Here is a 72,089-nt window from a genome sequence, read left to right as displayed (position 1 = left end):
CCTATTTTATTTAAAATAACAAATTAATTAAATAAAATATTAAAATTGTCACACCCCCTTTTCTAACATATTTACAAATAAAAAAATGCCCTTGATGCTCCTGCATCACACACTCATATAAATTAAATCGCTAGTAAGTGTCAATATGCATCAAAACACTAACATTCACATTTCCAAGAAAAAAATAATCATAAATTATTATTATAAAAAATAATATATTAGTTAAACATATATACAGTTAAAAAATAAACATGTAAAAACATTATTAACCATGGATATTCACCCCATTTTATCATGGAGATTTGTTGACCTATAATGATTGATAATTAAATTAAAATTCTAGAATACTATTTCAAAATAGACATGCCTATGGATGTAAAAGATTATTGTTATGTGAATACAATAACAACATCATCATTATTTTGGATAATTAATTAAAATTTTGGAAGTATATTCCAAAATAGCATGCCTATTGGTGTAAAAATTAATTGTCATGTGAATACATCATCATCATCATTATAGTATCAATGTGTTATTTCACATTTTGAGCAACGTATATAAAAATACGTAGAGTGATAGGAAGGACTTACCACCCACGAAATCAAACCATGCCTTAAAGGTTTTTTTTTTTTTTTCCCGTAAATTGATCAGTAAATTTCTATTAATATGGGAGAAAAAAAGTTTACATTGCAACCACTTTCTATTAATATGGGATAAGAAAAATTTACATTGTAACCACTTCCTGAGTGTTGTGAGTCTTGTTATTAGAAACTTAAACAAGTCTGTTACTGTAAGCTAAAAAACGTGGAAAAGTAAATTATCTACCACATACATAAATATGTCAAAAGAAAAAAAATATGACTACATCCCCAAAGTAACCAACCTCATTTTTCCCTTTAATAGACCAGCATACATATTTCTTGGTGGACTTTTTATTCTAGGATTATGACTATCAATGTGGCTGTAGAGTTATCCTGAGGAGAGGCTTCAACTGGAGAATTGATGACAATAGGCCCTTCCAAATGCTCGTTCAACTCAGTTTCTAAGTCAGAGATGACATAACGTTCTATGTGAGACAACCGAACAACTATATCATCCAATTTGTATCTAAATCTCTCAAAATACACTTTATATCCTTTTGACCTGCAAAGAGCTTGTAGTTGTCTACTTGCTTGCCTCTGATGACCATGCTAAGAAGAATTTCCATTTGACAATGTAGAGTGATGGAATGAAGGAATTGGATCCTTCGCCTCCGAAACTTCCCCGGATCTCGTACCCACTTGAGGATATTGTCTCCTATATCTGAGTCTGAGAAGTAAACATGATCTCTGAATTTGTTAGGCTCGAGTTGAAGAGTTTCTTTTCAGACCTCTAAGGGCACTGCTTTGAAGAAATTGGCTATTGATTCCCAACCAAACAATCTCTGATGACGCATCAAAGGAGACCCCGAAGTGCCTCCTCTGCGGCTGGGAGTGTGTCACCTTGAAGCCATGAGAACAATAAACCTTCAATAAAAAGAGCTATGATTGGTGATTGAATGACCTACTTGAATGGAGTTACAGACGTGAAGGTACAACAAGGGAAGAGGGTTGAGGAGACTTGATGGTACAATAATGACTTTAAGGTTTACACTGCAGTGACTCCCAATGGCCCAATTAAAACCATATGGAGAAGGTACTGGGGTACCAAACTCCACACACCAAAACAGGACAAGGAAAAGAAATCCCGACAGGATCAAAGTTGTCGGGGGTCGTTAAGGGAAGGACTGCAATAAGTTCAAACCAAGGTCTAAATTCATAATTATGAAGAAAAAGAACAAAGAACATTGACCCTTGTAAGAAGTAAACAACGAAGCTTGACAAGAGAGAAAACATGAGTGGTTACTAGAAAACATTATATAACCCACCATCAACAGAAATGGAAGAAGACTAGACGTAAAATCTATTACTGGAGACCCAAGAGTAAGTTTAAGGAGACGGGTCGACCTCGACAAGACAATAACCAAGCATTGCATTGACACTTTGAAAAAGGAAGGTTGAGAGATTACCCTAATACCCAATGAGCACACAACAACGATGAAGCTAGCGCATGACCAAACTTCAATTATATAGGTAAAGAGAACATAACAAATACCTCTATTGGAACATTACTTGACAACATCAGTGAGGGCCTAGAAGAAAATACCTTTGTGTCTGCGTGTAACATGAGAATTTTTCCAACATACAAAGAGCTTTTTCATGACCCAAAACCTCCACCACCCTGAGACCAAAGCCATGCAGATATAAGCATCCAAGACGTGAGTGTATGAGTGTGTGGAATAAGGAGAGGCACTGATACTCGTTACATTTATAGCCAGGTGTATAGTATGAAACCATAGGATTTCCTTCCAAGAAGAAGAACCATAATTTTCCCATAAATGAGCATACCTTAGCTGTTAGAAGAGAGTGTAGACACATCCAATCTGCCATGAGAGAAGCAACCCATCTCCAAACTGGAAAAAGGGATTGTATAGTCGGGCATTTCATCACACACAGGGATTAACAATCCCATATGCGTGCATTTAAGTTGGTTCAACTTACAAATTTGCAAAAATTGATGATATATGAAACCCAACCATGCCTGTGTCTTCCTCCTCCGGGTGTAAGGTGCATCACTACCACCAAGGGCCACCACCTTAGTGACCACCCAAATTTTGTGCATGCCCATTATGACGAGGTTGCCAAGAAAATACGTTCAAGGGGTCTTCATACCGAAGAACAACATTTTGCGTTTTAATTCCAAATGTCTCATGGTGATTTGAAATCACCTGTGAATGATATCAGTTAATTAATGAAGGTATTACAAACTTATGTGCTAGGGTGTGCCTATGTTATTTTATGCAACGGATCAATAAGATTGCAAAATACACAGACACTGAATTAGTAAGAGAAACAGAATAAGAAAACACATAAACACAACAAGTTTAATAAGGAGTTCACCCAATCCTCCTAGGCTACGTCTCTTGGTCCAGCCTTCAATGGTGGCCTTTCTATTGTGTCTTGAAAAGCAGAGTTTTTACAACAGTGAGCTCAAATTGAGTCTTACTCAACAGATGACAATCAGTAGGACTGTACTTGGATTCCCCAAGTCTCTAGAGTACATAGACTCTCCTTACTGAATCTCGACCTCAGCTAGTCACAGTGGTCTGAGTCCAATCTGAGACTCAAATCCTGATAGGTTTACTCAAAGGAGTTCGCTTGAACCTCTCAAACCTTCTCTGGAGTTCACAGGTTCTCGCACTCTCTACGTCTTTGTCTGGCTCGATGTTGCCTTTGCTCTGTAGGTCAACTCGGCTTTTATTTATTCTCTACAATTCACTTCTCTCTCTTGGCATCTCGGCTTTCTACTTCCTCTCCCCTTTCTGCTCTATGTTTGTTCGTGGCTTAAAGCCAATCTGCTCCCTGATTGTTCGCTTCCGCTTCCCGGCACTCTGGATCTCCTGCCTCTGTCCGCTGGAATTCCCCTTCTTTGCGTCATCATCACTGTAACGCTTCACAGAGAGGTGGCCACATTTTTCCTCACAAACTGAGTGTAAGTTCTCTTTGAACGGTCGTTATTTCCGTTGCTTCAATATGGCCCGCGAAATTGATTCCTCTGCCAACTCATCGATCATGCCGGATCTCAAATCTTATCCGCCTCAGCATATTTCCCCATCGAATCTGGTCATCCATCGGATTGTTTCTCCACTGTTGATCTGGGGCCTCCAGATCCTATGGTCTCCATCCATATCGGCAGGTAAGTAGCATGACTTTTACCCATCCGATGTGAGCAATTTTCTCTCTCATCCACCGGACGCGTGTCACCCATTGTATGGCATTGGGCGGGACTCGGTTGAACCTGCTTATCGCTTGAAGTCCTTCCAATATCCTGTCAGTTTTAGCATGGGACCCGCCTTCTGACGGAATCAGCGATTTCCATACGGTTTTATGCTTACCTCGTGATCGAGTGCTTGGGGGCTTTCCTTCACTGAGGGGAACGCCCTGCGATACGCGATTAGCGCTAGCGCTCATCGCGTATCAGAAACTATCTCTGTTTTTTTTATTTTACCTCCCGTTTGTCAATTTGCACCAGCGCACAGTTACCATGGGCCAATGGTCTACGCGCTTTGACCGAGGGTCCTCATTGCTTCGTGCTGATCACAAATTTCCATTGTTCAGAGGTTATTTGTGATAAGCTCGACATCCTTAAGACTTTGAAACTTCGGTATGAGTTTTATAGAGTTTAGGAAACTTTAAGAGTGTTCTAAGGATCCAATTCGGATCACGAACTTCCCATTGAAAAAGATTTTGGACCACCAAAAGTTGGTTTTCAAGCATCGACTAAGTGAGGGTATAGTTGTCTCACTTGTCTGATCTCTATCCATTTTGCACTACTTGGCTTTGAACCCTTGAGTCCAATCATGAGGTACTCAACATCTCCCCTGTGCGTCGTCCTCACCTTCCTGTCTAGAACTATGTCTTCCTGCAATTCATTAAGATATTCAGGTAACATATCATCAATAGAAGGCAATTGACTCTGCTCTTCAAGATCTTCAATTAATGAAGGTTCAAATAGTCTCAAGTTGTCTGCATTAATGACTGAGTAGATGTGCATGTAAGTTGGTAAATCAAGGCGAAAATCATTCTCACCAATTTTCTCAAGTATCTTGAAAGGTCCATACCTTATTGGCTTTAGCATTTTACCTTCACCTTGCATTATTTCCTTGCTGATATACAAGTAGACTTGATCACCAACTTGGAAACTATGCTCCATCTGATGCTTGTGATGCCTCACCTTGTACTTGGCTTGGCTCTCTTCCAGCTGTTCCTGTACTGCCTGGTGAATCTCTTGGATTTGTTCAATGAACTTGGTTGCCTTGTCCACATCACCGTGTCCATCAACTGCTATGTCTTTACCAAAGACAAAATCCAAGGGAGACCTTGGTGTGAAACCAAAACAGGTCTCAAAAGGAGATCTCTGTGTAGAATAATGTTTAGCTCAGTTGTAAGAATGCTGCACATAACATAAATGTTCATCCCAAAGTTTGGGATGCTTGCTGTAATAGCCTCTAAGTAACTGGATCACTGTCCTATTGACCACTTCTGTTTGGCCATCTGTTTGAGGATGAAAAGTTGTACTCTTCTTCAGTGTGGTGTCCATAAATTCCAACAAACTCAACCAAATTACCCAAAAAATTGGGTATCTCGATCAGATATAATGGAAGTGGGTAATCCAAAATGAACCCATACATGCTGAAAGAACAACTTTACAGTTTGTTCAGTCGTAATCTGTTTGTTACAAGGTATCAAAATACACATTTTTCTAAACCTATCCACAACAACATATAAATACTCATGACCTTTCCTAGATTTAGGCAGTCCTCCAACAAAGTCCATGGAAACACTTTCCCAAGGATGAGAAGGAACTAGCAGTGGAGTGTACAAGCCTAGTTTTCTATTTCTGGGCTTGCTTTTAGCACACATGGTACACCCTCTCACATATCTAGAAACTGTCTCACTCATTTTTGGCCAATAACAAAATCTTTGCAGTTGTGCAACTGTTTTACTTACACTAAAGTGACCTGAATTATATTTAGTCTTTCAATTTGTGGAATGCATAACTTTCCCAAATGATACAACAGTCGGTCCTTAACATGATAATCCAATTCTTCTATTCATTTGCCTTGACTTAAAGTTGCATATACATATTTAAAATCTATATATTGAGCATATTGTTCAATGTAGCTCTCATGCAGTACTGAATTATGCTTAAGTATAGTGGATGCATTTATAATTAGTCTAAATAACATATCTGCAACTTTATTGTGTATGCCCTTTTTATATCTGATGACTAAATGAAATTGTTGTAGGAAACCCATCCATCTATAGTGTCTTGATTGCTGCAACTTAGTTTGGGAGTGTAGATATTGAAGTGGTTGATGATCAATATGTATAACTGTCTCTTTGCCCATTAAGTATTGTTTCCACTTTTTCACACTTTGTACTAATGCATACAATTCTTTATCATATGTGGGATAGTTAACTACTGCAGAATTAAATGTCTTAGAATGATAACATATGGGTTTACCGTGCTATATCAACACTACTCCCATGGCATAGTCATTGGCATCTCTTTGCATCTCAAATGGTCTTTGAAGATCAGGCAGTGCTAGTACTAGTGTTGTACTAATCTTTTCTTTCAAGGTGTTGAAGGCTTTCTGTTGTTTGCCTCCCCACTGAAACGCCTTGTTCAATCCTGTTAAAGCATGTAAGGGAGCTGCAATTAAGGAAAAGTTAGAGATAAACATTCTCAAATATTGTGCTACTCCTAAGAAGCTTCTAACTTCTGTAGCAGATTTGGGTTTAGGCCAGTTTACAATGACTGCAACCTTAGAGGGATCTATCTTCAATTCACCACCCCCTATTATATGTCCCAAATAATTCAAGGATGTTTTGCCAAATTCACATTTTGAGAGTTTAACATAAAGATTTTCTCTTTTCAAAACATCTAGAGTCTGCTTAACATGCTTTAAATGTTCTTCCCACGTTTTGTTGAATATAAGAATGTCATCCAAATATACAATAACAAAATCATCAAGAAAAGGTCTGAGTACATCATTCATTATTCTCATGAAAGTAGTAGGAGCATTAGGCTAAAAGGCATAACCAGCCACTCATACAATCCCTGCCTTGTTTTGAAAGCAGTCTTCCATGCATCTTGCTCTACAACTCTGACCTGATGATATCCACTATGCAAGTCTAACTTGGAAAAATAAACAACTTCTTTCAATTGATCTAATAGATCATCTATGCGAGGAAGGGGATAACGATTTTTTATCGTTATCTTATTCAGTGCTCGGTAATAAATGCACATTCTCCACGAGCCATCTTTCTTTCTCACCAAGACAATTGGAGACCCACATGGTGATGTGCTAGGTCTGATGAACCCCTTCTCAAGAAACTCATGCACCTGCTTCTTGATTTATGCATTCTCTAAAGCGGACAACCTATACATTCCGATGTTAGGAAATGGAGCATCTTGCTGCAAATTAATATCATGCACTATTTCCTTTTTGGGTGGCAAATTTTTAGGCTCTTGAAACAAGATATCATATTCTGAAAAAAAAAAAATTCTAAATCAACTTGCTATTTAGCATCACAGCCCTCAAATACATTGGTTTTATCAGGTTTCTTTTCCTTTACAACCATGAGTAAAACTTGTTTGCATGAATTTACAATTCGTTTCATCTACCCTGAGTTTATGAGAGTATAATTATTCTTGAGCATATGAGCTCTTACAATATATTTGATTCCATCTTTAATGAGTAGATACTTGTTCTCAACTCTATAGAAAATAGCTTTTCTATCCCAAAACAATTCCACATATATCTAGAGGAACTATATCTAACTCAACCTCATCTACAAATGCTGACCCAAAAGAAAACTTAAGTTTGCATTGTCTAGTCACTTGTAGTTGTGCTTTATCACATAACCAACCTAATGGATATGGCTTCTGGTGAGGTGTAGTCAGTAATCCTAACTTCTTTACAATTGCTTCAGAAATTAAATTTACCTGTGAGCCACTATCAAAGAAAGTATCAATCTTTTGATGCTTGGAAATAACACGAATATGGAAAAGATCATGTATTTTTCTCTCATTTTCTTCACTATTAGTAGATTGTGTAGAATTACTAGTAGATGCTTCAGAATTTTTACCTTTTATACTGGTGGCTGCAATGGTTGTTTCATCTCATGAGTCCGACCCCAAATCCTTTTGAATAGTTGTAGCAATCTTCTTCTTCTTGCCCTCAAACTTCTTAGGTCTCAGCTCTGGATGCAAAATCCAACAATGCTCATCTTCATGCCCATCCTTCTTACAGTGAGTGCATGAATACTTGCTTTTCTGTACAATGTTGGTCTTCCTCTCTTTCCATTTTTGTTTTCTTTTCTCCTTATTCTTGCTTGCAGTGGGTTTGGATGATCCCCCAACTTCTGGGTTCCCATTCTTTCCTCTAACTTCTAGATGTGTAGCTTACACAGATACCTCATCTATACTAGTGGGATTAAACATGACGATAGTGTGCCTCATGTAGTTGTGTAGACCACCTATGTACTTCAACAGAGTCTTAGGTGAGTCTAATGAAATTCCTAGAGTCAAAGCTCTTTTCCTAAATTCTTGGGTGTAACCTTGTACACTTTGACCTTTCAATTGGCGAAGAGTTTGCTAGCTCATCATGGCTTGTTGCATGTAAGCTAGTGAATAGAACTGCTTTTTGATTGCAGAAACAAATTCACTCCAAACAGAAAGAATCTTACCATGTTTCTTCATGTCAGCTTGTGTCCTGTCAACCCACCATACCAAGGCAGTGCCTCCGAGGCGTAGGTTGGCCAGCTAAATCTTACTCTTGTCTGAGTCGATACTCTGCACTCTGCAATAAACATCAATCTATCTGATCCAATTATCCAGCTTCTCTGCATTGAACTCCCCATCATATATTGGTAAATCAAATTTAACATCTAATTCAATCAAGATGTCTTCTTTTTATGTTCAGGGCTATTAGGAGGTGTGAGAAAGTTTTCTTCCTTCCCTTTTCCTTTTGAGTGGTCATGGAGGAGAGATTCTTCTTCTCCTTTATCTTTGGAGTGTGATGAATCTACATCTTTACCTTTCTTAAACTCCCTATACATTTCTTCTACCATGGACCTCATGGCCAGAAAACTATCTATGAATTGGGGGTCTCGAGAAATTGTGTGACTGAATTCTAAAGGTCATTTCTTCTATATTAATGTATCAACTCTATATTAAATAGTAAAGAAATTACACCTCTTTCTACTACAAAAACCACAGACTTGAAAAAATTGTGGTGAAAATGTCAATTATTCAAAAAAAAATTGGACAAAATTCTAACAATCCCTAAGTGATTTTGATGACTTAGATGTCTTGAGATTAGATGTGTCACTCATCCAATAATTCACATTACATACCGAAAATAAGTGTAAATGACGAATATATGCGATCCGTGATAGATTTGAGGAACGCATAGATTTGATGGAGGTGAGAGGTCACCCTCTCTTCACAGTGATCGACACCTCTCTCATTTCGGATTGCACTAATAACTTCTTGTTACTGTAAGTATGACTTTTAAGGCTTCAGCATTGTACTAGATGGTTGGTCAGACTCTATTGTGCTGTCAAATACTACAGTGGAGAAACTGTAAGTATGACTTTTAAGGCTTCAGCATTGTACTAGATGGTTGGTCCGACTCTACTGTGCTGTCAAATACCACAGTGGAGAAGACTATGCAAGTATCAAAAAATTTATGTACAAAAACTGTTTTAAAAATAAATAATTCAACGTTTGCTTCCTTTTAGTTTATCAGTTGGTTGGATCCTTACTGTGTGTTGCATAAGGACTCCACATTCATTCATATAACTCAGTGAAAATTGAATTGAACGAACCACACAATTATTTAATAACCCTATATATGAAATTTCAGTATTTATAATCGTTGAAGTATTCTCTTTTAACTCATCTAACCCACTGACTTTATAATTGAAAGGACAACACAGTTAGCTAGTGATCATTATGAAGTATCATTGTCTCTGTAAATGTTTAAAAATGTGTAACATTTCAGTGGCAGTGTATTTAGACTGGGGTCTTGTTAATGAAAATGTAATTGAGATATTATACATTAAAAAAAACATTATATTTAATTGTTTAAAAAAAAGAAGAGATTTATTTTTCATAAATAAAAATTTTGAAATGTTTATTAATGGTGGAGTGTAGTAAATTATTAGAAGATTTGTCATTTATTTTGGTGGTTTATTTAAAAAATAAAATAAATATAAAGATAAGTGTATATGTTTTGGAAGAGATTTTACAATTTTAATTTGATTTTCAATAATTATTAGATAGATGATAGGGATTTAACTTTTATAAAATATTTTTAAATATATGCAAATCAAGGATTAAGATTTATTTCTTAAGTAGTTATGTCTTTTTTCCCTTCTAATTAAATTCATTAATTTAAAAAGTGTCATATGAAAACACTGGTTTTTTGAGTACATGGTGTTGATAAGTCATGATATTGACCTGTGGTATTTAAAAAAAGACTATGTTTTGTCCATAATAAACCGGGGCTAAGTATCTATGGTTAGTAATCTCATTACATACATTTTTTTAGATAAATATGTTTAGCTTATATTAATTCTTTTTATCAATCATAATAATAAGTTTATAATTTAGTTAATTGTTATTATTTTTTAATTTAGCAACTTGAGATGTATGATGAAATAAGTATTTTGAAGTTTATTATGAATGGAATGCCTATGGACGTTTACCAACCGTTTGATTATATGGTTGTGCTAGTTAACGTCTATTATATTCTATTTTATTGATAAATTCAATTTTGACAATTTAAGATAAATCTGAGTGGCTAATAAATTTGTTACATATTTTTTTTAAGTGAATATGTTTAACTTATATATGAATTCTTTTTATCAATATAATAAAGTTATAATTTAATTATTTTTTATTATTATAATTATTTTTTTATTTAGCAACTTGAGATGTATGTTGAAATAAGTGTTTTGAAGTTTATTACGAATAAAATCTGCTTATGGACTTTTACCAACCGTTTAATTATATGGTTGTGCTAATTAACTTCTATTGGGGAACAACAATCTCTACAACAGCGGAAGTCATAGCTGAAACCCTAGAACGAGGGCTCAAAATAATGACAGCCATGGCAATCAAATCCAACTATGTGACAGTCCACATTGGATGTAGGAAGTCTATTTACATCTCCAACGCATCATCCCCGACTCGATCTAAGTTTGCTGGATTGCGGTGCCTGGATTCCGCGTTTAACAAGGGTACCAGACATTGCTTATTTTCTCAAAGGAATGCACAAGCCATTGGCAATGGCTGTCACAGAGTTGTTCTATGGCGGGCACAAGGAAGTGCTTGGTGATAGCATTGCGGAGGAGATCTAGGGTTTTGAAAATGTGCTCTATGGGCTCACATCTCCTCACCAGTGGTAGAGGCATGGCGAAAACTACAAGGGGCATCAAAAACCCAGACCCAGAGCAAAAAACCATAGATGTTTCCTTGGGTGAGACTGATCTTCCCAAATCAGAGATCCTCATTGTAGATCTGCACTCAAGGAGGTCATTACCGACAAATGACCCATGCTTTTGGGGGTATCCTCTGTCAAAAGGCCAAGGTTTTTCACAACAGGTAAAATGGGGTGCAATGAAGAAGATTCACGGAGAAATGGTAGCCGCGAGCCATGGGAGGAGGCCAGAGCAGCATACAAGACCTAATGCTAAGGATTACCTTGGACCAGTACATGACGAACTTCAGTGCGTAATGCTGGTCCACAAACGAAACAACCCAGATCAACAGAGAGCTACAACGATTGCACATGAACACCACGAAGAGGCAAACACTCCAACATTGGATCTTGAAGCCTCTGCTCCTGAAATGCTCGAAGGTAAACAAGGTACCCTCTTTATCAGATGTATGGAATGGAACACAGTATGCATCAAGATAGGGAATTGGGAGGAGATAAAAACACTCAAACAGAGGATACAAGAAAGGATAAGTATCCCACCTTGCAAACAACTCCTAATCTGCACAAGGAAAGTATTGCAGGAGGAGCACAAACTAAAATAATACGACATAGGCAACGACTCAACTATCTACCTTAACACAAGACTTCGTGGAGGCTACTTTGGCACAAGCTCAAAAGGACCCGTTTCCTTCAGAGATGTAGTAAAAGGGAAGATGGAACCTCAAGCACGAACCGAACAACAAGCTACAACCCCTAGTGCCCACATCATCGAGTAGACAACTCAGAACCTTGCATTAACAATTGCTATACCTGAGGTAACTGAAATACTTGATGATTATTTATCTAAGGCAACGATATGCAGGTTTAATGGGTTTTGGCCCAAACCGGAAGCCCTTCGTCAATGGATTTACTCCATATGGATAGAAAACTATGATATCCACCTATGTTCAAAAGGATTCTTTATTGTCAAATTCGACACGATCAATGACAAGGAATATGCATTGAATGAGGGACCATGGTTCTGAGGTAATGCTGGCCTTTTTATGACATCTTGGTTTCCGAAATTTGATCCAAACACCATGGTGGTTTCCAAAATTCTCGTGTGGGTAAAGTTATATGAACTACCTCTGCACTTTTGGCACATCAAAGTATTAGCAGGCATTGGCAGTGCTTTGGGGAAATTCTTAAAAGTAGATAGTGAACGCCTTTGCAAGGATATCTATACTTTTTCCAGGAACTGTGTGGAGATTGATCTCAGTCAAGGATTACTAGACAACGTCCTCTTACTCCACAACGAAAAGCAATGGGCCCAACCACTTTATTATGAAAACATTGCCTTCAGATGCTGCATTTGTCATCAAACCGGTCATCTACAAAGTGCGTGCCCATAAAAAAAAAAGACAGGAAAAGAAGACAACCACCAAAGCCAAAAGGATGGCAGTTTTCAACCACATCGGCAGATGACATAGAAGAGGAAGAAAACACAGAAACTACCACAAACAACATTTTCCAAGAAGCAAAATATCCAGGAAATAATCCAAAACCCAACGAAAAAAGCACCCTACACAGTGCACAGAATGATGAAAATAAGATTTTCTCTGCATTAGTTCCAAAGACAACCAATCCACTGCAGCAAAGTGAGCAACTCATCATAGGGCAAGAAATTGGTGGCAGCAAGCGAGCACAGCCTACAGAAAGCTCAGATTCTGAAAAAGAAACCCCAGCTGCCACAAATGAAGCACAAATGTTTATTGTAATAGCCACGCCCAACAATGAAGGTTGGCGGAAAGTGGAAAAAAATAAAGGTAGGAAAGCATAGATAGCCATTAAATTATTATTTTTAGATCCTGTTGCATCAGGACAAGTTTTGATAAAGCATATGCTAGTTCAACATCTACAACATGTAATTTTGCTCAATATGAATAAAATTGTGATTTTTCCTTTGGAAAAAAAAAAAAACAAACAAACAAAACAAAACAAAACAAAAACAAAAAACAAAAACAAAAAACTTCTATTATATTCTATTTTATTTATAAATTCAATTTTGATGATTTAAGATCCAAATCTTTGGAAAATCATTTGAAGCTTCATATAATTGTTTTTAAGGTCAAAACTTTGTTATTGTCTTGTTATTTGAACTCATAATGAGTAATATTGTCTTGTTATTTAATATAGAATATAAAGATATTTATTCATCATATATATATTAGTAAAAGGATTAAATATTAGGAAATTTTCTATTAAAAGACTAAATATAATTTTTTAATGTGTAAGTAAGAAATTTAAAAATAAAAATTGGAAATGAAATGTAAAAATACTAAACAAAATAACTAAGATAATTTAAATTATGGAAATGTATATCTCTCTCTCTCTCTCTCTCTCTCTCTCTCTCTCTCTCTCTATATCTATATATATATATATATATATATATATATATATATATAGATATATATATATATATATATATATATATATATATAGCATAGTCATATAAATTAAATTGCTCTCGAGTGATATTTGACATCACATGTACATTCTCTTCCTCACGTGATGAAGAGAGGATGACTAAGGATTGGATAAGCATATGTAGTTTCCTTAAAGATATAACATCCAAGAAAGGAAAAGTAATTATCCACTTAACACACAATGCATATCATCTTTCACACACACACAAAAAAAACCAACCTCAACTCTTCAAAACATTCTCCTATAAGTATTTATCTAGAGTGATTAAAGTAGTAACTACATAGAGAGTAATACGGAGCTAAGAATTTATGTTCATATGTTATAGATTTGGTCTTGCTCATAGAATTTTCCTCCTTCACTCAATCTACCACTATCTTCATTGAATGAGAAAGATTTTTCCACTTTGATCATCCTTCTAGATGAAAAGCGAACTTCCTCGAATTATTTCAGGATTTAACAAGTACAAAAAACATAGGACATACCCATGGAAATAACCTGAGGAAAATTCCACTAGTTGGTAGTAACACACATTTTACTCATAAAACCTACGGTATAACATTGGTAATAGCTTAGAGAGGTGCGTTATAACGCTTTGTCTTCCACTATTCACCTATGTTACCTCATATAAATATGCCTTCTTCAACCCCAGAAACCCCAGCTGCCACAAATGAAGCACAAATGTCTATTGTAATAGCCACGCCCAACAATGAAGGTTGGCGGAAAGTGGAAAAAAGTAAAGGTAGGAAAGCATAGATAGCCATTAAATTATTATTTTTAGATCCTGTTGCATCAGGACAAGTTTTGATAAGGCATATGCTAGTTCAACATCTACAACATGTAATTTTGCTCAATATGAATAAAATTACGATTTTTCCTTTGAAAAAAAAAAAAAAACAAACAAAACAAAAACAGAAAACCAAAACAAAAACAAAAAACTTCTATTATATTCTATTTTATTTATAAATTCAATTTTGATGATTTAAGATCCAAATCTTTGGAAAATCATTTGAAGCTTCATATAATTGTTTTTAAGGTCAAAACTTTGTTATTGTCTTGTTATTTGAACTCATAATGAGTAATATTGTCTTGTTATTTAATATAGAATATAAAGATATTTATTCATCATATATATATTAGTAAAAGGATTAAATATTAGGAAATTTTCTATTAAAAGACTAAATATAATTTTTTAATGTGTAAGTAAGAAATTTAAAAATAAAAATTGGAAATGAAATGTAAAAATACTAAACAAAATAACTCAGATAATTTAAACTATATATATATATATATATATATATATATATAGCACAGACATATAAATTAAATTGCTCTCGAGTGATATTTGACATCACATGTACATTCTCTTCCTCACGTGATGAAGAGAGAGTGACTAAGGATTGGATAAGCATATGTAGTTTCCTTAAAGATATAACATCCAAGAAAGGAAAAGTAATTATCCACTTAACACACAATGCATAACATCTTTCACACACACACAAAAAAAACCAACCTCAACTCTTCAAAACATTCTCCTATAAGTATTTATCTAGAGTGATTAAAGTAGTAACTACATAGAGAGTAATAGGGAGCTAAGAATTTATGTTCATATGTTATAGATTTGGTCTTGCTCATAGAATTTTCCTCCTTCACTCAATCTACCACTATCTTCATTGAATGAGAAAGATTTTTCCACTTTGATCATCCTTCTAGATGAAAAGCGAACTTCCTTGAATTATTTCACGATTTAACAAGTACAAAAAACATAGGACATACCCATGGAAATAACCTGAGGAAAATTCCACTAGTTGGTAGTAACACACATTTTACTCATAAAACCTACGGTATAACATTGGTAATAGCTTAGAGAGGTGTGTTATAACGCTTTGTCTTCCACTATTCACCTACGTTACCTCATATAAATATGCCTTCTTCAACCATGTTTACGGCTCAACTTCACATATAAGCTAAGACATAATAACAACCATCTAAAAACATTTAGAAATTATAATAACCAACCAAAAACATATATAAAACCTATTAGAATACTTAAAACTCTTATACAAAACATACCCTAGATAACATCAATATAAAAACTACAATGCCAACCCATATACATGGCTTGCTCTAAAACCTCCTTAAATAATATCCTCACAATCCACATGCTATTATGATAACCAACTAAAAACATAAATAAAACCATTACAATACATAAAACTCTTATACAAAACATACCCCAGATAACATCAATATAAAAACTACAATGCTAACCGATATACATTGGTTACTCTAAAACCTCCTTAAATAATATCCTCAGCAACCCACATAAAACTCTTACACAAAACATACCCTAGATAACATCAATATAAAAACTACAATGCTAACCCATATACATTGGTTACTCTAAAACCTCCTTAAATAATATCCTCAGCAACCCACATGCTCTTTTCCCTGTTAAAAAGAGTGTGTATATGCATATGGCGGGTGATAGATGGTAAGCGTTATACGTAGATTTTCTTAAATTTGTGGGTGGTGTTCTTTCAATCTGACGTCATTCATCTTTACAAATCGTCTTTCTAACTCTATGACGCTTATAAAAGAGATAAATGTGTTTATTTTGGAAGAAATTTCAATTTAATTTTTATAAAATATTTTAAATTATTTTTAGTAATATATACAGATTAAAGATTAAGATTTATTTCCGAAGTAGTTATGTTTTTTTTTCTCTCTCTAATTAAATTCATAAATTGAAAAAAAGTATGGTTTTTTCAGCATGTGGCCTTGATAAGTCATTATGTTGACCCATAGTATTTTAACAAAACATATATTTTGTCCATAATAAAGTGGGGCTAAATCTCTGTGGTTAATAAATTGTTACATTTTTTTTTAGGTAAATATGCTTAATTTATATATTAATTCTTTTTATCAATATAATAAAGTTATGATAATTTAGTTAACTTTTATTATTATTATTATTATTATTATTATTTAATTTAGCAACTTGAGATGTATGATGAAATAAGAGTTTTGAAGTTTATTATGAATAGAATCTACTTATGGACGTTTACCAAGGGTTTAATTATATGGTTGTGCTAATTAACTTTTATTATATTCTATTTTATTGATAAATTCAATTTTGACAATTTAAGATCCAAAATCTTTTGAAAATCATTTGAAGTTTCACATAATTGTTTTTAATGTCAAAACTTTGTTAACAAATTTCACAATCTCTTTAAAGTGTCAAAAGCTTTGAGAGCTTTCCAAATGAAAAATCCCCTCAATAGGAGTTTGTATTTTGAAAATCATTTGAAGCTTCACATAATTGTTTTTAAGGTCAAAACTTTGTTAACAAATTTCACAATCTCTTTAAAGTGTCAAAAGCATTTAGAGCTTTCCAGATGAAAAATCCCCTCAATAGGAGTTTGTCTAAGTTAACCTATATCGTTGACCATTGTGATAATAAATAGATGTCAATTCAACTGACAGTACTCACAATGTGCAACTATTGACATGTTGACCACCATGATACTAAATAAAATGTATGTCTACTAACATTATTGAAAATGTAGAGTTACTTACATGTGAAATTTCAATAATATTTTAGAAGATCCAAAGCTCTAACATTAATTGAGGGTTGAAACATATAAAAACTTTAAGCTTAACCTTAAATGATTGCTTATGATAAATATTGAGTTAAATTGGACTAAACACTAGTCTCGTGGGAAATGAACTTTGGTGCATAAGAAGGAAGTAGAAGATCATGCTAATGTAATGTAACAATCATTTAGAATACACATTGCCCATGGAAACTCCATAATAGATGCATTTTACTTGTATTTTCATTTGCACACATATGATAAGAGTAGAGCATGTGTCTCTCCTCCATCCTTACATATTTTAAAGTACACTTTATGTTTGTGTTCATCAATGCAATTTTTGTTCAAACATCAAAACGCACACACATAGATCAACTGGATGTATTTTGGGTGGTTGGAAAAATGATGTTGTCGTCCAGTCTTCAACATCTTACATGTGACATAGTGGGCTCATAATGAGTAATATTATCTTGTTGTTTAATATAGAATATAAAGATATTTCTTCATCATATATATATTAGTAAAAATATTAAATATTAAGTTTTAATTTTCACCTATTAAAATTGGAAAATCAAATATTAAGAAATTTTAATTAAAAGACTAAATATTATTTTTTAACGTGTAAGTAAGAAATTTAAAAATAAAAATTGGAAATGAAATATAAAAATACTAAACAAAATAATTAAGATAATTTAAATTATGGAAATATTTTTTTTATATATTTTATTATAACTAGCACAGTATGGAGTGATATTTGACATCACATGTACTTTCTCTTCCTCAGGTGATGAAGAGAGAATGACGGAGGATTGGATAAGCATATGCGGTTTCCTTGAGGATATAACATCCAAGAAAGGAGAGGATATAAAATCCAAGAAAGGAAAAGTAGTGACATGCTGTGAACTGTGGAAAAAAAAAACGATAGAACATCGAAAGGCTAGCATTGATGCCTATACAGTCTTGTTATTAGAAACTTAAACAAGTCTGTCACTGTAAACTAAAAAAACGTGGAAAAGTAAATTATCTACCACATACATATATATGTCAAAAGAAAAAAATATGACTACATCCCCAAAGTAACCAACCTCATTTTTCCCTTTAATAGACCAACATACCAATTTCTTGGTGTACTTTTTATTTTAGGATTATGACTGTCAATGTGGCTGTAGAGTTATCTTGAGGAGAGGCTTCAACTGGAGAATTGATGACAACAGGCCCTTCCAGATGCTTATTCAACTCAGTGTCTAAGTCAGAGATGATATAACATTCTATGTGAGACAACCGAACAACTATATCATCTAATTTGTATCTAATATCTCTCAGAATACACTTTATATCCTCTTGACCTACAAAGATCTTGTAGTTGTCTACTTGTTTGCCTCTGATGACCATGCTAAGAAGAATTTCCATTTGACGATGTAGAGTGATGGAATGAAGGAACTGGATCCTTCACCTGCGAAACTTCCCCGGATCTCGTACCCACTTGAGGCTATTGTCTCCTATATCTGAATCTGAGAAGTAAACATGATCTCTGAATTCGTTAGGCTCGAGTTGAAGAATTTCTTTTCAGACCTCCAGGGGCACTGCTTTGAAGAAATTGGCTATTGATTCCCAACTAAACAATCTCTGATGATGCATCAAAGGAGACCCTGAAGCGCCTCCTCTACGGCTGGGAGTGCGTCACCTTAGAGCCATGAGAACAATAAACCTCCAATAAAAAGAGCTACAATTGGTGATTGAACGACCTACTTGAATGAGTTATAGACGTGAAGGTACAACGAGGGAAGAGGGTTGAGGAGACTTGATGGCACAATAATGACTTTAAGGTTTACACTGCAATGACTCCCGATGGCCCAATTAAAACCATATGGAAAAGGTACTGGGGTACCAAACTCCACACACCAAAACAGGACAAGGAAAAGAAATCCCGACAAGGTCCAAGTTGGCAGGGGCCGCTGAGGGAAGGACTACAATAAGTTCAAACCAAGGTCTAAATTTAGAATTATGAAGAAAAAGAACAAAGAACATTGACCCTTGTAAGAAGTAACAACAAAGCTTGACAAGAGAGAAAACATGAGTGGTTACTAGCAAACATTATATTACCCACCATCAACAGAAATGGAAGAATACTAGACGTAAAATCTATTACTAGAGACCCAAGACTAAGTTTAAGGAAATGGGTCGACCTCGACAAGAAAATAACCAAGCATTGCATTGACACTTTGAAAAAGGAAGATTGAGAGATTACCCTAATACCCAATGAGCACACAACAACGATGAAGCTAGCGCATGACCAAACTTCAATTCTATAGGTAAAGAGAACATAAGAAATACCTTCGTTGGAACATTACTTGACAACATCAGTGAGGGCCTAGAAGAAAATACTTTTGTATCTGCGTGTAACATGAGAATTTTTCCAACATACAAAGAGCTTTGTCGTGACCCAAAACCTCCACCACCCTGAGACCAAAGCCATGCAGATATAAGGCATCCAAGACGTGAGTGTATGAGTGTGTGGAATAAGGAGAGGCATTGATACTCGTTACATTGCTAGACAGGTGTATAGTATGAAACCCTAGGATTTCCTTTCAAGACGAAGAACCATAATTTTCTCATAAATGAGCATACCTCAGCTGTTAGAAGAGAGCATAGCCACATCCAATCTGCCATGAGAGAAGCAACCCGTCTCCAAACTGGAAAAAGGGATTGTATAGTCGGGCATTTCACCACACACAGGGATTAACAATCCCATATGCATGCATTTAAGTTGCTTCAACTTACACATTTGCAAACATTGATGATATATGAAACCCTGCCATACCAGTGTCTTCCTCCTCTAGGTGTAAGGTGCATCACGGCCATCAAGGGCCACCACCTTGGTGACCACCCAAATTTTGTGCATGCCCATTATGATGAGGTTGCCACGAAAATACCTTCAAGGGGTCTTCATACCAGAGAACAACATTTTGCGTTTGAATTCCAAATGTCTCATGGTGATATGAAATCACCTGTGAATGATCTCAGTTAATTAATGAAGGTATTACAGACTTATGTGCTGGGGTGTGCCTATGTTATTTTATGAAATGGATCGATAAGATTGCGAAATACATAGACACTGAAGTAGTAAGAGAAACACAATAAGCAAACACATAAACACAACAAGTTTAATAAGGAGTTCCCCCAATCCTCTTGGGCTACATCTCCCCTTCAGTAGTGGCCTTTCTATTGTGTCTTGAAAAGCATAGTTTTTACAATAGTGAGCTCAAATTGAGTCTCACTCAACAAATGACGATCAGTAGGACTGTACTTGGATTCCCCAAGTCTCTAGAGTACATAGACTCTCCTTACTGAATCTCGACCTCAACTGGTCACAGTGGTCTGAGTCCAATCTGAGACTCAAATCTTGACAGGTTTACTCAGAGGAGTTCACTTGAACCTCTCAAGCCTTCTCTGGAGTTCACAGACTCTCGCACTCTCTCTGTCTCTGTCTGGCTCGATGCTGCCTTTGCTCTACAGGTCAGCTCGACTTTTCTCTATTCTCTGCAATTCACTTCTCTCTCTTGGCCTCTCGGCTTTCTACTTCCTCTCCCCTTTCTGCTCTCTATCTTTCTGTGGCTTAAAGCCAATCTGCTTACCGACGAGCTTACCGAAGGGTGCTTCTCTCAATCTTCCGGAAAAAGGATAGTAAAACACCAAAACCTTCGTGAGCGCCTCTCTGATAACTTTGGCGGGATCCTTTGAAGAAATCAAAAGGACCGCAGAGCAATGTGCGGAATGAAATCGTGAAGTGGTTGTTTGGTGAATTAATCTTTATGCGTGTGAAAACCTGGAGTTGAGTTGAAATTGAAGAGCGTTGAAGCTGAAGGGCTATGGACGTTGTTGAGGGTGGATCGAGCCAACTGGAGGAGAAGAAAGTCGCTACTGGAGACGATCATTGTTGGAGTCTTGCCTGACAGATCGTTGTCGGAGTGTTGTGTGGAGTGGGGTAAACTTGAGCCAGCAGTAAAGAGTTGTGTTGTTTTTGGTGTTGCTGCATGACCCATAGAGGGTCGAACAAAGCTGAAGTTGCTGAGAAGTGACAGGGCGCGTAGCGTGCCCGGTTGTGTATGTGTGGCTGCTAGGGCCAGTGGCGTTGTGGTTGAGGCTTGTGAGCATCCGAGAGGGTCGAGATTTGTGAGGTTGGAAGGAGAGTAAGTCTGTCCAGCTGTGCAATTTTTGTGTTTAATTGCAGTAACTGTGTTGATTTTTATAGTATCGTTTGTTGTCATGTATGAGGCAATTTAAGGAACGAAATTAGTCTTTTCCATAATCCTGATTTGATATGAGAAGAAGAACAGCGGGACAAAACTCGGATTTCTAACCAGTTCTTGCAAGGTGTGTCTCTTTTGCACAAGGTAATTGTAAAGATAAAACCAGTGGTCAAGGATAAGAAGTGAGGCAAAGCCGAGAGGTGTTATTCCAAGAGTGGTGCTATTCTGAAGTTAAATCTCGCCAGAGTTTAAGGAAAATTTAAGCCCAGTTGATATGTCTATCTTTTTAGACCTTTTTGACAATGATCCTTTCAATGATCATTTTCTCAGGAACCCATTTGGGATTAGCAGTGTTTTTGAGTTCATTGACAAACATTATCATGTTTCTGAAGAAATCACTCATGTTGTTGAAGAAATTACTCATGCTGTTGAGGATCACGATGTTAAAGAAATCACTCAGAGTAAAAACCCAATTGTTAGAAGTTTTATTGGATCTGCTTTCAAGATGATTGCTACTGTGGAGGATACTACCATGGATGTTCTTCGGAGGCCGCTCATGTTCAAAAATGACTACATTTTGATGGCTCGTTTGCTGGTTCCTCATGGAAAGTGGGGAGAACTTGAATTAGATTACCTTGTTCGGGGTCTTGATCCGGAAAAGGTTGCTGATATTAAGTACATAAGCAAGGAGCAGAGGAATTCTTTTAGGAAAGCCAGAAAGGTGAAGATGAAACTGCACCAGCAAAAGAACAAGCATGGACCCCTTAGCAAGAAGTCAAAAATGAAATGTTTTGTTGTAAGCCTAGCTGAGAGTTAGACCAGCAGGCATGACAATTAAGGGTATAGTGTCTTGTGCTTTTGTTATATGGTTGGAATTAAGGGGGAGTGTTGGAAGACATTAATTCCAACCACCCTCATTAATGTTGTTACTGGACTGTTCTAGATAATTCAGCAGATATTTTAGGCATAGTTCCTTGAAATGGTTGACAAAATGAGCAAGCTTCTTGAAAAAGCCACTAACCCACCAAATTCCAGAAGTCTCTCTATTGTATATAAATATCTGTTTAGACATCGAATGAAAGAAAGCTCTGAGTTGGGTGTGTGCGCATCTCTGTAGCTCTGCTCTCTCTGTCAACACTATGTCTCGACACCTTCACCATCTCGAAGTTTTGCTTCACGTCTCCTGCGCAGTGCAGACTTTTCTTGCTTGATTCGTAGGCTTCGGTAAATTGTCCAAATAATAATCTGTCATGGCATCTCTGCAATTCAAGGTCGCCAGAAAGCCGGCCGTTCTTGTCGCTCCTTCCTTGCCCACTCCTAAAGAGTCTCTATACCTTTCCAATATCGATGATCAAGCAGGTCTCAGATTTCATATTCCGATCGTTCAGTTCTATCGTTTCGACCCATCGAAGAAGGGTCAGGATCCTGCCAGAGTTATCAGAGAACGGTTGGCCAAGGCTTTAGTCTTCTATTATGCCTTTGCTGGGAGACTTAGAGATGCACCCGCCGCTAAGCTCGTGGTGGACTGCACTGGTGAAGGCGTGTTGTTTGTGGAGGCTGATTCCGATGTTGCTCTCGAGGAATTTGGAGACCTTCAGCCGCCATTCCCCTGCTGGGAAGATCTGTTGCACTACACGCCGGGCTCCCTAACTCTTACCAACTCTCCCTTGCTTCTTATTCAGGTAAATTCATTTATGCTCATCATCAATTCAATTAATTTTTGCTTGCATTTGCAATCGGTTGTTGCCTTGGATGCTATTTCTTGGAGTCGGAATTGCGTTTTCTGAGCGTACTGGTTATCATGAACTTTCAGGTAACGCGGCTGAAATGCGGAGGGTTCATATTGGCCCTGCTGTTGAACCACGCAATGTCAAACGGCACTGGCCTCGTTCAGTTCTTGACCGCTGTCGGAGAAATGGCGAAGGGAGCGTCGAGGCCTTCAGTTCGTCTGGTTTGGAAAAGAGAAATCCTCCGACCGTGGACAAATCCGGCTGTTAAATTCCCCCATTACGAGTACGAACAAATCGAAGATAAGGATGGGCAGATGGTTCCCGTGAACGAGATGAGCCACAAATCATTCTTTTTCAGACCCAAGGAGATGGAGATGTTTCCTTAGGTGAGACTGATCTTCCCAAATTAGAGATCCTCGTTGCAGATTTTCACTCGAGGAGGTCATTATCGACAAATGACCCATGCTTTTGGGGGTATCCTCTGTCAAAAGGTCGGGGTTTTTCACAACAGGCAAAATAGGGTGCCATGAAGAAGATTCATGGAGCAATGGTAGTCGCGAGCCATGGGAGGAGGCCAGAGCAGCATACAAGACCTAATGCTAAGGATTACCTTGGACCAGTACATGACGAACACCAGTGGGTAACACTAGTCCACAAACGAAACAACCCAGATCAACAGAGAGCTACAACGATTGTACATGAACACCACAAAGTGGAAAACACTCCAACATTGGATCTTGAAGCCTCTGCTCTTGAAATGCTCGAAGGTAGACAAGGTACCCTCTTTATCAAATCTATGGAATGGAACACAATATGCATCAAGATAGGGAATTGGGAGGAGATAAAAACACTCAAACAGAGGATACAAGAAAGGATAGGTATCCCACCTTGCAAACAACTCCTGATCTACACAGGGAAAGTATTGCAGGAGGAGCACAAACTAAAAGAATACGACATAGGCAACGACTCAACTATCTACCTTAACACAAGATTCCATGGAGGCTGCTCTGGCACAAGCTCAAAAGGACCTGTTTCCTTCAAAGACGTAGTAAAAGGGAAGATGGAACCTCAAGCGCAAACAGAACAGCAAGCTACGACCCCTGGTGCCTACATTGTCGAGCAGACAACTTAGAACCTTGCATTAACAATTGCTATACCTGAGGTAACTAAAATACATCATGATTATTTATCTAAAGTAGCGATATGTAGGTTTAATGGGTTTTGGCCCAAACCGAAAGCCCTTCGTCAATGGATTTAGTCCATATGGATAGAAAACTGTGATATCCACCTCTGTTCAAAAGGATTCTTTATTGTCAAATTCAACACAATTAATGACAAGGAATATGCATTGAACGAGGGACCATGATTCTGGGGTAATGCTGGCCTTTTTATGACATCTTGGTTTCCAGAATTTGACCCAAACACCATGGTGGTTTCCAAAATGCCTATGTGGGTAAAGTTAAAATGAGGTGATGGAAGTTAAAATTTAATCATGAGTTGTATGCATTGTATTTGGGTTTGTGTATGCTTTTATTTAGTTGTCATAATGTCTAAATTCTCTTATATGGTTGTCATGATGTCTACAGCCTACACCTAAAGTTGTGTTGCAAACATGGTTGAAGAAGGCATACTTATATGAGGTAACACAAGTGCATAGTGGAATATAGAGCATTATAATGAACCTCTCAAAGCCATTACCATTGTTATAACATAGGTTCTATGAGTAAAGGGTGTGTTACTTCTAGCTAGTGGATTTTTCCAAATTATGTGCGCACTCATGTTATTTCCATGGGTATTTCCTATGGTTTTTGTGTTTGGTAAATGGTCAAATAGTTGGAGGTAGTTCGCCTTTCATCTAGAATATGATCAAAGTGGAAAAATATCTCTCATTCAATGAAGATAGTGGTGGATCGAGTCAAGGAGGCAAGTTCTATGAACTGGACCAAATATATATCATATGAACAAAGATGTTTAACTCCCCATTACTCTGCATGTAATTACTAATTTAATCACTCCAAAAAATTACTTATAGGAGAATTTTTTGAAGAGTTGAGGTTGGTTCTTTTGTATGTGTGAGAGATGAAATGCATTGTTTGTTAAGTGGAGAAGGATCAATATTCAATGGTTCTAGTAGATCAATGCATAACTTTAGAAAGTCATTTCAAAGAACAGATTGCAAATTGTTATTCATATTTTTTTGTAGGGATTGAAGATTTGGCTTGAGGAATTATAGTGAGAACTTGTCTATATTTTAGAAAATTCATGTTTAGTGGCAGCTGAAGGGTTATTTACAAGAGTTATCTTTTGTATTTGCAATATTTGTATCAATCAAGAATTGCCTTGTAAACTTTAGAGTTATTTGTTTGTTGAGGTTGTGGCCTCAAGCAAGTGGATGCTTTCCATATTATTTTAGGAGTTGTAGCTCCAAGTTAGTTGTGGCCAACAAATTTCATTATTAAGGAGCAGTGGATCCTTTCTAGTAGTGGCTAGCTGAATATTGTAATTGAGAAGACTCTTAAATTAATCGAGATAAGAAGCAACAAATAGTTTGGTGGTTTTCTACACCAGGAAGGTTTCCACCTAAAATATCAGTGCCTTTATGTGATGTTGTTTGTGATTGATATGTTGCATGTGTTGTTTAGTTCTCAATTCTTAAAAGTTCATTTCTTGCAAAAATTTGGTTATATTTGTGCAATATTTATTCCCCCCATCCCTCTCAATATTGTTAGGTTCTAACAATATGGTGGTCAATTGAACATGTAGTACATGGTGGTTTCAATAGATATTATAATGGTTCCCTTTAATATATGAGGTAAAAATGGGATTTGATGGATGACATAATTACAAAATCATGGGGGAAGATAATAAGTGTGACGAAGTGGAGTTTTTTAAAGTTCATAATAGAAAAGCAGCTACAATAAAACGAAAGTATCATAGAGGTTTTTTCCCAAGGTGAGCTTACCTATGCTCAAGTATGAAAGAACATGGCTACCAAATCAAGTACACCATGGATCCATTAAGCAGATAAAATGAAAAAACAATGGCCATGAAAAGGATACTCAATAGATTCATGTCAAATACATAATAGCCACGAGAAAATACAAAGTGGATCTATGTATTAGTGTACATCAAAAGAATAACTTGAACTATTAAATGAACCATTGATTCTCCAAACATACCGAGGTTATGTGGGTAGGTAATATTGCCTCGTGTATTTCGAGCAATAACATGAAGAGAAGATGTGACTATGACCCAATGTCTTCACTCTATATCCACCAATGGTACAAACCTATACCATGTGAATAATGAATTGATGTCGAACATGAGAGAGATAATTTCATTACAAAGTGTTTATGTATACCTTAAAAAATATGAGACAACACACCTATAATGACAATTAGATGTCAAGGTAACTAGTACATTCCAATGAGTGCGAATAAATGTGTCGTCATACAAAATTTGTAAAATCTACCAATCATGGGACAATGATGTAGTTCCATTGTTAATAGTGAGAGAATCTACCACTAATGAATACAAGTCCCCAGATATTACAACATATCCAAATCTAATTCCTAGAGAAAACGAGTCAGTGTCAGGAAGAGATCTATTAGAAGGAGGGCATTAATGCATCCCCCTTCATCCAACATCAGTAAACATCATGATCATGATTTGATAGTCTTGCAAAAATCCTTGAGGAACAAACAACCTAGTGCATCTCTCAATCGCAAAAGATGCAAATAGTGCATAGAACCTATGTTATAACAATGGTAATGGCTTTGAGAGGTTCATTATAATGCTCTACATTCCACTATGCACTTGTGTTACCTCATATAAGTATGCCTTCTTCAACCATGTTTGCAACACAACTTTAGGTGTAGGCTGTAGATATCATGAAAACCACATAAGAGAATTTAGACATTATGACAACTAAATAAAAGCATACACAAACCCAAATACAATGCATACAACTCATGATTACAAGGCATACACTAGGTGGCATTAACGGCAGCATTAAAATGTCAGCAACCTCCCCCTTTGACATTGATGTGAACCTGAGCCTAATCTTCCCCCCTGAACTTAACATCTAAAGGTGAGTGCAATATTTTGTCCCCCTTTGACATCACTGGCAAGGTTAAATACATGGAAAGGAACAATACATAAAAAATGCAAGAAACAATGTCATATTTAACATACTCCCCTAAGGGGTTTCCTCAAATACTCCCGCTAATTTGCTGAACACTCTCCCCCTGCATGAATGAGAAACTATGCACCTTTGAGAAATGAGAAAGAAGAAGCAGGAAAAAAGTTCATATTGCAATGAAATACATGTGTCCAAGTGACCACCATCAACTCTTTAATCTTTTTGCGGTTGATTGAGCCATCTTTGAGACAACTACTAGCTCAATAAAAAACCTTCTCAATGCTTTCAAAAAGGCACCACACCCATATGTTTTTTAAGACACTCAAAATGATACCTTGCAAGTGGCTTAGTGAATACGTCTCCAATTCATTCATTTGTGGCTACATACACCAACCTTACAACTTTATTGATCACCTGATCTCATAGAAAGCGATGCTTGATTGGTATGTGTTTTTTCTTGGGGTGAAGGACTAGATTTTTGGAGATGTTGATCGCACTAGTATTGTCAACCATGATAGGAAGAGGATAAATATAATCAACCTTCATATCTTGAAGGGTTTGCTTCATCCATAGTATGTGAGTTCAACAAGTGCCTGCTACTACATATTCAACTTCAACAGTAGATAATGAGAAGTAACTTTTTGTTTTTCTTTCCCAAGAGACCAAGCAACTTCCTAAAAATGATGTTGCTTCGAAAATTATTTTCTTGTTATCAATGCTACCAGCCCAATCCGCATCAATATAAGTAATCAAACTAAAATATTTACCTTAAATAGCATATCATAAGCCATAGTCAAGAGTGCCTCGGAGATATTTGAAAAATCTTTTAACTACATTTACATGTCTCGCCTCGGGGTTAGCTTTAAATCTTGCAACAAAACCTACATATTGTGTTATGTTAGGCTTAGAAGTTGTTAAATACAATAAGCTCCCAATCATTGAATGATAAATGGATTGATTTACCTCTAGAGATTCATCATGTTTACTCAATTTTTAGCTAGTCACCATAGATGTGTTAACCGATTTGCTATCCTCCATGCCAAATTGATTGAATTTATCTCTTATCTATTTGAGTAATTTGCAACCCAAGGAAGAATATCATCTCACCCTACATGGACATTCCAAACTCCTTTTGCATATCTTCAGCAAATTTGTGCCCCATCTCCTCCAAATCGCTCCCAAAAATTATATCATCTACATACACAACAATAATTAGAAAATTATCACCTTCAAATTTGATGTATAAATTGTTGTTTGTTGATCCTCTTTTGAAGCCTTGTTGTTGTATATGTTTGCTTAACTTTTCATACCAATCTTTTGGAGTTTGTTTCAACTCATAGAGAGCCTTTTTCAACTTGCAAACCTGATTCTCATAATCAATCAACCAAAATCCTTCTTGGTGTTCTATGTAAACTTCCACTTATAGGTCACCATTCAAGAAGGATGACTTGACATCCATTTGATGGAATTTTGCATTCTTACAACATCCAAATTCCAAGAAAATTATAATAACATATAATCAAGCTACTGGTGCAAAGGTCTCGTGAAAATCAACACCTTCTACCTGAGTATATCCGTTGCATACTATTATTGCCTTGTTTCTCACAACTTTACCTTCTTTGTTGAGATTGTTCTTGTAGATGCACTTGGTTCCAATAATGTTCTTGTCCTTTGGCCTTGGTAAAAGCTCCCATGTGTTGTTCTTCTCAAGCTAATCTAGCCCCTCATTCATGGCCTTGATCCAATTCTTATCTTCACTAGCCTCGCTAAACTTGGGCTCTACTTGGGACACCAAAGCAAATGTTATTGGTTTGAACTACCCAACAATTTTCTCGTTGTTTGCACTCCTAGTTCTTTGTTCCCGGTATTTGGATTTTCGGTTGCTTCTTTTGTATGTGAATTGGTGGAGCCTTCTTTGTAGATGGGGTCTTCTATTCTTCTTCCTCTTCCTCTTCCTTGTTTGACATTCCTTGGTCCTCATATTATATGATATCATAATCATTTGCAACCTCTTTAGAGCCTTCAAATTTGGGAAATGCCTCATCCACTACAATATCAATGCACTCCAATACCTTTTTGGTCCTCTTGTGGTATCATTTGTAACCCTTTCTTTTTAAAGAATAGGCAAGAAAAACACATTCATCGGCTCGTGAATCAAACATTCCAAGTTTGTAATCATTCCTCTTTATGTAGCACTTGCTCCCAAAGACTTTGAAGTAATCTACTCTTGTTAGCTTCCCTTTCCATAACTCATAAGGAATTTTATCACTATTCGGCCTAAGGAGGATCTTGTTGGCCAAATATAGTGTTATTTGTGCAAATTCTCCCCAAAAGGTATTTGCAACACCAATCTCATCTGTCATAGCCCATGCCATGTCTTAGATTAACCTATTCTTCCTCTCCACCACTCCATTTTGTTGAGGTGTTCTAGCAATTGAGTATTTCCTCTTAATCTCCTGCTCCTCACAAAACTCTTAAAATTATTTTGACATGTACTCACCTCCTCTCTTAGATCTCAGACACTTGATCTTTAAGTCTTTCTCATTTTCAACTAGTGCTTCTTCTTATTTATTAATTTAAGTGTCTTCTCAATTACAATCTTCAACTAACCACTACTAGCAAGGAGCCACTACTCCTTAATAATGAAATCTATTGGCCACAACCAACTAGGAGCCACAAATCCTACAATATTATGGCACACATCCACTTGCTTGAGGCCACAACCTCAACAAAAAAATGACTCTAAAGTTTACAAGGAAATTATGGACTGATATAACTGCTGTAAATATAAAAAAAAATAACTCCTATAGATAACCCTTTAGCTGCCACTAAACACTTTTCTAAAAGATAGATCAATTCTTCACAATATTTCCTTAAGCCAAATCTTCAATCACTGCACAAAAATATAAATAACATTTTTTATCTGATCTCTTAAATGACTTTATGAAGTTCTACATTGATCTACTACGACCACTGAAGATAGAGCTTTATCCACTTAACACACAATGCATATAATCTCTCTCACACACAAAAGAACCAACCTCAACTCTTCAAAACATTCTCCTATAAGTATTTTTCAGGAGTCATTAAAGTAGTAATTACATGGAGAGTAATAAGGAGCTAAACATCTATGTTCATATGTTATAGATTTGGTCATGCTCATAGAATTTTCCTCCTTAACTCAATCCACCACTATCTTCATTGAATGAGAGATATTTTTCCACTTTGATCATCCTTCTAGATGAAAAGAAAACTTCCTCGAACTATTTCACCATTTACCAAGTACAAAAACCATAGGACATACCCATGGAAATAACCTGAGTGTGCACATAATTTGGAAAATTCCACTAGTTGGCAGTAACACACCCTTTACTCATAGAACATGTGTTATAACGTTAGTAATAACTTGGAGATGTGTGTTACAACACTTTGTCTTCCACTATGCACCTGTGTTACCTCATTTAAGTATGACTTCTTCAACCATGTTTACAGCTCAACTTCAGATGTAGGCTGACATAATAACAACCATCTAAAAGCATTTGAACAGTATAACAACCAACTAAAAACATAAATAAAACCCATTACCATACATAAAACTCTTATATAAATCATACACTAGATAACATCAATATAAAAACTACAATGCCAATATAAAAACTACAATGCCAACACATATGCATTGCTTGCTATTATTTCTTACTCTAAAAGCTCCTTAAATAATATCCTTAGCCATCCACATGCTCTTTTCCCTATTAAAAAAATGTGTACATGCCCTTTCCCTCTTAAAAGAAATGTGTACATGCCCTTTCCTTTTCATAAAACGTATGTATACCTCAGAATTTTGGATTAAAAAATATAAAATCTTGAAAAATAACGCACTCCTAAATAGGATTTCTGGAGTAATTACACTTTTAACTCCTAAAATCTATTCCCAAATAAGTGAACCAACTTAAAATTATGGGTACACTGTGGATGGAGAAGACTCATAAAATCTATTCCCAAATAAGTGAACCAACTTAAAATTATGGGTACACTCTGGATGGAGAAGTTAGGGGCCAGTATATTGATATTTGTGTCATTAAACATGTGTTCATTAATCCATTGTGAGGTGGATTGATGGTTGAATCAATGAGTAAAAACAATGGATTGATAGTTGAATCGACCAGTAAAGACAAATTTAAAGTTGGGTATAATGTGGAAGGAGAAGATAGGCACTAGCATATTGACTTTTGTGCACTAAACATGTGTTCATTGTGAGGCTAGTAAAAACAAGTTTAGAGTCCTAGGGAGACTAACATCATATGGATATGGCGGGTGATAGATGGTAAGCGTTATAGGTAGATTTTTTTAAATTTGTTGGTTGTGTTATTTTAGCCTAACGTTATTTCTCTTTACAAATGGAGTTGTTTTTAGTGTGGTTTTTTGGAAGTTTTTTTTTGTATTTTTCTCATCTAATTTCTCTAAAATCCGGTAGGAATTTATTGAAATCACAAGTTTGATGAGTAACTGTCATGTCTCCAACTAAAGTTATAATAGTAAATTATTTTTTTCAAAGGTTTATACTATGGTGGACACTACTACGTCAGCAACAGGTCGACGGTTCTCACCCCTTTGGTCGATTAATAAGTTTCTGGCAACCGGAATAATGGTTTCCAGTAATGGTAAGGGATTGGTACTCCCAGGTCGGCCTGACATTAACTCCCTTCACAACTCGAGAACTTCCCACCATAACACAACCTGTACATTCTGTAACTTTATGTTACACTTGGCAGTTTCATTTAATGTATACAGGATAAGCTGTATTGTGGAATTATTACCTTAGATTACAGTGGTTGATTTCTGTCCTGCTCTACCCTCTACGTGGCATGAGCAGGTTCTCCCTTCCATAGTCGTTTTTCTCAAGCTTTCCACTGTATCAGCGGAGGGTGTACAGGATGGTGATCCGACAGTTCAGCTCGTTCCAGGGTTTGGTCTTTTTAGCTCTCAGTTATCCGGTTGCTTTCATTTTCCCACTCGGCGCCGACTCTGTTTCTTTTCCTTAGTTTTCTTCCCACAGACCGACTCCGTCTATCGTTCTAGGTCCTGAGCGAGTTGGTAGGCTCGCGGTTGCAGATTCATGGTGCCCTTAACGTATGAAGGAAAAGGGTAAGGCTCTACCATGTCATTTAAGATTCTTGTCGCTATAGTTTATTTTCGTTTAATTGTTTCCTCCAAATTTTCTGTTGGCAACTGATAACACCGTGCTTACTGCTTGCTGCTTACAGGAATCTCCTCAGAAGTCCGGAACTGCTCATGGTTGCGTTGCAGTGGGCACTTCGTCAACCTTCTTGGCCTAAGGTTTTTCGGGTAAGGGTTTTACCCCCAGATGCTAGCCTCTCGACTGAGTTTAGCTTTTTGGATTATTAGGACTGGCTTATCGGCCTGACTGCCTTGGTTTCCCAGTACCTTGTTGTCTTGATGGGGTAACAATGTGGCAAGATTAACAGTCATGAGCTGTAGTATCTAAATCCTGGTCTCTATGTCTGTGCGGAGGACTTGTTTTTCTAGAACATAGTTTTGAACAATGAATATGTTGATGTAATCATGTAATGTTTATTGGACTACACCATGGCTCCTCCCGTGGCTCGTCGGGTTGTTTATTGGACAAGTGCTGGGAAGCTTCCTTCAGGGGATATCCTGAGTGAAGCAGTCCTCCATAACTTGTTTTCTTCTGCAATGTTTTGACTGCTGATTCATTTTTCCTGCTATGTATTCACACGGACACTTGAGTTATATAACTTATTATAAATGGGGGTTGTTTTCTTGTTATAATTCTGCTATATGTTATAATGATAATTTCCACTTCTCACTTCCTGTTCAGATGGTTTGATTATTTAAATGCGGTAGCCTCTGACGGTTTTCCATTTGTCCTTTAAAGTTTAATCGAGATTTAACAGGAAATTCAACACTGTCTGTTCATAACTCATACGTCTGTGTTATGTGTTAATGGTTAACCCTGGTTTCACCCTTTTCCATTTCATTACCTGAATAGCTAATTCATGCATGCGAATTTTCGAGGTTATTCAATTATAGCAGAAGTTTTCTACTTTCTATATTCTAGAAAATCTGTTGTTTGCCTTACTATCGTTAATGTGCTTGCTTGCACGATTCCAGTATTCAACTATTAAGGTTCCTGTGGGGTCCTCCCTCAATTGCAAATCTGGAGGGGTTACTTCCCGTAATTTATTTGTCATTGTTGTCTGTCATTGGTTAGCAGTTGGTTATTTTATAAATGTAATTTTATATAACAGGCTTCATATCCCCAACCGAATTCTTTCTCCGGACTGACACCCATGACACTCGGGTTCCACACTTGTCATTCTCATGTAAAACCCTGTTCCATTTCTCTATTGTTTTTTTAAAATGGTGGAAAGACTATGATCGCAGTTTACATTGTACTCACCCTGCTAAGTTTCGGTTAATAGGACTCGAAACGTCCTCACTGCTATATGCCTACCACCCCCCTTAAGGGTCACTCTTCCCTCGTGCCAGGGTTTTCGGGGTCCAGAGCCCGTATGAAACCCTACAGTTCCACTACAGTTAACACTCGCTCTCGTACTCTTCTAGAACATAAAAGGGTTTTGATATCCTTGCCTTTTTTTTTTCTGAAAGCCAAGTTTCAAATATCAATCTGTATATTTTATTTTAAGAGTCAATTCTGTATTGAGTTTCAGTTACAGATCTCTCTTTCCTACGAAAAAAAAACAAAACTTATTCACGCACAACAGTTAGAAATTTTAGTACCTGAATTGTTTGATGTTAATTCGCTATTCCAACAGAACTATTCACCTTGGTTTCCTGAACTGCTTTGTCTTGCGAAACACTCCAGAAGCTGAGCCTTTCCTTATCTCCCACTTCTAATTTGCCACCCAACCTTGAGATTCGTCCTTCGGGACAAGAATCTCCCCCCTTGCTCTCTTGCAGGACCACTGTCCTCAACAAGATACTTGCACCATGTGCTTGGCTATCTGGTCATCACCAGACTTAGCCATCTGTTTCTTGTCCCTTTCTTTCTCACCAAGAAAATTGGAGACCCACATGGTGATGTGCTAGGTCTGATGAACCCCTTCTCGAGAAACTCCTGCACCTGCTTCTTGATTTCTGCATTCTCTAAAGCGGACAACCTATACATTCTGATGTTAGGCAATGGAGCATCTTGTTGTCAATTAATATCATGCACTATTTCCTTTTTGGGTGGCAGACTTTTAGGCTCTTGAAACAAGATATCATATTCTGAAACAACTTTTTCTAAATCAACTTGCTATTTAGCATCATAGCCCTCAAATACATTGGTTTTATCAGGTTTCTTTTCCTTTACAACCATGAGTAAAAATTGTTTGCATGAATTTACAATTCGTTTCCTACCCCGAGTTTATGATAGTATAATTATTCTTGAGCTTATGAGCTCTTACAATATATTCAATTCCATCTTTAATGAGTAGATACTTGTTCTCAACTCTATAGAAAATAGCTTTTCTATCATACAAGTAAGGACTTCCTAATTCTATCATACAAGTAAGGGCTTCCTAAAACAATTCCACATATATCTAGAGGAACTATATCTAACTCAACCTCATCTACAAATGCTGACCCAAAAGAAAACTTAAGTTTGCATTGTCTAGTCACTTGTAGTTGTGCTTTATCACATAACCAACCTAATGGATATGGCTTCTGGTGAGGTGTAGTCAGTAGTCCTAACTTCTTTACAATTGCTTCAGAAATTAAATTTACCTGTGAGCCACTATCAAAGAAAGTATCAATCTTTTGATGCTTGGAAATAACACGAATATGGAAAATCTCATGTCTTTTTCTCTCATTTTCTTCACTATTAGTAGATTGTGCAGAATTACTAGTAGATGCTTCAGAATTTTTACCTTTTATACCGGTGGATGCAATGGTTGTTTCATCTCATGAGTCCGACCCCAAATCCTTTTGAATAGTTGCAGCAATCTTCTTCTTTTTGCCCTCAAACTTCTTAGGTCTCAACTCCGAATGCAGAATCCAACAATGCTCATCATCATGCCCATCCTTCTTACAGTGAGTGCATGAATACTTGCTTTTCTATACAATGTTGGTCTTCCTCTCTTTCCATTTCTGTTTTCTTTTCTCCTTATTCTTGCTTGCAGTGGGTTTGGATGATCCCACAACTTCTGGGTTCCCATTCTTTCCTCTAGCTTCTAGATGCGTAGCTTACACAGATACCTCATCTATACTAGTGGGATTAAACATGAGGATAGTGTGCCTCATGTAGTTGTGTAGACCACCTATGTACTTCAACAGAGTCTTAGGTGAGTCTAATGAAATTCCTAGAATCAAAGCTCTTTTCCTAAATTCTTGGGTGTAACCTTGTACACTTTTCCCTTTCAATTGGCGAAGAGTTTTCCAGCTCATCATGGCTTGCTGCATGTAAGCTAGTGGATAGAACTGCTTTTTGATTGCAGAAACAAATTCACTCCAGACATAAAGAATCTTACCATGTTTCTTCATGTCAGCTTGTGTCCTGCCTTCCCACCATACCAAGGCAGTGCCTCCGAGGCGTAGGTTGGCCAACTAAATCTTACTCTTGTCTGAGTCGATACTCTGCACTCTGCAATAAACATCAATCTGTCTGATCCAATTATCCCACTTCTCTGCATTCAACTCCCCGTCATATATTGGTAAATCAAATTTAACATCTAATTTAATCAAAGATGTCTTCTTTTTATGTTCAGGGCTATTAGGAGGTGTGACAAAGTTTTCTTCTTTCCCTTTTCCTTTTGAGTGGTCATGGAGGAGAGATTCTTCTTCTCCTTTATCTTTGGAGTGTGATGAATTTACATCTTTACCTTTCTTAAACTCCCTATACATTTCTTCTACCATGGACCTCATGGCCAGAAAACTATCTATGAATTGGGGGTCTGGTCCCAAGGGACTTTCTTTTGACATTTTCTTCCATAGTTTACAAGGAAATTATGGACTGATATAACTGCTGGAAATACAAAAGATAAATCCTATAGATAACCCTTTAGTTTCCACTAAACACTTTTCTAAAAGACAGAGAAGTTCTCCACAATAGTTCCTTAAGCCAAATATTCAATCCCTACACAAAAATCTAAATAAAATTTTCTATTTGATCTTTGAAATGACTTTATGAAGTTCTACAATGATCTGTTATGACCACTGAAGATAGAGCTTTATCCACTTAACACACAATGCATATAATCTCTCTCACACACAAAAGAACCAACCTCAACTCGTCAAAACATTCTCCTATAAGTATTTTTCAAGAGCGATTAAAGTAGTAATTGCATGGAGAGTAATAGGGAGCTAAAAATCTATGTTCATATGTTATAGATTTGGTCCTGCTCATAGAATTTTCCTCCTTCCTCCTTGACTCAATCCACCACTATCTTCATTGAATGAGAGAGATATTTCCACTTTGATCATCCTTCTAGATGAAAAGCGAACTTCCTCGAACTATTTCACCATTTACCAAGTACAAAAACCATAGGACATACCCATGGAAATAACCTTAGTGCGCACATAATTTGGAAAATTCCACTAGACAGTAACACACCCTTTACTCATAGAACCTAAGTTTTAACATTAGTAATAGCTTGGAGAGGTCCGTTATAGCGCTTTGTCTTCCACTATAAACCTATATTACCTCATGAATTATGGGATTTAGATGAGCATCGATTCTTGGCTGATTTTCATCAAACAGTAGAGAAACAGAGACAAAAAGCTTGGCATGATCGCCACATGAAGAAGAAGTCTTTTGTTGTAGGAGAGAAAGTCATTTGACAGAATTTACGCGAAGGGCTCTCTTTAACGGAATATATTATTTCCTATTATGGGGCTCGTAGATGCCCAATTCCATATGAATTGATACATTTCAAAAATGAAAGAGAAGGGCCAGTATCTGTATGGATCACAAAGAGGTTACTGGCCTTATGACTTGCCGTTACACACCCACTATTGGATGAAATAGGTTCTGCGAGTTCAATTGGTTGAGTCTCAGGTGGTGTACCATATTGACGCGATCGAGTAGTGAATTTGATGTCACCTGAATCAATATGGAGGATGTTGTAAGTTCCTTTTCCAGACTGGGAAGGAATGGAAGGTGGTGTGGAAGGATGGGTTTCCAGTGTGGCCACGTGTCCTTGTGTTGGGAAAGGGTTCCTAATCATAGCTGGTTGCGAAGACGAGAGTTATGACTCAATTTCAAATATAAGCTAACCATCTAAAAACATTTAGACATTATGACAATTCACTAAAAACATAAATAAAACTCATTACAAAACATACGCTAAATAACATCAATAAAAACACTACAATGCCAAAACATATACCTTGCTTACAATAGTGGCTTACTGTAAAAGCTCCTGAAATAATACCCTTAGCAATCCACATGCTCTTTTCCCTATTTAAAAAAAATGTGTACATGCCTTTCCCTCTTAAAAGAAATGTGTACATGCCCTTTCCTTTTCATAAAACGTATGTATACCTAAAAAATTGGATTAAAAAATATAGAATCTTGAAAAATAACGCACTCCTAAATAAGATTTATGGAGTGATTACACTTTTAACTCCTAAAATCTATTCAGACTAAGTGAACCAACTTAAAATTATGGGTACAATGTGGATGGAGAAGTTAGGGGCCAATATATTGATATTTGTGCCATTCATTAATCCATTGTGAGGTCGATTGATGGTTGAATCAACAAGTAAAAACAATGTCGATTGATGGTTGAATCAACAAGTAAAAACATAAATGAATTTCTAAAAACAAGTTTTAGAATGCTAGGAAGACTAACATCATACGGGTAGGAGTTGTTTAAAGAGATAAAGAATTGATTGGATGGTCAAAAAAGGTCGGAATTTAGGTAAAAATATTTTAAATTTTTTTATAAAAGTAGTGTTTGAATCATGTTTTTTTATGGTGGAAATAGATTCACCACTATCAAAAATATTTAAAACATCTAAAATTTTGAAGTTTAACAACTATAATTTGAATTTACAAAAATCCTTGTCAAATTTTCTTTAAATATAACCAAAATTTCCATAACTTTTTGGACAACTCCTCTCTACACGTCATATGGATACGGCGGGTGATAGATGGTAACCGTTATATGTTGATTTTCTTAAATTTGTTGGTGGTGTTCTTTCAATCTGACGTCATTCCTCTTTACAAATAACGATCGGTTCCCGAAGTTTTCGGAATTTTTAATCCGTTTTTTCAAATTTTCTTTTATGAAATACGTGCACATTTTCATTTTTTTTGTTTTTACGAAAAAAGTCAATCTGAAGTCTTCGGAATTTTTAATCCGTTTTTATCAAATTTGAGATTCGAGAATTTCAATGTTTAGGGAAGATGAGATGTGATGTATGTTATTAAATGTTAAAAAAAAAATCAATTTTTTTATATTATTTTTAAAAATAAAATTATTAAAAAAATAATGTATATTAATGTTTTAAAATTTATGTTAATTTATTTTAATATTACTTAAAAAAATATTTGGAATGAAATTTTATGATAATTTTAAATTTATTGAACATCTGGAAAAATTTTATGATAATTTTAAATTTATTGAACATCTGGAAAAAATAGGGGTTTATTTTTTAATGTGCAGATTTTATTATTCTGTAATTTTTTTTATTAAAATATTTTATTTATGACTCATAAAATTTAAATATATAAATTAGTTATTAATATATTTTAAATTGGAAATCAAAAATTATATATTAGTGAAATAAAATATTTTCTCATACATAATTTGTTTTTTTATTAATATGGATTCTATATTAAACATTGAACAAATTATAAATCTATTTTCATATTTTATATTTTGAATTATAATGTAGCTATCAATAAAATAACTCAATCAACATGTGTATATTTTTTTAATATAATATATGTTGAATTTTTTTTGTTATTATATATATATATATATGAAATATTTATTCAACATGCATAACATTAGTATTGAGATATTTTTATTCATTATTGATACTAATTTTTTTTTTGTCATTAATATGATTTTTAAATATCACATTTCAATTGAAGACAGAATGTTTTAAGTTATTTAATTTTGAGTTTGAGTGTCCCAAAAAATTTTCATGGGCCTAATTTATTTATGCATTCAAAGCATTTTAAATGACAAGAAATCACAATGTTGCTTGAAATTAAAACTACAAGTTTAAATATGCAAAGTTTGAGTGAGGGCATTGAATTTATGTATGCATTCAAAACACGGTTTAATTAACAAGAAATCACAATCTCTCAGAAATTGTATGACTGAATTCTAATTAAAAGGTCATTTCTTCTATATTAATGTATCCTATCAACTCTATATAAAATAGTAAAGAAATTACACCTCTTTCCACTACAAAAACCACAGACTTGAAAAAATTGTGGTGAAAATGTCAATTATTCAAAAGAAAAATTGGGCAAAATTCTAATAATTGAAAAGTGTGTCACTCATCCAATAATTCACATTACATAACGAAAATAAGTGTGAATGACGAATATATGCAATGCGTGATAGATTTGAGGATCGCATAGATTTGGTCACCCTCTCTTCACAGTGATCGGCACCTATCTCTTGTTACTGTAAGTATGACTTTTTAAGGCTTCAGCATTGTACTAGATGGTTGGTACTAGGGGAGAAGACTATGCAAGTATCAAAAAATTTATGTACAAAAACTGTTTTAAAAATAAATAATTCAACGTATGCTTCCTTTTAGTTATTCAGTTGGTTGGTTCCTTACTGTGTGTTGCATAAGGACTCTGACAATTGAATTGAACGAACCACACAATTATTTAATAACCCTATATATGAAATTTCAGTATTTATAATCGTTGAAGTATTCTCTTTTAACTCATCTAACCCACTGACTTTATAATTGAAAGGACAACACAGTTAGCTAACCCACTGACTTTATAATTGAAAGGATAACACAGTTAGCTAGTGATCATTATGAAGTATCATTGTCTCTGTAAATGTTTAATTTGTAACATTTCAGTGGCAGTGTATTTAGACTGGGGTCTTGTTAATCAAAATGTAATTGAGATATTATACATTAAAAAAAAACATTAAATATTTAATTGTTTTAAAAAAAGAGATTTATTTTTCATAAATAAAAATTTTGAAATGTTTATTAATGGTTGAGTGTAGTAAATTATTATAAAATTTGTTATTTATTTGGTGGTTTATTTACAAAAATAAAATAACTACAACTAGCAATTGTCCCAAAAGGTACAAAGAGAGGCCGATAGGAATAGTAAAAGGAATAGAGTTCTATAGATAGTCAAGCATATATATAAGTTGAGTAGTGAGGAAGGCAATAACCACGTTGAGCATCATGTACGAGTACATTTGATATTAAAAGAACAAAACCAAAACCAAAGCATTCATATCAATATAGTAAGTGTAGAATGCGTTCATACTTAAAGGTCAATAGATTGAAAAGATTATTGGCAACACGTTTTTTTTTAAGTAAAAAGTAAATTACAACGTTGTACATGGTAAATGAAAAGTGGCGAAATTTGTGATTTGCAAATATTAAAAGAAATCACTTACATTACTAGTTGACACTACAACTAAAACATTAACGTTATTTAAATTTTGAAACCGATTTTAAATTCATGTATTGTATTTTTCAAAGTATGTTGGGAAATCTTGTTAAATAAGGAATGCAATTGGTAGTATAACCAACTTGTCTGCAATAATTATTAACATCACACCATACAAGTATCTGTAGACAGCAGTAACGCTTAGTCATGAAATTGCAAACAGAGATAAGCTCAGAACAGCCAAAAACTACTCCAGAAATTGTAGATTCAAATTATTGTAAAAGCAATTAGGCCTTGTATTTGGGCTTACGAAATCAATTATGTAATCTGCGTATATCCTTTCAAAAGAGAAATATCGCCAACCAATGTTGCTTAAGGAAGGATAACCAGTTCTCTGACAAGGTCTTCACAACTGCTGTTGCATCATTGTTAGTGTCAGAGGCAACAAATTTGTTCAGAGCAGAGTTGCCTTCTTCTTTCTTAAACCAAAATTAGGAAACTTTCGTATTAATCAAAAAGATGTTGTAGGAGAGCTAAACAGCAGAAGTACATTGTTCTTTGAAATTCCAGATAAGCTAGGCATTCGAGCTCCATGTCTAAAATTCCCAGCTTACAAAAGACTACTAACAAAGATTTCCAACAGTTCACACAAGTATAAATCCTGTAATAGCTTGCTAGTATTAGTAAAACTTTGAGATACATTAGAAAAATAAAAGATGTTACAGCTGTCAGCTTCTCCCATTTCTTGGGTAGAGTGCACTGGTTCCAAATCTCCTATTTTCATGGCTTCAAGGAGCTGCCACACAGTGTCTTCTTCCCTGATTTCTCCAATCTCTGCAGAGTGCAAGTTTATGTGATTGGAAGCACCTGAAATATCATTCTGACTTTACTGTGTGCTTCTTAGGAAAGCACATTCCATTTCCAACTGCATCACCCTTTGATTCAAATGGGGCAGAATCCTCATAATAGTATCATTCTGTGAAGAAATTTGATGATCATGATTTGTGCACCTGAAAGTTTCGCTTGACCTCTTCATTATAAATATACAGGACAATCTCAGAATTGATGTGCTCAGACAAAGGAGAATAGGCTTGAAAATGCTGAAAACCTGACCCAACTTATATGAAGGTTTGCCACTACAAATTTAAGTCTCCCAATGCAATAAATCCGAAAGGAAACCTGAAAATCCGGAGGAACTTGTAGTCAAAATGAGCCAGAGGTGAAATGTACAGAGGTAGCCAGAACTCTGAATAGAGCTTAAGATGAAAAGGACAGAATCCCACTTGAAACCAAAGCCTTGTTGCAGAGGATGACGAAGCAGAGTGTTTTTTGTTGATGAAGAAGGGGAAGGTAGATTATTCACTTTAGGGGGTATGTGATGACAAGTATGCAAAAGGGTAGAGGCTATAAAGAAGAGATTAAGGATTTTGAAGATGGAAGAGCAAGCATTGCCTGGCAACACTTTGATTGAAGCACTTGATGCTTTAGAAGGGTCCATAGAAGCAATATTGAAACAATGAACCCAAATGAGGTGTGAACTTTTATTTCCTTGAGGAGATTTAAAACCTAGATTTAGATTTCTGTTAAAAAAATTATCATCTTATCTACCGCATTTTGCATTTTTAGAATTATGTTTTTATTGTGTGTGTGGACAGGAAGGATATCATCCAACATGAAGCAGGGGTAGTTTGTATTAGTGAAGTGCTTTGAGGAGGTAATCAACCACCTAAAGAAATAGATAGCATCCTGAGAATGATTGGCACAGGGAAGTGAAAATGAACCCCATCAGAATGCCAAAAAAACATCAAAACATGCAAGAACAAGCACATGTGGGTGAAGGAAGCAAACCCAAAACATTAAAAAAGATATGGCAAAGGTATGGGCAAGTATTGAGCATACATCCCAGTTGGAGAAGAGATCCTGGATTTCGACAGTCTCCGAGAGACTAATGCATCTTTAAATGATGACTGAATGAAACCCTAGATACAGTCCAGCCAAGGCAGAACACAACTACATCTCTGAAGAATAGTATGCTTCCGACAGATGCTTGTGTGATTTGATGAAGACATAAATATTGCACATTCTTGATGAGAAGAGGAGGTTGCGTGGCCTTTGTTAATTGAAGAAGAGGGGAAAGATATTTTTTTCGAAGGAAACCTTGATATTTAAAGGATGCCTTACAGAAACAGGAAAATTTGGCCATATGCTTCTTGAATATCACCACTATAAACAAATAATAATGTATTTAAAGTTAGCAATTGTCTATGAAGGGATACGGTACACAAAAAAGACTTCAACTTCATAACATGTAGCAATTGAACCTTACAGGACCGTTGGGCTGGAATATAACCTTTATTAGCTCTTCAAGTGTACTAATTTCTGACATATATTCTCTTCATCACTGCAGGTTACTGAGAGAGGAAGGCAGGAGTGCCATGTACTTGGCACTGTTGGTAAATTTTCTGTCATCTGGAACTTCCGGCAAGTAAAAAACAGCGACATGTGTGTTACAAGGGCCAGAATGGGCTAAAAAGCTGCTATTGCTAGAAGATTGTTCCAAAAGATGAATCCAGTGTGGATAGCAAATTTATGCATGACAAATTTGCTATTACAAATTCTCCAGGAGCTCCACTTGTGGTTGCAACACCAAAGAAAGTGAGCTCTTTTAGCATAGCATCTTAACAATAACATCCATTTCACACTAATCATGGCGTTGAGCAATTAACTTAAGTGATGAACTATAAACAGTTGTACTGGCTTGTGCAGATCCTGTAATGTTCAAACAATTATTTCGGTCAATACTATATTCATTTGTTTATGTTTTAGCATAAGCTTTCTGTAAATATGCAGTTTGTTTCATTCAACAATTGTTTTGATCTTATATGGAAGCTTGCAGGAATTGGGGATTTTGTTTAACAATTTTCATATCAAATGAAATATGTTGTGCAATTGGCGATCTAATATGTTTGATTTTATATGAAATTATATGAGCAATTGGGGTTTAAGTAGTAGTTGGAACTATGATGGGGTGTATTATTCACGTTTAGTGCTGCTGTATCGTCTGTCAAAACGAGCCTATTCAATAGGAAAAAAATCTGCATGATCGAATCCTGATAGACGCTCTGCTCTCTGGGAAGGGAGTTGGGAGTTTCCGCCGGATTTCTTAGCCGGCTTTCCTATAGGACCCTTTTTTCAAATTAGTTTTCAGATTTAAGACATTGACATAAATATGAAAGCATTATGATGGGCATTGCATCGTATATTCAGTTCTTGCCTATCGAACATAAATGGGATGTGTAGCAATAGACATTAAAGGGTAGATTTTGGTCTGTGCAACAATGAATTATTTTGTTTTGCTGAGGGAGACAAGTGTTAGAACACTGCAGTAGGTATTACATCGGTTACAAATTGCTATTAACTGAAGTTAATGATTTTATCTCTGGATGGATACAGGATGCCAATAACTGTGTATGTGCATGAGAGGGATGCTGATGGCCTCATTGCCATTGCAGAGTATGGTCAAGATTATGGGAAGGGAAATCCGGTTAGTGTTTTGTATCATGGATTTGGGCATTATGATGCCTTGCAGATTCGTAATGACTGAACTCAGTCAAAGGTGTAGGGTAATAGGCCAATTTTTCTAAATTTTTTAATCCTATGGAAATTTTAAGAATACAGACAGAATATCAATAAACCTGTGAATTTTCACATGCAATCGAAAACAAACCCATGTACATGGAATCTGTTGTATAGCTGAGTGATGAACAGGAGCTATTCTGCTTGTAAGTCTGTGTAACTAAGCAATTGAGAGTTTTAGAAAACAGAGTAATAGCAGTGTGCAACCCATTGTGTGTGTCTGGAGCAGCTTTGAAAGCTGAACATCCAAATGATATAAAACTCAAGTTTGTGTATGTGATGGAAGGGTAAAATGCTGACATGGTTTTGTTGTTTAATGTAGAAGGAATCTTGCCATCTGGGCTGTAGTGGAGAAAGCCGCCTCTCTTCATAACCAAAAAAGACGCAGCAGCAATACTTGCATTCAACAGACCGATGGATAGAATGAATGAAAAGAAATTGAACACAGAAATAGAGAATGCAGATAGTAATAGACAGATTTCAGGTGGAGAAAACCCTCCTATGGTATAAGAACTCCACAACCAAATAGATCCCCGGTTTGCAAGTTTGTTTTAATCATACTCAAAATCGAATTCATAGGCATTTATCAAATTGCAGATTGCAAGTTCCAACAGAGACATATATGAAAGAACATGCCATGAGTCAACGAAACAACAGAAACCGTGGATTTAAGGAAAACGTCCTAAGCAATATTATAATGCATCAACTATATTCTTTGGGTATTGATGGCGTCAAATGATGAAGAAGAATGCCTGTCTTGACTCTTGACTTCGATATATGCTATTGGCTCCTAATATTGCACAGGAATTCAGTCTGAAGAATTTAGAATCATATAGCTCATCCCAACATGTTTACAACGCATATGCTCAAAATCAACCATTGCATTTGCCATGAAAGTCCAGAATAAGCAAATAAGACATACTGATGGACATCTTCACGAAATTTATCATACTTCTTGAAAAATCATAGTCAGTAAACAACCCAAATACTGAATAGCATGTTACATAACAGAAAAATTCATATACTGATCCATGGAAGTGAACCAGCTATATAGCCATGGATCCGCTCTTATGGTCCTATGAATACCCAAAAAATGACTAAAAAGAATGATTTAGCAATACCCACGTAGCTTGTGGAGGAGAAGATGCATCAGGCCATCAACAAACCCTATAAACTGCAAGGCAATCTTTTTCAACCATCATGGGGATGTCTCAGCTGATGTACTCTTCTTACTTTATTAACATATATATACACCTAAGCATCCAACACTGTAAACTGAAATACAGAGCAAATCTCTGAGCCGTGAGGCTATCAATGCATCATGGATGTCTCAGAAAGGGTCTTCCATTAGGAGCCAGTGCTACCTCATATTTGCCACTGCAGTCATGAAGGCATTGCTCTGCATGGTGGAACGCTCGTTTGAAGACACCGAAACCAAACAAGAGACCTATCAGAACAGCCAGAAAAATAAGGCATGAACACACCTTACAAATAGTGCAACAACACATTTTTGCAGATTCCTGGTAACACTAACTGAATGTACTTTATCACACTCTCCGTGTAAATCCTTTCACCCACAAAGCTCTGGTCAATGCAAGCTCCCTGCTTATACTTCGCCCAACAATTCTCTAATCAGTTATAAAGGCTCCCCGCCCTTCTGTAATTAATGTCTGGTCTGGGATAATGAAAATTCCTATTAGTTTTTCCGTAATCATGACCTTGAATTTATAAGCATTCAACGTTTGGGGATAAAGCTACGCATTCATGCCTCAGGACATGGCTTTCCAACTGCACCCTTTCGTAGAAGAGGGAACATATGCAATTGTGTATGTTTCATGGAGGCTAAAAAAAAGGCTTGTACTAATCTAGTATTGCGGAGAGTTTGAATAAGATAACAGTCTATAACCACAGAGAAGATAGGTGGTTAAGGCATTATTGTGGAACAAAAAATTTTCATATATAAATAAACATCCAAAGACTAAGAAAGAAGCCATGAACAAACTTGCCTGGAGCGATCACCTCTGTCACGGCTAAACTTGCAGGTAAAAATAGGCTGATGATCCTTGCGCTTGCAAAATGTGAGGACTGTCTTCAGGGCGTCAGGGATTTAGGGTAAAAATTGACGACGTGATGAAAGCTACCTGCAGCGAGTTGGCACCAGGGGTCAAAACCCTAGCTGTAGTGGAGAAAGCCGCCTCTCTTCATAACCAAAAAAAGACGCAGCAGCAATACTTGCATTCAACAGACCGATGGATAGAATGAATGGAAAGAAAATGAACACAGAAATAGCTAGCGATCACCTCTGTCACAGGTAAAAATGGGCTGATGAACTTTTGCTTGCGCTTGCAAAATGTGAGGACTGTCTTCAGGGCGGCAGGCTGTCGAACAAACTGGAAAACAAACCGTGAATCACAGACTGCTCTAACATCCAAAGGAACCCCAGAACAGTTAGACGACGCCGCCATTCCCTCGCAGAACATTAATATCCACGACGCCACTCCCTCAGAACTGTTCCGCTCGTCCCGCTCTACCCGTCACACGAGACTGAAAACCCCCTGGTTTTGCCTTGCGGAACGCCACTCCCTCAGAACTGTTCCGCTCGTCCCGCTCTACCTGTCACAGGAGACTGAAACTGTTCCGCTCGTCCCGCTCTACCTGTCACAGGAGACTGAAAACCCCCTGGTTTTGCCTTGCGGAATCCAGCGGCCACGTGTCAGCTTGAGGGACAAAGGGACGACGAAAGTCCCTTTCAAAGGAAGGCCTATCGGCCTAAAGATAAGTGTATATGTTTTGGAAGAGATTTTACAATTTTAATTTGATTTTCAATAATCATTAGATAGATGATAGGGGTTTAACTTTTATAAAATATTTCTAAATATATGCAAATCAAGGATTAAGATTTATTTCTGAAGTAGTTATGTCTTTTTTCCCTTCTAATTAAATTCATTAATTTAAAAATTGTCATATGAAAACACTGGTTTTTTGAGTACATGGTGTTGATAAGTCATGATATTGACCTGTGGTATTTTAACAAAGACTATGTTTTGTCCATAATAAAGTTGGGCTAAGTATCTATGGTTAGTAATCTCGTTACATACTTTTTTTTAGATAAATATGTTTAGCTTATATTAATTCTTTTTATCAATCATAATAATAATAAGGTTATAATTTAGTTAATTGTTATTATTTTTTTAATTTAGCAACTTGAGATGTATGATGAAATAAGTATTTTGAAGTTTATTATGAATGGAATGCCTATGAATGTTTACCAACTGTTTGATTATATGGTCGTGCTAGTTAACGTCTATTATATTCTATTTTATTGATAAATTCAATTTTGACAATTTAAGATAAATCTGAGTGGCTAATAAATTTGTTACATATTTTTTTTAAGTGAATATGTTTAACTTATATATAAATTCTTTTCATCAATATAATAAAGTTATAATTTAATTAATTTTTATTATTATAATTATTTTTTAATTTAGCAACTTGAGATGTATGTTGAAATAAGTGTTTTGAAGTTTATTACGAATAAAATCTGCCTATGGACGTTTACCAACCGTTTAATTATATGGTTGTGCTAATTAACTTCTATTGGGGAACAACAATCTCTACAACAACGGAAGTCATAGCTGAAACCCTAGAACGAGGGCTCCAAATAATGACGGCCATGGCAATCAGATCCAACTATGTGACAGTCCACATTGGATGTAGGAAGTCTGTTTACATCTCCAACGCATCGTCCCCGACTCGATCTAAGTTTGCTGGATTGCGGTGCCTGGATTCCGCGTTTAACAAGGGTACTGGACATTGGTTATTTTCTCAAAGGAATGCACAAGCCATTGGCAATGGCTGTCATAGAGTTGTTCTATGGCGGGCACAGGGAAGTGCTTGGTGATAGCATTGTGGAGGAGATCTAGGGTTTTGAAAATGCGCTCTATGGGCTCACATCTCCTCACCAGTGGTAGAGGCATGGCGAAAACTACAAGGGGCATCAAAAAGCCAGACCTAGAGCAAAAAACCATAGATGTTTCCTTCGGTGAGACTGATCTTCCCAAATCAGAGATCCTCGTTGTAGATCTGCACTCGAGGAGGTCATTACCAACAAATGACCCATGCTTTTAGGGGTATCCTCTGTCAAAAGGCCAAGGTTTTTCACAACAAGTAAAATGGGGTGCCATGAAGAAGATTCATGGAGCAATGGTAGCCGCGAGCCATGGGAGGAGGCCAGAGCAGCATACAAGACCTAATGTTAAGGATTACCTTGGACCAGTACATGACGAACACCGGTGGGTAATGCTGGTCCACAAACGAAACAACCCAGATCAACGGAGAGCTACAACGATTGCACATGAACACCACGAAGAGGCAAACACTCCAACATTGGATCTTGAAGCCTCTGCTCCTGAAATGCTTGAAGGTAAACAAGGTACCCTCTTTATCAGATGTATGGAATGGAACACAATATGCATCAAGATAGGGAATTGGGAGGAGATAAAAACACTCAAACAGAGGATACAAAAAAGGATAGGTATCCCACCTTGCAAACAACTCCTAATCTGCACAAGGAAAGTATTGCAGGAGGAGCACAAACTAAAAGAATACGACATAGGCAACGACTGAACTATCTACCTTAACACAAGACTCTGTGGAGGCTACTTTGGCACAAGCTCAAAAGGACCCATTTCCTTCAAAGATGTAGTAAAAGGGAAGATGGAACCTCAAAAGGACCGCAGAGCAATGTGCGGAATGAAATCATGAAGTGGTTGTTTGGTGAATTCATCTTTATGCGTGTGAAAACCTGGAGTTTAGTTGAAATTGAAGAGCGTTGAAGCTGAAGGGCTATGGACGCTGTTGAGGGTGGATCGAGCCAACTGGAGGAGAAGAAAGTCGCTACTGGAGACGATCGTTGTTGGAGTCTTGCCTGACAGATCGTTGTCGGAGTGTTGCCTGGAGTGGGGTAAACTTGAGCCAACAGTAAAGAGTTGTGTTGTTTTTGGTGTTGCTGCATGACCCATAGAGGGTCGAACAAAGCTGAAGTTGCTGAGAAGTGACAGGGCGCGTAGCATGCCCGCTTGTGTATGTGTGGTTGCTGGGGCCAGTGGGGTTGTGTGGTTGAGGCTTGTGACCATCCGAGAGGGTCGAGATTTGTGAGGTTGGAAGGAGAGTAAGTCTGTCGAGCTGTGCAATTTCTGTGTTTAATTGCAGTAACTGTGTTGATTTTTATAGTATCATTTGCTGTCATGTATGAGGCAATTTAAGGAACGAAATTAGTCTTTTCCATAATCCTGATTTGATATTAGAAGAAGAACAGCGGGACAAAACTCAGATTTCTAACAAGTTCTTGCAAGGTGTGTCTCTTTTGCACAAGGTAATTGTAAAGATAAAACCAGTGGTCAAGGATAAGAAGTGAGGCAAAGCCGAGAGGTGCTATTCCAAGAGTGGTGCTATTCTGAAGTTAAAGCTCACCAGAGTTTAAGGAAAATTTAAGCCCAGCTGATATGTCTATCTTTTTAGACCTTTTTGACAATGATCCTTTTGATGATCATTTTTTCAGGAACCCATTTGGGATTAGCAGTGTTTTTGAATTCATTGACACACATTATCATGTTGCTGAAGAAATCACTCATGTTGTTGAGGATCATGTTGTTGAAGAAATCACTCATGTTGTTGAGGATCACGTTGTTAAAGAAATCACTCAGAGTAAAAACCCAATTGTTAGAAGTTTTATTGGATGTTCTTTCAAGATGACTGCTACTGTGGAGGATACTACCATGGATGTTCTTCGGAGGCCGCTCATGTTAAAAAATGACTACATTTTGATGGCTCGTTTGCTGGTTCCTCATGGAAAGTGGGGAGAACTTGAATTAGATTACCTTGTTCGGGGTCTTGATCCGGAAAAGGTTGCTGATATTAAGTACATAAGCAAGGAGCAGAAAAATTCTTTTAGGAAAGCCAGAAAGGTGAAGATGAAACTGCACCGGCAAAAGAACAAGCATGGACACCTTAGCAAGAAGTCAAAAATGAAATGTTTTGTTGTAAGCCTAGCTGAGACTTAGACCAGCAGGCATGACAATTAAGAGTATAGTGTCTTGTGCTTTTGTTATATGGTTGGAATTAAGGGGGGTGTTGAAAGACATTAATTCCAACCACCCTCATTAATGTAGTTGCTAGACTGTTCTAGATAATTCAGCAGATATTTTAGGCATAGTTTCTAGAAATAGTTGACAAAATGAGCAAGCTTGTTGAAGAAGCCACTAACCCACCAAATTCCATAAGTCTCTCTGTTGTATATAAGAAAGAAAGCTCTGAGTTGGTTGTGTGTGCATCTCTCCAGCTCTGCTCTCTCTGTCAACACTGTGTCTCGGCACCTTCACCATCTTGCTTCACGTGTCATGGCGTCTCTGCAATTCAAGGTCGCCAGAAAGCCGGTTGTTCTTGTCGGTCCTTCCTTGCCTACTCCTAAAGAGTCTCTATACCTTTCCAATATCGATGATCAACCAAGTCTCAGATATCATATTCCGTTCGTTCAGTTCTATCGTTTCGACCCATCGAAAAAGGGTCAGGATCCTGCCAGAGTTATCAGAGAAGGGCTGGCCAAGGCTTTGGTCTTCTATTATCCCTTTGCCGGGAGACTCAGAGACGCACCCGCCGCTAAGCTCGTGGTGGACTGCACGGGTGAAGGCGTGCTGTTTGTGGAGGCTGATGCCGATGTTGCTCTCGAGGAATTTGGAGACCTTCAGCCGCCATTCCCCTGCTGGGAAGATCTGCTGCACTACGCGCCGGGCTCCCTAACTCTTACCAACTCTCCCTTGCTTCTTATTCAGGTAAATTCATTTATGCTCATCATCAATTCAATTAATTTTCGCTTGCATTTGCCATCGGCTGTTGCCTTGGCTGCTATTTCTTGGAGTCGGAATTGCGTTTTCTGAGCGTACTGGTTATCATGAACTTTCAGGTAACGCGGCTGAAATGCGGAGGGTTCATATTGGCCCTGCTGTTGAACCACACAATGTCAGACGGCACTGGCCTCGTTCAGTTCTTGACCGCTGTCGGAGAAATGGCGAAGGGAGCGCCGAGGCCTTCGGTTCGTCCGGTTTGGAAAAGAGAAATCCTCCGACCGCGGACGAATCCGGCTGTTAAATTCCCCCATTACGAGTACGAACAAATCGAAGATAAGGATGGGCAGATGGTTCCCGTGAACGAGATGAGCCACAAATCATTCTTTTTCGGACCCAAGGAGATGGAGTCGTTGAAGACCCAAGCAGTAGGCCAAGGCACAAAGCACTCAACATTTGAAGTTCTGTCGGCGTGTTTGTGGCGTTCGAGGACCAGGGCTCTCCAACTGCCTTGGGAGCAAGAAGTTCGGTTCATATTCGCCGTGGATGCTCGAACCAAATTCGACCCGCCGCTTCCTAAAGGCTTCTACGGCAATGCTATCAGCCTTGCATGCGCAAAGACGACCGCAGGAGAGCTGGCAAACCAACCGCTGTCTTTCGCTGTGAAAGAGATAAACAAAGCCAGAACGGCTGTGAACGACGAGTACATGCGATCAGTGATAGATTTGATGGAATTAGAAGGGCGCCCTCGCTCTACAGTGGTGGGATCCTTTTTCGTTTCGGACGTTACCAAAATCGGTCTTGGGGATGTGGATTTCGGATGGGGAAGACCGGCGTTCGGAGGGCCTGCAAAGGGTGGAGCAGTGGGAACTTCAGGCGTGAGTTCCTTCATCTCCTACCGAAATATAGGTGGGGTGCAAGGGATATTGGTTCCCGTTTGCTTGCCCCCTGCTGCTATGGAAAGACTTGAAGCAGAATTACATATTTTTCTTTCCTAGTAGGAGGTCAAATTGCATTCAGTTTTAGTAGTCAAACTTCAGGTAAGTAAGCCGTTAAAAGTTTCGACATAGTCTCTCTATCTGATAGCCTTAACATAATCAAATGGGATATTAGTTAATATTTGTTTGAATCAGATTACTTTTGTTGGAACGGCTAATATTAGTTCATATTTGTTTGAATCAGAGTACTTTAGCTGCAAAGGTTTATATATATTTTAATTATATCGTTGATATCTAATCTGTCTATATTTATAAATAACATTAGGAGTCTGTATTTATAAATAAGATAAAAGATTATGAGTGAGATAAACATTGTATGTTCTATAGATTAAATTTTTGTGGAAATTGAAAACAAAAAGTATTTTTATTTTATCTTTTTCATGAATATTATTTTATTTTTTGTAAAGCACATAACTTTTATTTAACTTTTATTATGTGTGTTTTTCTAACCAATTTGTTTTTCTAATTCTGTTGCTCAAACAACAACCATATAAAATTGTTGTTCTTACTAAGAAGAATATGCTACTATTATATGAAATGATTATATTTTTATCGCAAGTATCTTTATGATTTGTTAATAACACAACATCATCCATGTAAATTAACAAAACATAAACTCTTATTTATATACTTTCTTTATTCTTTATGATTTAATTTTCTAACTAATTTATATATAAGTCAAATAGAGGATACATTATTATTTAATTTCTATTTTACTCTTGATTTTGATTGGTCCTTCTAATTTTATCATTTATTGAAATCCTCAATTTTACAATTAACTTTTCATATAATTAGAAATTAGCTCTTCTCCACTCTACTTGAACTCCTACTTTCTCCATCATTTTTCAAAGTTATTAGACCTAGTATGATAATTAAAAAAAAAACTAATGAAGCAGCAATAAATATTGTTTCTTTAAATATTTTTCAAAGCATATTTAAAACATCAACTACAAGTTATGAGATGGTCAATGGTTGAATGCTTAGGCAAAAAAAAACCCAAGAAAAATCATTTTCTCCATCATTTTTCAAAGTTATTAGACCTAGTATGATAATTAAAAAAAAAAAAAAAACTAATGAAGCAGCAAAAAATATTGTTTCTTAAAATATTTTTCAAAGCATATTTAAAACATCAACTACAAGTTATGAGATGGTCAATGGTTGAATGCTTAGGGAAAAAAAAACCCAAGAAAAATCATTTTCCCCATCATTTTTCAAAGTTATTAGACATAGTATGATAACTTTTAGAAAAACCAATGAAGCATTAATAAATATTGTTTTTAAAAATATTTTCAAAACATATTTAAAACATCGACTACAAGTTATGAAATGGTCAATGGATGAATGCTTAGGCCAAAAGAAACCCAAGAAAAATCTTTCACAATTTTCACATTGTTAGTCCCTCAAAATTCTAGCATCATGTTAAAGAGTCATGCCAAATTGACCAACACTATGTGTGTATTGCACTAAACAATTTGTAATTCAGATCTATAGGAATGTGATATTCGTTTAATTGTATATACACATAATGTAAATGTGATTTGAAAAAGTGAATTAGAAGATTTTTTTTTTCTTGGAAAATATTAATTGTGAAATTTGGTCATATAAATATGAATACAATTATACTTTGTAAAACAATTTCATAAAATAATAATAATTTCCTAAAATAATAGCAATAATCATGTTACCAATTTCTATATGCAAATTTTTGTAGCAACATAATCTTTCAATTTCAACAAGTGCTGCATGCAGCCGGTAGTCCCTGCCGGGTCTGCCACAACAACACAATACAAATGCTCTGTGCAACATGTCTAAACTTTCTGTTTCGCTAAAAATCTGCCTTCGTCGAACAAACTTGCTACCTTACCTGAAAGATCTTGCAATGTGCATGGCTTTGAAAGATCTTGCTGTCTGCATCACACAATCGCATAATTCACTTTAATCGAAATTCAAAAGAAATACAGTTTTCATATTAATTTATTGTGTTCATAGAAGGCTATCACAAAGGCATCTTATTCCAGAACAGAGAAAACAATCGCATAATTCACTTGAATGTGTAATAATAAAACAACGCCCAGTGTGTTGGACAAGTTTAAATATTAAATACAAATTATATAATTTAATATTTCAAAATGAACATGGGTGTACTCTTCAAATGAAATAGAAAGAGTGATGAACTTTTATTTTTATATAAGTGTAATTATGGTGAATTAGATATATATTTTTTTATTTTGGAAATTTTATATAATATTTGTGATATATACTTTTTTTGTTACTTTTTAATAAGTAGTTTTTATTTATGTAGATTGAATATTTTAAATTTTTATATCACAAATCTTAATAAATGTAGTTTAATAATCCAGTTATTCCATATATTGTTGTATCAATTTAATATGCTACAGAAGTTGAATGTTTGGGGTATTGATCGTTTCATAAACTTAATCTTATAAACTTAATCTTTTAAGCACTCATGTTTTAGATCTAAACCAACTTTGCTCATTCACAGAACAGTCACGCTTTCTAGGATAAAACAACTTCAGTGTAATTTGTTCTCTGGAGAATTTGGGAACTATTGATTCTGTCCTTGGAAGAGAGCACAGAGAAACTACAGCTCTTTCCCGCGAGGTCTTTATTCAGAAAGACTGGAGACTATGATGCAGAGAAGTTAAAAGAATTAGATATTATGTGTATGCTATAGGCTTAAATGAAGACAGCGAAAGAAATCAATGCTGCACTTTCTTTTTCAAGAGCTTTCAATAGACTTTTGGAATAAGTTACAAAATTAAAAAATCAATTCTGCATTATGAATATCAAATTCTTGTATTTTAGAATGAACAACGAATTCCTTAAATGAACAACGAATTCATTAACTTTTATTTCAGAATGAACAACGAAACTTTTAACTATATCATGTATTTCAGAAAGTTTAGTGTCAATGAAAAATTAAATATTGAAATACAGATTCAAATAAAAATCTGAGATCTTGAAATACCAATACCAAAAATTGAAAAATTGTATAGTTTAATTATGCATACAGACTTGAAATACCAATACCATAAAATAATTTGAAATGTAAAAATTGTATGGTTACATTACAAAATTTGAATAGTTACATTACACCCAAATTTCAAGAAAAAATAAATATTGAATACAGATTAAAAACTGAAAATTGAAAATTTGAGAACTTGAAATAGGAAATTGAGAACTTCAAATACAGACTTGAAGAACCAATTAGATATAATTGAAAAGAAAAAATTGAAAAAAGATTTCAAAATCGAAATATTTGCGGAGGATGTTTTTAATATTTTTCAAAAGAAGAAAATTAAAGGGAGGATCATTGATATTGATGACTCAATGAAGAAAAGAGAGAAAAAAAAATTGAAAAAAGATTTCAAAATTGAAATATTTGCGGAGGATGTTTTTAATATTTTTTCAAGAGAAGAAAATTAAAGGGAGGATCATTGATATTGATGACTCAATGAAGAAAAGTGAGAAAGTTGACAATGCGGGAGAAAAATAAATAAGCATGGAGAATAATTCAATCATCATGTTAGCCTTTATGAAATTAATACATTGTAACATCAGCAGGCTTAAGGAAAAGAATACAACGAATATTTTACAAATTTGTGTTAGCCTTTATGAAATTAATACATTGTAACATCATCAGTAGGCAGAAGGAAAAGAAGACCATGAATATTTTACAAATTTTGAAAGTTGACAATGCGGGAGAAAAATAAATAAGCATGGAGAATAATTCAATCATCATGTTAGCCTTTATGGAATTAATACATTGTAACATCAGCAGGCTTAAGGAAAAGAATACAACGAATATTTTACAAATTTGTGTTAGCCTTTATGAAATTAATACATTGTAACATCATCAGTAGGCAGAAGGAAAAGAAGACCACGAATATTTTACAAATTTGCATTAGAGAGAAAAGGAACAAATTTGCATTAGAGAGAAAAGGAAGGGAACATTTATATTACAAAAAGATTATCTAAATTTATTTATAACTATCGTAAAGAAAATTGAAAAGAAAAAATATTTATAACGATCAGTCAAAGATTTTGACTGGCAATAAGGATTTGAAATTCCAGGTCTCGTCTATTCCTTTCCTATATGCTCACTAATCTCGATAGGTTATGTTCACGCGGTACTTTTTTTTTATGTATAGCCAGAAGCAAACACTGCCCAAAAACCCAGCATCCACCTTTTGATGCTGTTCCGAGGTCTTAACGAGAGTCATTCGTAACTCGTGTTACATAGGCATTTCGTTATGTTTGTATTTTCTGATTGTAATTAAGATATTTTAACAGGTTTCAATTTTTCTAATGAAAAGATTTACACTTTACTTGGCAGTGAATAATCAAGAAAGAGAGATACGCGAAGTTGGATACTAGATATTCTATTAGTCTAATTCCGCTTTTTTGCTTCAAAGCATATATTGTATTATTGTATTTGAGTTCATTAAGCGTGTAGTCAAAAAAAAGAGAGAACCTGCTTTGATGGTGACCATGAAAGGAAACAAAATGAATTTGGAATTTGGTCGCTTATTAGTCCTTTATTAAGTAAAGGGAACACATCCGGCTACCATATAAATGGTGGGCATTAAATGAAATGAGACGACTCTTCCAAACAGGAAAACTACAATTTCATAGCGGCTTAAGTTACTCCCTTGTTTATTTAGTTACGTAGACACAGTATCTATATTTTCTGGTCGTTGCGCACTTAAAAGCTGCTGCCCGTTGCGAAATAGCCTGTCCACACACCATTAGCACATGGATTAGATTCATCAGTCAGTATGGATTAGCCCGTTTTAAGAAGAAATATATATAATTTACAGCAGCGAAGGTGGCAGACTAGATGTTGGATCAACATCAATAACAAATGACATCGTGAATAAATGAAAGAATGTGTTAGTCCACAGAATAATGACAGCAGCATCCTACATACAGCTACAGGAATTAATTACTAGAGTTTAATATTAAATAGCGTTCATCAATCGATAGAAAGACTTACGAGAACGGCGCTGAACATCGCAGCGGCGGGGAGGCTGGCGGACGTTGCAAGTTTCTGGAAGGTATGCGGCTCTCTCCTCCGCCTCCTCCTCTTCTCTTCCACGCGATTCGCGGCGGCGGCGGCGCTGATTATGTGCAGCCTCAGAATCCATGAAGAGGTCCTCCATGGTTGAATCATACGATTGAGATTGATCGAGAACTTGCTGTATGGCTCGGCATCGGCATTGTGGAGACATTCTTTCCAATTCCTCGCAACATCTCTCCGATGGCTGCTCTCTCCGTCTTTGCAAATAGTCGCGGCACTGAGACAGTCGCCCCGGATCGCAGGACCGTTGTTGTTGCAAGCCCTCTCCATACATCATGCCTTCACGTGCATCAACAGTTGGGGCGCCCCATTGAAGGAGGAAGAGAAGGGTTACGCCTAAGCTCACCCAGGGCGCCCCATTGAAGGAGGAAGAGAAGGGTTACGCCTAAGCTCACCCATTTAAGAGCCAGTCTCGTAGTGATCGGAGGGGAGAAGACGCCCATTACTTTTCTTTCTTCTTTACCTTGAAGGATAGACAGTTATATGGAGCGGCAGTGACAAGGTGGGAAGACGAAGTGGATCCTAATACTGTATTTATGGAGGCGTGGATCCTAATAGAAGTGCAGAACAAAACAACACGAAGAAGAGATCGAGAGTCGAGACGAACACATGTAGCGCATGCCTCATCTCACACTCCACGTCCCAACTGAAGCCAGAGAAAGATGGAACGCCTGCCTCCGTTTCCAATCGCCGCGTATTTCACCTGTATCCAAAGTTTGAAAACCCTCATGCGCATTTATTGAATGGTTGCAAACATTCTGGATTGGAAAAAAACTTTTAACCAAAGTTTGAAAAACCTCATGCTTGGAAACTTTGGATAAAGCTATTATACCGGATATCATTTTAACATCGGGGCACGTGAAGCGTGCAATAAGACCTCCAATTCGCAACTTTGGTTATAAATTTCTTACACCGATATTTGCAGAGATAAACTTTGGTTAAACTTTGATAGTGCACAAATTTTTTTGGTCAAAGGACCGGTTAATGTATGGTCAACAATCGATCGATCGCTATTAGTCCCAGGCAGGGACTAATAATGAGAATACCTTGCCTTGCAACACTTTTTAAAACAATTTTTCAACCTAACTTTTTGGATGAAAACAAAGGTATTGAGAATCAATGAAAAACTATGATGCAAGCACGCAATCGAAGATTAGTGAAGCAGGATGCAGTTTCTGCTAAATTTTCATAAATGAAATCTCAACCACACACCAAATTAGGGAAACCACTCCTATAGGATAGTAACAGACTCTTTACATAGAAAGTCACAACTGATACAAGTAGGAATTAATATTCCAACAGTTGCAGACTCAAAGATGTTTCAAGATGGAGAAGACGCTGAAGCCAACGTTTGGTGAGATATATATAAATTGAAGCCTTTTCTCATGTGATGTGACCAGTACAACATGGGTTCATATGTTTATTATTTTGGAACGGGGTTTTAAAATTGCAATTTAATTATTAATAATTTTGGATTGTTTTTATTTTATAATAGAGTTTTTAAAATTTTAATTTAAATATCAATTTAAATAGTGATTTAATTTCTACTAAAGATTTTAGAATATTTGTGATAATATATATGTCAAATTTTCTAGAAAATTCAAAGTGATATATAAATCAAAATTTGAGATTTATGTCCAAAGTAATTATTATTTTTTGTCATTTTAATTAAAGTGATAAATTAAAAAAAAACTTATATAAATGTGTGTTATAGTTTTTTGGGCATGTGATATTGATAACCCATGGTGTTAGCTCATGGTATTGTAACAAGCCTATTTAGGAATTAGGAATTTCCATGATAAAGTGAGGTAAGTGTTTTGATGTTTATTATGGATTGATTCCTATCATATTTACCAACCATTTAATTTATATAGTTGTGCAAGTGATTAAGTGGGTGATAGAGATTTAATTTACCAAATATTTTTATTTTTAAATGAAATTTTGAAATTTATTTTAAAAGTAGTTATGCTCATAATCTTTTAATTAAATTGATTAATTAAAAAAATGTAGGTTTTTGGGCATTTGGTATTATTAAGCCATAATATTGTAACAAAGCCTATTTACAAATAAGAATTTGTACAATAGAATGGAAGTAACCTCTATAATTAAGAATTTTGTTATCTATATATGTGTGTGTGTTATTTTTCTAATTAATAATAATAACCATTTAAAATAAAGTTGTAATTTAGTTAGATTTTATGATTTTTTAAAGTTTTGGCAATGTGAAATGTATTATGAGTTAAATGTTTCAATTTTATCAAAAGTTCAATTTATATGGTCTAAAACCAGCCTAATCCATCTTAACTCCACATTTATCAAATCCTGAAATAAATTAAATAGAATTAAAATGAATCTAAATTTGTGTAACTATTAATTATAATTAATTATAAAAATAAAAACAAATCTAATTATTAATTTTATTTTATTTTTGCCACTTATGCTTTCAAGAAGTAAACATTAATCATTTATGAATTCATCACAGCAGGGTGGGGCCAAGCTACGACACATGGATACAACTAGGAAAGCCCTATTTCCAGCGCCATAACAAAGTAAATGCGCCTTGACATGCGGCCGATATAACACGATATAACACGCCGCTATTTTTTTCTCTCCCATCACCACGCGGGTGTTAGGGGAGGGACGCCATTACCTGTGCGCCCTCCCCTCCACCTGGCGGACAAGCACGTGGACGACACGTGGACTCGTACGACACATCGCCAACTTAACGAGCCACCTGTTAACATGCATGTCAAGGGTTTAGGGTTTATTTAACGACCATGGATCCGCTCATTTCCGCCTTTACGCCGCGATGTATGCTCCGACTGTGGGTTTTCTGTTCGGGTCCGGTGTTTGTTCGAAGCCCTCCGCCGATGATGGCGCGGGAGGGCTCCATTACCTGTGCATGATGTCCGCCATGGTTGAGCTCATGTCCGCCAATTGCTGTTCAGTCTGGACCGCCGGTGGTTTAGGGTTTCCTGGGTGGTTGTTTAATTCGCGCTATTTGCTCGCCAATTGCTGTGCGAATTGCTGTTTAGTCTGGACTGCCGGTGGTTTAGGGTTTCCTAGGTGGTTGTTTAATTCGTGTTATTTGCTGTTTGGGGAGGAGCCAGTACCAATTTACAGGTAATTGCATATTTCGGTGGTATTTGTGTGGTTTTTTGGGTTTTTTTCTTCTGCATTTGCTCATTTGTTAATTTTTTCCAATTGTTGCAGCTGTGGCAGGTCCGGCGAGCACTGGAGAAGGTCCGCTGAATGTGTGGCGAGCTCTGGACTGATGGCTTCTATCCGGTAGGATTTTTATCCTACCAGCCATTTTCTGAAGTGTTTTTCAACACCTCTCACCGTGTGTTTCTCAACACCTCACCTCGCTTATTGGAAGTTTTGTTAAATTTGGAGACAGGTTTTACCTTGCGTATTGAATTTAAGTGCTTTATAAGTCTCTATTCCCATCTCTATTGTAGCAGCCCTTTGGTTTTGTATGGCAGCTTTAAGTAGTAGCCCTTTGGTTTTGTTGAAGGTATAATTTATTAGCTGCTTTGTTGAAGGGTTTAGGGTTTTGGATTCTAATGGCAGCTTGGTTTTGGTTGCCATCTCCAAAGCTTGCAGCTAGAGTGAGACTCGGAACATAGGGAAATGATGTTGTAGCTTTTCGGTGTTAAGGTCTTGTGCTTTTTTCTGATATAATGGTAGCCCTCTGGTTTTGTTGAAGGTATAATTTATTAGCTGCTTTGTTGAAGGGTTTAGGGTTTTGGATTCTAATGGCAGCTTGGTTTTGGTTGCCATCTCCAAAGCTTGCAGCTAGTGTGAGACTCGGAACATACGGAAATGATGTTGTAGCTTTTCGGTGTTAAGGTCTTGTGCTTTTTTCTGATATAATGGTAGCCCTCTGGTTTTGTTGAAGGTATAATTTATTAGCTGCTTTGTTGAAGGGTTTAGGGTTTTGGATTCTCATGTGTATATTTCTTAATAGGAATTGTAAATGCTCTTCCGAGGCCAAGATATGCTATTTTTACTACACCTCTTCGCTTATCCACCAGGAGATTGTGAGGCTTCAGGTCCCTGCCATATTATAGGCTGCCTTTCAATATTGGAGCATGAACAGAGAATGTTTCAACTGCCTTTCGAGCTTCTGTACCATTCCATATAATTTAGGCATACTTCATGAATTGTAAGACTCCTAAGCCGGTGGTGTTCTAAATCCTTCTATGAGATGTAAGGTTGTTTGCTTGTAGGAAGTTTGTCAGACTGTCTTAAGGTGGCTAAGTTGTTTCTAGGGTTCTACTGCGTCTAGTCTTGTTCTGAGGGTTTGAAGGGAGTTATACAGATAAGAAGGTATGCGGATTCCTTCCTAAGCAGGTATTGTAAGGATTCAAGGTCTAGTGTTTCATTCCAAAGATCTAGCTTCCTCAGTCCTTCTAAGCTAATGTCTCAGACCATCTTCAGATTGTCTCTGTCCTTCGGAATGTTGGTTTGCTTCTTGAAGGATACTAGAGCCTATGGTGTAAGCAGCTTACGTATTATTCATATATTATGATAGCTTGTTTCTCTGTATTGGTTACTAGTAATCACAATGCATAACCTTATGGACAGTGTTCACATAATCTACATGCCTTAATTACGATAAGCTCTTGTTCCTGTATTAGTATAGCTTGATTACAGTGATATCATAACTCTTACATATTACTGATATAAGCTCAATGTAAGGATATGGAATATGAAGCGTATAGTCTAATCACTTACACGGTATCAATTGATGTACCATATATAATTGACTAAGCTTAAACTCCATATTAGTAGAAGCTGTAATACATTTATACCTATAACTATTTCACACATATGGCTCCGATTCCCATTGAATTGATTACAATGAGTACTCTTATTCAAGCATTGTGTTAGCTTCTCACTTCCATGGGACTAATCTGATGAATACCGATATAGTGCTTGCAGTAGTTTGGGTTAGGTTCCTAAAGACTATCTCCCATGTTTGCCTATGCCATTCAATTTTGTCTATCACATGCATTTTGTTCGTTTCCTTGGAACAATACTTAGCTCAATTATTTTAGAACTATATATGACTACATATTTGATTATATTAAAATCAGATTTGTTGGATTTATTTACTTATTTATGGTTGAGAATTTATTTGCAGCTCTGTGTCTTATTATCTCAGTGTTTCAGGTTTTCTTCAACAAATTTAAATAATAATTACTTCAAAAATGAAGAAAATGACTTCAAAGAGTCCAGTAGTTCCAATTGTAACTCTTTATGATCTTTGTGGAGTACATATGTTGTGTAGGCTTTAAGTTTAGTTCAGTTTTGGTTTTGAGCTATTGTTGTGTATTAACTTCTTTCTGTATTCAATAGAAGATGGATGTGTTTGAGAGTTAGGATATTTTACAGAAGTATGTGCTTGTAGGTAAGCTTACTTAGATCTAGGTTATTCTTTCAAAGTTGAAAAACTGCTTACAGTGGCCTGCTTTCTATGATACTTGTTGACTGCAATGAATAATTAGATCTAAAGCATATTGCTACGGTGACTGCATAAATACCATAAGACAATAATAATAAGCCCAAGACCACTACACATTGACCATAAGAGACTAATAAAGTCATATGTTTTTCTGTTGGTGACTTTCCAAGTGTTTATCTAAGGTCTGGTATATGTTTTCTGATATCTGAAATATGCTTTTCGAGATCTGGTGTACTTGTTTTAGTAAGAAGAAATCAATTTGCTAAGGTTTAATATCCATAAGAAATCACTTATCAGTGTTGGGAGCATCATTTTGAAGCTAATGGTGAAGTATTAAGTGATTTATTTTGTGAAATATTGTTCATCTTTGCAGTGGAAAAAGATGCCCCAAGACATAATATGAATTGACATAACAATTTCAAAAGGGGAATAAGTATCTAAGTTATCATTGTAGCGTCTTTTGTGGACTGATATCATTTGTGCTTAACTCGCAAATCAAACTGCTTTACAACCAACCAAGCTGCTGTTGGCTTTTCAATGTAGTGAATGCATAGCACCATAATGTTGTTAGTGTTTCAAAGAAATAAAACAACCTAGGTTGTAAGCCAGAATGTTTTTGTGACAAGAAAAAGACACAATCCATCCAAAATCCACATCATAATGTGGTTACAAACAAAAACATATGACACCCCTATTCTTTATGGCCCTGAGAATCTTGAGTGCCAAAACTCCCCGAGTTACCTTCTTGAGCCAAGTAGGTTGGCATACCTGTCAAGGGTTGATTAGGAAATGGTTGATTGCTGCCATATGATTGACTCCAATTTGCAGCTTCCAACCATGGAGGTATTGAGTACCCATACCTCACATTTGCACTACTGGTCCCTGCATTAAGTGGAGGTGTGTAATGAGCATACATAGAATTGGCACCAACTCTGGTAGGAATAAGGCAAGTGGGTAAACCCTCAGTGGTATAGTGAGGCACTTGAATGTTTATGAGATCTTGGAATAATGGTGTATTATCTGCAATGGAGTCCAATGAGTTTGAAATAATTCTGGTTTCATTAGCTATTCTTGTATCATTGTCAACCATATTGATCATCCCTTGTTCCTTTTCAAGCATTTGTTGTGCCTTTCGTTTTTCCTTTTCCTGTCTTGCCATTTGCTTTTGTTGGTCCTTAATTTGCCTTGCTTTATCTCTTTCAATCTTTTCATCTGCTCGATGTTGTGTTGCAACAATCCTTGCTGCCTTCTTCTCCTTGACTAGATCCTTCTTTTTCTGTTTTAATTCTTGCATTTCAAATTTCTTTTTTTCAGACTCAACTAACAGGTTTATATAGTCCTCTGAGGTGAGTAACTGTGAGCTTCGGCCCAGACGAAGACTACCTGGTGCACCTTGCTTTTTTTTCATTGATACTCTCTGTACTGGTAGCTTTAGGAATCGTCCAAGTGTCTTCTCCACCCCTCCCACCTGCATGTCATTGCTTGGTACTTCCCTTCCAGTTTCTATTGGAACTGATTGAACTATATCATTATCTTCATTTGATGCCTCATTATGTCCTTCATCTTCTTCCATTGATATATTGTCCACAAAAAAATGAACAATTTCACTGTTCAATTCTGCTGGTTGTGAGGGCATGTTCATGCTTTCTTCATTGGTTGCTGAGACACTATGTGCATTCATATTGATCATTGCTTCTGCTAGCCATGAAGGTGGGGTTACTTGGCTTGGCAATGTCAATTGGTCATTGTCAACTGCATGTTCAGCAATAACATTAACAATATCAACAACAGGAATTTCATGTTCTTGACTTGGTGGAACAATCTCCATGTTACTGCGAATTTGTTCATTGTTATATTGTGTTTCACATACAGTTTCATCATCTTCAGCATATAAGTGTCCTTGAGACAAGGAAATCATATTACCAGCTGCAACAACATCATCTTGGTCATCTACTTCTTGCACTTCAACACCTGTTTGGGCATTCCCTTCTTCCTGACCATTCACATGAAACGCTTGGCTACAACTAGTATCATGCATGAGAGCATCATAGTTCAGTGGCCAGATTCCTGTCCTCCTAAAGCCAGCCTTGATATTTGATGGTGTCAAAGCCCTTTTAAAAGCTTTACTTGCAAGCTCTGCTAGCTCAAACCTTTTCACCTCAACCCCTGGATTCTTTGCCATCCATGCAGCACGCTCCGACCTGAAATAGTTCTTGAAAGGGCCAAACACACTAACATCAAGGGGTTGCAGTCTATGAGTGGTATGAGCTGGCAATGTCAATAGGTCGATGCCTAAATTGTTTGCTTCCTCAATTGTTTGTACAGCCATGTGGCTCCCATGGCCATCTAATATCAAAAGGTGTCTGTTATTAGGCGAGACGCCACCTGGTACCGATGCAGCAAAGTGAAAAAGCCAACTTAGAAACAGTTCTTTAGTCATCCATGCATGGGGATGTGCAGCCATGCATGCACCTGGTTCGCAGTTCTGTATATAGTTTTTCAGTTGATTTTTACCTTTGAATAGATAAAATCTTGGGATTGAAGTACCAATTTCATTAACACAACATAAAATAGTTATCCACTCCCTGCTCTTGGGCAAAATCTTTGGCACATTTCGGCTCCCTCTCTTGGCAATTACCTGCATGCCACAATTCCTCCCTGCCTGTAAACCTGTTTCATCACAGTTCCATATATGGTCTGCTCCATAAGAATGTTTATCATAAGCACTAGAAAGTGTGTCATAGAATTTTTGCACAACTGCAGGGCGCAAATTTAATGCTCTGTCTCTGTCAAGGCCCTCAGCAGTACGCAATACAAGTTCTGGATGCCTTTTTTTAAACCCAAACCACCATGATTTACCAGGAAACCCATCTTTGAATGGGTTTGGCCTCCCTTGACAGATTTGAGCAACTGTTGATTTGAGTTGTATCAACTCTAGCCCATGTCCCAGTTGGGCCATCTCTTTACACCACTCAACCACCTCGGCCTCCTCATCCTCAGTCATAACTGTAAGAGGCCCTCTATGTTTTGTATGAGTCAGTCCATTTATCCAATAATGTATTGATGAGGGAGGAATACCATGTTTTTTTGCAGATGCCCGAACTGAGTATCCATTAAACTCTATGTCGTCAATTGCAACTAACATTTGTTCTTTTGTCCATCCTCTTATAGCACTGATTTTTTTAGTTGAGCTTGCTCCTTGGACTGTTGTTGATGGTGGTTCTGTGGCTGATGGTGTGTTAACATCAGCAGCTGTCACATGGTCATCTTCAACAATGTTCCCTAGTGCATTGCTGGCATCGACATCAGCTGGCCTGTCATCACCAAACGATGTGCATCGCAGCTGCGCACCCCTTGTCACTCTCCTGCCACTTCTCCTTGTACGAGCAGAGTAACTTCCTTTTGCCATAGATGCAACAACCTGTAAAATTATTGCATGCATTTAGACATTAGAATATATGTTAAATTATGCTTTATTACTTCTGCAAAAATTATCCCTATGAAGCTGATGATCGAATAATTCCTGTAAGCTAACCTTCAATTCCTGTAAGGTAAGCAACAAATAAGGTCAACAAATAAGGTCAACAAATTATTACAGTTTTAAAAATAAAATTAAACATAAATAGATAGCATTCTTAAATTTTCAAGGCTAACAAAAGACTTACACACATGAATACCATTTTGAAAGAATTCATACCATTTGTAACTTACAACACTAGGTAGATCTTGAGATTAAGATTTTTTCTCATCTGTGATGTCAGAACAAGTTTTTACCATGGTGGTGAACTTGTGCTTTTATTTACATTATTGGGACTTTCTTTCTCTGCTTAGCATATCTAACTACAAAAATTTAGGTAGATAAGATGTTTTCTCATCTGTGGTGTCAAAACAAGATTTTTACGATGGAGGTAAACTTGTGCTTTTATTTACATTATTGGGACATGTCTTCCTCTGCTTCGCATATCTGGTTACAAAAACTTAGAAATGCTTCCCACTTGACTGATATGGAATTTGTGAGTTTGATTTTAGTTTTTCATGTAATGTCTAAATGAGTCTTTTTCTCTATCTTTACATAATTTCAAAAGAGTTGAAATTATTGCTTCAGTGCTTAGTATTTTATTGGTGTTTACCATGCTTACTAGAAATTTGGATTCAGTGCCCTGTTTTGATTGTTTCCTTTACAGTTACTCTATCTCTTCTTTCAATTAATTTGTCCTTAGGCTTTTTGAAACAAATGGCTTGCATCTCCTCATATTACTTCACCGATAGTTCACTAAAATCCTATTTAGTTTGTTCCATGTGCTTGTTGCATGAGCAAAAATAAGCGCGACCTTTGTAAAATGTGACTGAACTTAAAATTCGGCTGAGAGGTCTCACTTTTCATTATATTTTGATATATTTGTGAAATTTTCTCTCATAATCATGTAAGTTCACGGGTTTCTTCAGTATCTGTTTTTCCTGGTATACCACTTAAGCGCGACCTTTGTAAAATGTAACTGAACTTAAAATTCGGCTGAGAGGTCTCACTTTTCATTATATTTTGATATATTTGTGAAATTTTCTCTCATAATTATGTAAGTTCACGGGGTTTCTTCAGTATCTGTTTTTTTCTGGTATACCACTTTTGTTGCAGTTCCAAAATCTTTGCAATTCTAATATATATTCATAACATGACCAAGTGTGAAATAATAATTCTTACGCCAGGAGAACCTAAACTAGTATTTCTGAAATTGGCACCTTTAAAGTTTTGAGTTTTGCAGCTATGGCTTAATAGCGAGCTGGATTACTAATGTAGCCCAAGTATTTTTAAACTTAAAAACACCTGTTTTATTATGCAGACTTAAAATCTAATAGCATCTTGTCCTCTTATTTGATTTGCTGTCTTTCTGAGCAAGATGTTTGATAGCTTACTGCACTAATTTGTTTGTAATCCTAGAAAAAATGATCTATTTTAGAAGTGTGAAAGTTGAGCTTACTGTACAGTGTATTGTTTCATATTGCTTTTGTTAAGTCGGTCCAATCAACATGGACACAGCGGGGCTTTCGTTGCGGAGACCCTACCGTGTATAAAGGGTTATCGGGAACGACAACAGGACGAGAAACGATGTTTAGAAGTTTCCCATTGAAGAAACTAGGAGAAACGATGTTTAGATGTTTAGAAGTTTCCCATTGTATTCAATAGGTTAACTGTATAAGCTAGAACACATACATAAACTCTGTATAAAAAAGGTTAATTGTAACTGTATAGGTTAACTGTCACCACCCTATGGACAGAACTATAATGTAAGAAATCTGATAAATGAATGGACAGAACTGTAATGTAAGAAATCTGATAAATGAAAACAATGAAAACAGAACTGTAATGTAAGAAAAATCTGATAAATGAAAACAGAACTGTAAGAAGAATGAGATGTAATTCATATAACTAACTTGAATATATTGGCCACTGTTTTGTGATGTTGTCTTCAAGTTTGCTGAATAGTTTGAAAGCATAAGATGCAACTTCAACAGTGGGTGGACTTCTTTTATAGTTTTGGGGACTTGATTTTAATTGGTGGACATGGATGCACATGGATTGCAATGGCTTCATTTTGAATGTGTGGTATGGATTTAATTTGCTGTGATCTAATGGTTGGGAATTGTTTATTTGTTGATCCATGTGCTTTGATTTGTTTTAATGAGAAATAGAATGAGTTGGGTGTCATTTATTGCAGTTATTGGGTCTGGGTGTCATTTATTGAACAAAGTGGATTTAATTGTTATTGGGTTGGGTGTCATTTATTGAACAAATTGGATTTAATTGTTATTGGGTTGGGTGTCATTTATTGAACATAGGGTGCTTAGTTGTTGAACAACACACAGTTATGGCTGACATACATTCCTTTTGTTATGTGCAGGTAGGCATATTTATTTGGGATGCAAAGTTGGAGTTCTCATGAGTGGGGGTTGAAGTGACTGCTGTTTTGTACTTCTGGAATAGACCAGTTTGGAAGCCTTTATGGCTCTAGCTGTTTTCTACTTGGGTCAATATGTTTTGCAATATTAAGTAGTAAAATACTATTTATGGACAGTTGTGGGCCCAGTCAATGTATGGGTGATTTTTGGACATAATTTAAAACTTATTTATACATAATGTTATTTATTTCTGTTTAAAATTTGGTTTCAAAAGTCTTAATCACTGGTGGTTTGGTGGGACCAGTATTATATCAACTACTGGTCCCTGCACAAGAATAGGAATCCCTCCCCTATATCGTGTTATATCGAGCCGATCTCAAGGCACATTTACTTTATTATGGGGTTGGAAATAGGGCTTTCCGATACAACTATGGCAGCTACGGATACAGATACATATACAGATTAACTCCGACCAGTACAGTCATTAAAGCCCACAGATACGGCCATGGAAACCGCTACGGCACACGACAAGGAATGACACGCAACCCTCTCATTTTTCCACCCCACCAACTACGACGGAAAGACATGTTTTTTGGTTTACTTATGCTCCATAATATGAACTAACATAACATAACATATATTTGGCATGACATAAGCAGAAGTCAGGAATACTTCAGTACTTATTATGTTGAAAACCTTTTTTATTTATGGATATGTTTTTTTGTTTGTTGCTATGTTCTCTTTTTGGTTGATATTTTTATCTGTCAATGAACAGGATGAAATAGATGTATATCTCCAGATTCTTTATTATGTATACATGAGGGCTTAAAAGTAAAAAATTTTGGCAGGACAAGGCTATGAGGACTTAAGATTCCGGGCAGGACACCACCAACTCAGTCCAATTTTTTGGCAGGACAAGGCTATGAGGACTTAAGAGTCCAAATTTTGGGCAGGACACCACCAACTCAGTCCAATTTTTTGGCAGGACAAGGCCAACTTTGTTCACAGCTTTCAAGCTCACATATGTTCACATAAAAAAAATGTAATTTTCAACTCTAAAGAAAGTTACCATTTTTTCTTCGAAATAAAAAAATGTTAAAGATAATAGATATATATTTATTTTATCATTAATGGAAAAGATGGAAAATAAAAAATTTAAAATAAAACTACCACAATGTCGCAAATCCTAGTACTTTCACTCTTACCAAATTAAAAAAATGTAAAACTTTAAATCTTTTATTAGCATGCGAATATAAATATGGTGTATTAATGTCAGTATTAAATGACATGATAATTTTATAACTACATTTAAATTTTTATTAACCAACATACAACGTGATTATGTTTCCATTGGCGACTGTATACTCTACATTACATACATATTTCTTTTATGATAAGATGACTATATATTTGCAGAAATATTGGAACATCGCTGTTATATATATTGTTATATCTTGTTGGTGGTATGATCTATATAGTGGACTTAACCACCCTAGTTATTTAAGCATGGTAAACAAGCTCATATGTTGGAAGCTTCGAGTTCATATCCTTTTTACACTTGGCACATGTTTGGGATTCGAGTCGCATCCACGACTTGGAGTGAAGATGCTAGATCGATGGTGGTGATTCTTTCTAACTAGGTCAGGTAACTACCACCTGAGTGCTCTCTGAAACAGTTTCATTTGCTCTGTCCTCAATAGGGTTTTGTTGTTGCTACCTCCAGAGTCTCCTTGATGTTTCTCCACAGAATTTTCTGTCACTAAGGCTCTTAATTGGCACTGACATGTCGATATTAGCTCGATAACAACAAAACTAAGGCATGTGCACTTGAAATTTGTCATTTGACTGCGCACTAGGGTTTAATACAGTGATTTCCTTCTCTCAGTCCTATGATGTTTTTCTTATAGGCCATCGTTCAACCAGCCAGAATGAGGTTCTTCAATGGTCGAATACAGTGAAGGGTTTCTTGATGAGAAGATTGTATGTTGTCATGCCCTCTCTCAACGTTGGTATTTAGTGATTTAAACCAATGGAAATTCTAGTTTTGATGTGGTTACCCTCTGATATAAATCCTATTCGAGGATAGAGGACTTCATGACTTACAAGTACAGTAACCCCTCCATGACTAAGTTCCAAGTTTGTTGTCAGTTAAATTGTGAACCACTATATTGACATTTGTTATCTACCTGCAAGTATTTAACTCTTCCTATGACTTCTTGTCGACGACAACAGGATGACCCTAATCATATTCTGCCTCTTTTCACCTTGTTCTAGGTACATTGAGCCCTTCTTCTATTACAGGGTTTTCTTGTTATAGGTTATTGATGTCGCCAAAAGACACAGAGGATTTGAGTTTACATGGCTAAGTTTATTCTTTATGTTGAGCCAGAACTTTAAGACTGTAAAGGATTGACCCCTCCGTAGCTGGGAGGATTAAGATTTAATGTAGATTTGTCACTCTTATCCTAATACAGATTCGATACTCTTGTTATAAGATTTTATTAAAACGATTTCTGGGTTTTTACCTCTGGTAGTTCCTAGCACTATAGTAGTTAAATTCTCAAGGCAATGGGAATTATATTGATCTCTTATTGCTCTATCTGAGCCAGGGTTATTCATGATTGACATATAGTAACTTCCACGGTTTCAATGTGATTATCGATGATTTTTCTATTGCATATTTTATTGTATTTTTATTAAAATCGTCCACTGAATTGCTTATGTAGTTTACACTGAATTCTGTGATTGCGGTTTGTAAAAGGACATCTATTTGTTAAACGGCTTTTTATCAGTATTAAATTCCAGTATTCCGTCTTTCGTATTTATAATTATATTTATTGGTTTCGTTATTGTGAGATTAGCAAGTCAAGAACTATTTCCATGCTAAGTTGTTCCTCTGCTAGGCTAGGAAACTAACCCGGACTGCCAGAATGTCATTCTTTAATAACCCTTGAATTTTGAATGAGGATTTTCACACTTGTTTGCCAAAAAGAGAAACATTTACTATAATTTAATTTTATTCAACTGTAATTATTTTCCACCGCATACAATTATAAAGACAAGCAGGCTACTTTCCATAGTATACTAATCTTATTTACAACATCCAGTTTGATCCATTATTGGCCTTCCACATAACAGACAAGTGCCCCTATTTATTCTGAATTTGTCATTAGAGACTTGTTTACATGACTCTTTTATAACTAATAAAAATGTACACAGTTCCAGTATACTCATATGTTCCTCTGATTTGTTCACCTTGACCTCATACCGATATTCTAGAA

General features: G+C 36.2%; 1 protein-coding gene, 1 long non-coding RNA gene and 2 pseudogenes across 6 annotated transcripts; 2 read left to right on the top strand and 2 right to left on the bottom strand.

Annotated features, from left to right (window-relative positions):
* The first annotated feature begins 32,109 nt into the window (after window positions 1-32,109).
* LOC149253931 (OVARIAN TUMOR DOMAIN-containing deubiquitinating enzyme 4 pseudogene) lies at window positions 32,110-44,470 on the top strand (annotated as a pseudogene). Its single transcript, XR_016265481.1, has 3 exons — window positions 32,110-32,417; window positions 32,537-32,618; window positions 44,320-44,470. The product of XR_016265481.1 is annotated as an OVARIAN TUMOR DOMAIN-containing deubiquitinating enzyme 4 pseudogene (transcript).
* Window positions 41,522-47,266, bottom strand: LOC149253930 (uncharacterized). Of its 4 annotated transcripts, XR_016267116.1 has the most exons (5): window positions 47,158-47,266; window positions 46,803-47,115; window positions 46,509-46,643; window positions 45,628-46,177; window positions 41,522-43,635 (listed from the first exon to the last, which is right to left on the bottom strand). It is a non-coding gene; the product is annotated as an uncharacterized LOC149253930 (long non-coding RNA). The 4 variants fall into 4 exon arrangements; XR_016267115.1 differs by having other exon boundaries at window positions 43,572-46,177; window positions 46,803-47,266; XR_016267114.1 differs by lacking the exons at window positions 41,522-43,635; window positions 45,628-46,177 and having other exon boundaries at window positions 46,552-46,701; window positions 46,803-47,266.
* A 3,557-nt stretch (window positions 47,267-50,823) lies between these two features.
* LOC149253929 (benzyl alcohol O-benzoyltransferase-like) lies at window positions 50,824-52,525 on the top strand. The gene is made up of 2 exons (XM_089456967.1): window positions 50,824-51,332; window positions 51,464-52,525. The coding sequence occupies exons 1-2, from the start codon at window positions 50,901-50,903 to the stop codon at window positions 52,340-52,342; spliced, it is 1,311 nt and encodes a 436-aa protein (XP_089313093.1). The 5' UTR covers window positions 50,824-50,900; the 3' UTR covers window positions 52,343-52,525.
* Window positions 52,526-57,324: 4,799 nt separating this feature from the next.
* On the bottom strand, window positions 57,325-57,895 carry LOC149253928 (2S seed storage-like protein pseudogene; annotated as a pseudogene).
* Window positions 57,896-72,089: the final 14,194 nt, after the last annotated feature.

This window comes from Pinus tabuliformis, chromosome 7 (assembly GCF_031772625.1).
Source record: "Pinus tabuliformis cultivar Carrire ecotype Pingquan chromosome 7, CPIR1, whole genome shotgun sequence".
NCBI lineage: Eukaryota > Viridiplantae > Streptophyta > Pinopsida > Pinales > Pinaceae > Pinus > Pinus tabuliformis.
The sequence above is the reverse complement of the archived record's forward strand: the minus strand, read 5'-3'. Positions and strand labels throughout refer to the sequence as shown.

What these genes read in the sequence shown, in the direction of transcription:
- LOC149253929 (XM_089456967.1), top strand. Translation starts at nt 50,901, where the DNA reads ATGGCGTCTCTGCAATTCAAGGTCGCCAGAAAGCCGGTTGTTCTTGTC. An exon ending in CTCCCTTGCTTCTTATTCAG is followed by an intron (nt 51,333 to 51,463) that starts GTAAATTCATTT and finishes ATGAACTTTCAG; the next exon opens with GTAACGCGGCTGAAATGCGG.